Raw genomic sequence first — 71,173 nt, forward strand, 5'->3', positions numbered from 1 at the left:
CTGGGCATGTGTCCTGACCAGGAATTGAACTGACCTCCTGGTTCATGAGTCAACACTCAACCACTGAGCCACACCTGCTGGGCACATCACAGTTTTGATATGTTGTATTGTCATTCTTATTTGTCTCTATATACCTTTTGATCCCACCTTTTATTTATTCTTTGACCCAGCCACTTTTTGGTGGTATTTTGTTTAATCTCCACAGATTTCTGAGTTTCTTTACTTTCTTTTTGCAGTTGATTTCTAATTTCAAGGCATTGTTGGCAGAGAATATATTTGGTAAGAATTTCTCTTTGGTTCTTTTTTAAAGTTTGAATCTCTTTGGTAAAGTGATTTGTGCTCTGAGTGAATCAAGTTCTCTCATCTCATTGAGTATTTTCAGAACTGCAGTCTTGAATTCAGTGATTTATATCACATATTTCCATGTGTTCCAGTTGGCTTTCTGGAGATTTTTCATTTTCTTTCTGAACTGCCTCACTAACTTGCTATTTGGCGGGCTGGGCTCCCTCCCTGTCTGGGCAGCTATGTATTGACACTTCTTTAGCAGGTTTCTATGAAGAGATATTTCTATTATTTTCCAGTAGATGGCACTGAATCACAAGTTTTTTAGTTCTGTGAAATTCCCAAGCTGACCTCTGCAGCTGCCTTCAGTATGGCTGCAAAGTTGGGGGGTGGAGTTTGTTTTTCCCTCTCAGTATTGGCAACCCCGCACCTCCACAGGGCCACCCCCAATGCGTCCCACTCAGGGATCACTCACAGAGATACATAACAATCCTGCATACCAGTTCTCAGGTTTGCAGATAATGTGCCCCACATCCCAAGGGCAAGGGGAGACAACTTGGGGGAGTCTAAGTGACAGCAGGGCTCTGTGACTCCATTTCTTAGTTGGGAACACCAACTGCCTGGTGATAAATTCCTTCCGACAACCTCGGAAGAACCTCTGCGCTTCGTCCTTGCCCAAGCCTCTCAGCATCTACAGTTTGCACCACTCAGTCCATAAGGAGTGCCCTCCCGACATTCTCTGCACCTCACAGCCAAGGGAGCACCAGCTACAGCCAGCTCCTCCCCTCTCTGGGCCAAGCTGCAGAGCTGCACCCATGGCCCTCTTCGCTCGCCTCCCTTCTTGCCTCCCCTGATTGTTCCCATTTGCCCACCTTTGGATGCTTCAATGCATGGATCTCTCAGACGTGCCTGTGTTGTGAGCAGGGAGTCCTTTGTTGAGTGATAGCTGATCAACTTGTTGAAATTTCATGGGGAGAAACAAAGGGGATCTCTCACACCACCATTCCTCTGACATCCTAGTGTGTCATTTAAAGTTGCTATTTCCTTATTGATTGTTTTTTTTTCTTTTGGTCTGGAAGATCGATCCATTATGTTAAGAGGGCTGCCTCAGCTGGTCTGGCTCAGTGCATAGAGCGTCCGCCTGCAGACTGAAGAGTCCCAGGTTTGATAATGGTCAAAGACATTTGCCTGGGTTGCAGGTTCAATCCCCAGTAGGGGGTGTGCAGGAGGAAGCCGATAAGTGATTCTCTCTCATCGTTGATGTTTCTATCTCTCCCTTTCCCTTCCTCTCTGAAATCAATACAGATAGAGATAGAGATAGAGATAGAGATAGAGATAGAGATAGAGATAGAGATATAATTTTTTAAGGGGGCTATGAAAGGTCCTTCCCAGGTTTAGGCTGCAAAGTCAACCAAGTGTCCATGAACTCTGGTTGTTAGATTTCTAACATATGAGTCGGGGGTACACAAACATTTAGTCAGTAGGCAGGCTGAGGCAGGATGACCAAACACAGTGTGACCTGCCATGTAGTAGCTGGTGACTGCAGGAGAGCCCCTTCTTCCTGCAGTGTCTCTCCGGGGCTCTCTACTATAAAACCTTAACATTGTGCTGACTTTAAAGGAGAAATAATGAGGAATTCCATCCATTATCACTGAGCACATAACGATGAATTTAGAACTTATAGCAATAAATTTGAGTGTCAATAAAGTAACGAACAGCACAGCACTCAATGAGGAACATGATATTCATACATAGAATATTAACCTATTTTAAAATGAATTTCCTGAGATGATAGGAACTGACTATTTGAAAAAAGAAGACAAAGTTTTCTGGATATACGTTTAATTTCAAAAAAAAAAAAAAATTGCTTAGAAACGAACCAGAGTCGCTGTAAGTTCAGGCTGAAGCATTTCCAAAAAGATTTCAGAAGAGCCTGGGAATGTAAAAGCCGGGTGAGATACATTAGCAAATTTGACACTGCCTGAGGAAGCTGAGCTGAAGAGCATCTCCCCAGGGCAGTGTGGTACCAAAAACAGTAACAGGTCACACGTTTCTGAAGGCATTGTAGCTTGCCACACATTTCACACATTTGTCTAGGAGACAACAAGTCTATGAGAAAATCTGTCTTTGTCCATCTGGGCTGCTATCACAAAATAACAGACTGGGTGGCTTATAAGCAATAGAAATTTATTTTTGGAAGATTGGAGGCTGGGAAGTCCAATCTCAAGGGGCCAGAAGATTCAGGGTTTGATGAGGGCCCACTTCCTGCATCCTAGATTGCATCTTCTGCTGTCTTCACAAGGTGAAGGGACCTCTTTTCTAACAGCACTAATTCCATTTGAGAGCTCAGACCTCATGACTTAATCACCTCCCAGAGGCCCCACCTTCTAATACCCATCACCTTGGTTATTAGATTTCTAACATATGAATCAGGGCGTACACAAACATTTAAACAGTAGGCAGGCTGACATTATTAGCCCCAATGGGCACAGGAGGAAACTGTGTCAGAAGCTAGAACTCCAGTCTCCTGATCCAGTGCACTTGATGGTTCACCTACCCGCCTCGCTAAGTTCTGCTTCAAGTTCCCCTTTGTCCATGAAGCCTTCCTTGACTAACCCCAAGCCAAAATTCTCACTAGGCATTCTGAAAATCTGTTGCACAGCATTACAGATGTCTAAGAACAGTGGTTCTCTAACTTTAGCTGAATATCAGCATTACCTGAGGGCTTGTTAACACACAAGACGACTGGGCCCCACTCCCAAGGTTTCCCATTCAGTAGTTCTGGGGTGGGGCCCAAAATAACTCATAAGTTCCCAGGTGATGCCAAGGCCGCTGGTCATGAAAACACAATTTGGGAACCATTGGTTCAGAAGCCAGCAGGTTCTTCACCTGCATTCTAGGTTTGACCTGTGAGTCCAGCAGAGAAGAAGCCAAATCTTAATTTCCTCAAGCAAAGGCTCTTCAAAAGGGCAGCCTCTCTTTTTCTGGAAGTTCAGAGCCCTGGAGTGCCTAGAGGTGACTTTCCTGAGAGCCAACCCATCAGTTTAACTTGACCTTCTCATTTCTTGGCTCCAGAAAGGTCTGCTGTTCCGCTTAGCTCCGTTACCTCCTGTCTAAGAACCAAGAAGACAGCTAGACAGGCATCACTACACCTCAGGCTTGCCCAGGTATGCTCAGCCCTTTCCTTCACTGTCTCAATAGCTAGAAGTAAGACAGCCTATTTGGGGGGGTCTCTTGATGACTGCCTCTTCCAGTCCGAATAAAATGACTGCCCATTGGTAAGCACTGTCCCTCCCCAGAGTAGTTCTTTTCCATATCATACACATACACTAGGATTTCTCTTTTAATCAAGTTACATAAAAGCTTGAGATACCTCTTTTTCTTTGACCTTTCTTTTTAAAAATGAAATATCCCCTTATAAATTCAAATTCACAATAGAAATTATGTCCTCAAACTGCCAATATGACATTCACAAGCTTTCCCAAAAGATACAAACTGAAAGCCCCCCAAGTTGTTGTTAACTAGCAGAGGTGTATTTGGGGTTCTACACCCTAAATTGTGTAAAAGTTTGAGTCACTATGTTAATATCAGGTACGCTCACATGAAAATCCAGACTGCCGCTTTTCTTGAAAAATGTAGGTCACAGCCAACCCAGGGTCTGACTTCCTATTTGACAACAAGCAGCTGGACCTGCTTCCCCTGGACAGGACAAGTGCTTTCCGGGTCTCTGCAGACTCCACCGTTTAAACAATGGCCACAGGTGCCCGCGCTTCGGCCCTTCTCTGCTTGTCCCTGGGAGGTATCTGAGTTTGCACTTCTGTTCTTAAGAACCACGTGAGCTTCTAAACAGGTAGGATGCTTAAATTCTCTTAAAGTAGACAAGGTGCGTGATGAGAGCTGTCTTGGGATTGTTCTCTGCTTCTTCAAGGCACCTCTCTTTCATCCTCAATTCCTGGGTGCCGAAGTCCTGGGAACTTGAGATCCTGAGTTCCAGACAGGTGTGGTGGGGACAGTCACTAGATGTCCTGATAAGACCTGTGAGAGAATAGTCAGGGAGAGACCATTCAGAAAAGTGGAAGAGGGGATGGAAGGAAGAGGGAATGGGGACAAAGACTGAGGAAAGGAGATGGAAAAAGAAGACTCACCTGCGCTTCTTAAGCCAGAAGGTTACGCCTCCGCCTACCAGCAGGAGGGAAGCCAGTACTGCTGCGACGATCCAGCCCACCGGCACATGACTCCCCTCTGCTTCAGGAACACAGGAGTTTCTCAGCCCCAGGATTCCTCCTTAGCTCAAGCCACCTGGTGTCAGCCCATGTGAGGGTGCCAGGTGCTTATTTACTCTCCCATTTAAAGTTGCCACTTCTGGCCCAGCCAGTGTAGCTCAGTGGTTGAGCATCGACCTATGAACCAGGTCACGGTTGGATTCCCGGTCTGGGCACATGCCCGGGTTTGATCCCAAGTGTGGGGTGTGCGGGAGGCAGCCAATCAATGATTCTCTCCCATTATTGATGTTTCTATCTCTCTCTCCCTTCCTCTCTGAAATCAATATATATATATATTTTAATAAAAACAATAAAAGTGGCCACTTCTATTCCCCTGAAGTTTGGAGGGCCCAGCTTTCTCAGGGCTGGGGCATCCGTAATGCTGTCCATTTCAGCTAAGCTAGCACAGCATATAGGGAAGGGCAGTAATTCCTCAGCGAGGCAGTCCTGAGTCTAAGCCCAGCTTTCCTCTTTTGAACAATGCGGCTGTGGGCAGTAACTTGGCCTAGCTGAGCCTCAGGTTCTCATCTATAAAGTGAGAATAATACTTGCTTCAGAGGAGAGGTGACTGGATGGCACGCTGTGTGCAGGGTGCTCAGCCCGCGCACGGGAAGCACCGGAGAACCACAGCTACCTGTGTACCCTGCCTTCTCCTGCTCCCATCCCCACTCCTGAGGAATAAGTCTTCCTGGGATTCTTCATGTGCCGCCTACTTCTGAAACTGGGAGGATTTTAGTCTCACTTTTCTTGCATATGGAACGTCCTGCCTCAGTGCCTTTTGAGTTGAGATCTTTATTCCCCTCTGTCCTGTACCCGGATGCCCTCTTTCTGTCTGTCCTGGTCAGGGCCTCATCTCTGAAACCCCTCTGTCCTGCATCAGTCCACTCCCACCCTTCCCTGTCCCTCCCTCTGTGCTTCAGAACCACATCCCTTCCCCGCGGGGCCCTAGTTCTCACCCCAGTAGAGGACGATGTCCTGGCCTCCGAGGCTGCTGTGTCTCACTCGGCAGGTCAGGCCAGCTGCCTCCCCAGCTGCCACGTCCAGGGTCACTCGGAGATACCATGTCTCGTCAGCATTGGGCAGGACGTCCCCTTGCTGAGCGCCGGGCTGCTCCTGCTGCCCCCGCATCCACCTCACCCACACAGGCTCTGGGTAGAATCCTGAGACGTGGCACACCAGCAGCAGACGGCCAGGGCCAGGAGGGGGGCCACTGGACAGCCAGGCCTCGGGCTTCACTGTATCCAACAAGGGAGTGGGCCTCTGCATTAGAGGCTCCGGCCCCGTGGCTGACTCAGGCAGCCCACAGTCCCACAGCAGGAGACGAAGGCTCCCGTCACTTCATCCATTTGTGCTAGCGTCTCCCTGACCCAGTCTCCTGTAAACGCCCCTGCCTACACTCCTAGAGCACCCTGTGCTCAGCTGTAACATATCCAAGTTTCACACCCTGCTTTACTGCTTGTCTTCCCATCCTGCCCCTCAAGCAAAGATCCTGTTTGACCCCAGTGCTTATTTAACTGAACTCACAAACCCAAAGGTTGCTCAGTGAATACTATGGGCTGAATAAATGCCCTCAGGCCTTAGCCATCCCCTCCTGAGCCTTTCTCTTCCAAGGCACAAAGGAATGGAGAACCCAGATGGAGCCACACAGAGGAGGGATGGTGGGGGTGGGTTGGGGGGGGGGGGGGGAGACATGCAGGCTGACCTTGCTTCTCCAGATCCTGCTGTCCTGCTTCAAGGAGGCCCGTCACTAATTGGGGGCAAATGTCATTGAGGAGCCACTCTAATGTGTCCTTGACGTATTGGTCCTTGTTGAGCTCCTTGCTGACCACCTCGGCCCCATGTGGGGCATCGGGGGCTGGCACCCAAGAAGTTCCCTGGAAACTCAATATATCGCTTCCTTGATATGCTGAGTGGAAGAAGCTTTTTAGGGGGCTTCCAGGGTGCACCTCACACCCAGCGGACACCTGGACCACAAAGGGATCTGAGGAGAGGAACGGACAGAGATCAAATGGTTTAACGGTGGGAACAACCGAAGAAGACATGGATGTGAGGGCTAACCCACCCAAAGCTCCGGGAAATGAGAGGGGGTGACCCAGGGCAGGAGGAACCAGGGATATTTTGGGGAGTCAGTGGCTGGGACCTTCCTGGCAGGAGTGGAAATGAGAACATCCCAGCAGGTGAGGCCAGAGTCTCCCAGCTGGGCCTCTGCCTCCGCTGTCTCCCCGCGGACAGCTGCCCGGGCACCCATCCCTCAGCTCACAGTCCAAGTGCAGCATTTTGGCGAATCCCTGGACCTCCCTGGTGAAGCTGCTCCGGTACACCCAGAACACTTGCTGCAGCTGCTCCCACTGATGGTCGCTTAACTTGCCCTGGGACCAGGGCCTCAGGAAGTGGATGTCCGAGCCATTGCTCCAAGAGTGGGTCTGCAGCGCCCCCAGCCAGAAAGAGCCGTCGGTGCGCGTCCAGCTGCTGTTGGCAAAGGGCGAGATATGGAGGACGCGGAGGCCGGTGCTGCTCAGAGGCGCAGCGGGAAAGTGGAGATCGGATGGACCCGGAGGGCGCAGAGCTTAAGGAGAAGGAAGAAAACAAACAAAACTGATGGCCTTGGGCAGGAGGGGTGGTGTCCTCCAGCTCCCCGGCACCCCGCACCCCTGGAGTCCGGAGCCGGGAGCCGAGGCCCGGAGCCCCAAGTTCTGGGCCCTAGTCGCCCGTGAGCTCCAGGCTTAGTTTTCCGAGATGGAGGCGCCTCCGTCCGCCCCCTTCATGCGTCGCCCCGGTTCCCAGCCCAGCTCCCTCTCGCTGTCTCCCAGACCCATGCCCAGGCATCCTTGCTCCCCTCACCGTCAGGACTTGCCCACATCTGGGGGAGACCCCAGAGCAGCAGAATCGGCCAGCACTCCATGTCGCAGGGCTCCCAGCTCTGGCTCAGACCTCCGGCCCCTCCCCCGCCCCCGCCCCCCGCCCCTCCGCCCTGCCGGCGGGCTGAGCCCTGGGGCGGAGCACTTTGAAGTGGCAACAGGCCATTTCCCCGCCCCGACAGGACAGGACAGGACTCCCACCCTGGTTGGGGTCTGCTTCCAGCCCAGTCTAGGCGCCCCTTCTTCACCTGCCAGACGTTCTGCTGACCATTAGCTGCTTGAGCTGCAAAGAGCTGTCCTTGGGGCTCATGGAGTCCTGAAAATGTTATGGAGTGCGAGCGACAGAATGACCAGAACTCCAGACTGATTACAATTTAGAGCCTTTATTGACTGGCCATTGTCCACTCCTCCACTCGGGAAGCCCAAGACAGAAGCGGCCCCGACCATCTGCAGAGTCCAATATTTAAAGGGGACAACTACATCCGTGTTCAGTTTCCCATAGCAAGCAGAGCCAAGTTACCAAAGCTAATTGTGTAGTTTTAGCCAAGCTATTCATCCTCCTCCTGTTATTCATTTCTGGGTAACTCAAAGGTAAAGACTATTCTTAATTTTGATCTGTTTGTTCTTTATGGGCCTGTTGCTTAGGAGTGTTGATCTGTTTGTTTTTTGTGGGCCATAGCTCAGGTGTGGGAGCTCAGTTCCTAGAAACTTTGCACAGGCTGTCAAGCTGCTGAGGTGGCTAGATAATTAAGCAGGCCTAAACATTTTCCTACTCTGTAACATTCCTCACTGGTTTTACTGGAGAATCAAATCATTGTTTCTTCTTATTCTTTGGTAGTGAGTTCTCTGGACCATTAATTTGACTGCTTGTATTCTGTGTTGAATATAATTCATTAAGCAGTTCAGTATACACGGGCCAAAAGTTAGTGATAGTAGTAGGAGTACTAATGGCCCAGCTAAGGCGGTTAGGAGAGTGGTGACCAGGGGACCAGGAGAAGAGGTTTTCATCCAGTTTCCTTCCGACTTTCTCCTTTCCTCTCTATCTTGTAGCCTGTTCCTTAGCAGACTGAGGCTCTCCCTGATAACTCCCGAGTGGTTACTATAAAAAGAACAGGTCTCCCCCCGTAAGGCCATTCATAGTCCTCCCTGTTTTAGAAACAACAGGTCAAGCCCTCTCCTATTTTGTAATACTACTTCGGCTAAGGAACTGAGGGAATCTTCAAGTCTATCTACATTTTGTTCCAATGTGCTCAGATCTTGATCTACTTGGCTGCTGAGGGCCTTAAAATTCTGATTTCCTGTTACTAGAGCTGCTGTTCCCATCCAGTGGAGCCGGCAACCCCTAAGCCTACTAAAAGGGGAATCAATACCGGGACCCGTTTTTCTCTGCCTCTGAGCAGATATCATGTTCTCTCCCTCCCTCCCAGAGTAATAGTATACCTGAGGCAAGATGTGAGTGAGGATGCATAGAGAAGGCTCTCCAGGGGGGATGGGGAGGATGAGAGTCAAGGGGGAAATACAGGGGGTGATACCAGAGATACAGGCAAACCAGGTTCCCTGTACGTTGGATGGCTCACCCTTCATTGGGGTCCTCGGATTCCACCTTTTTTACTTGAGTTTGGTGAATCCAGTGTCTCTTTCCAGCAACCTTTACAGCCGATGGGGTGCTGAGGATGACAGTGAAGGGCCCAGTTCACCTGGCTTCCAGCGATGATGGCTCGTGCTTCTGACCCCACACCTGGTCTCCCAGTTGAAATGTGGTCCAGGCCCGGTACCGGAGGGTGGGTCTCAGTGAGCCTCTCAGACCAGCTGGTGGTTAAGCCTGGAGCTCAACTGTAAAGCCTGTAAGGACTTCAGGAGGTTATAATTAGAAAGGGATGCTAATATTACTGCCCCTAGCTTGGGAAGTAGTGGTGGGGGTTGGCCAAACAGAATCTCAAAAGGGGTGAGACCCCTTTACATACAGGGTGCAACTGGCCCAGAGTAGGGCAAAGGCAGGAGGCTTACCCAATTTTTGCAAGTCTCCAGTTTTAGTTTTGTCAGGGTTTCCTTCAAGGTTCAATTCATCCTCTCTACCTGTCCAGAGCTCTGAGGTCTATAGATACAGTGTAATTTCCAATTTATACCTAGTATCCTTGCCAATAACTGAGTGATGTGGGCAATGAATACTGGGCCATTGTTGGACTCCATTGCAACAGGTAGGCCAAACCTGGGGACAAGTTCTGAGATTAATTTCTTTACTACTACTTGTGCTGTTTCAGACTTGGTAGGGAAAGCCTCTGGCCATCCTGAGAATGTATCGACGAAAACCAGCAGGTAGCGATATCCTCCCAGATCTGGGGGTAATTCTGTAAAGTCTACTTCCCAATGCTCTCCAGCACTTTTCCCTCTGAGTCTGGTTTCCTCGATTAAATGGGACCGCTTCCCGGGGTTTACCTGTGCACAGATGTGACATCTCCTTGCGATATCCTTTAAGACCTGAAAGAGCTTAGGAATATAATAATCTCGTTTAAGCAGTTCTTCCAACTTGGCTCCCCCCAGATGAGTACTCTGATGGGTCTGGGAAATGAGTTCCTTTCCCAGGGCCTCCGGACCGAGCAGCCTCTGGTCCGGCAATTCTTTCCATCCTCCGGATGTTTCTTTTGCCTGGAGTCTTTTCCCCGGCACAGTAGCCTCCTCCAAGGAGACTGGAGTCTCCTCAAAGACCCTTGCAGGGAGGGCTGATAATATATGGAGGGGCCCCACTGGTTTTTGGGCGACTTCCCTGGCCGTTTTGTCTGCGAAGGCGTTTCCCCGTGCCTCCGGGGTATCAGTTGACTGATGTCCTTTTCAGTGTATGACTGTCACCCCCTTTGGCATCCAAAGGGCTGCAAGGAGGGCAAGGATTTCTGGGACATTTTTTATTTCCTTCCCTCCTGACCTTAGGAGTCCCCTTTCTTGGTATAAGGCCCCGTGAACGTGAACAGTGGCAAATGCATACCGGCTGTCTGTGTATATAGTCACTGCCTTTCCCTTCCCCCACCGTAATGCTTGGGTGAGGCTATTAGCTCTGCCTTCTGAGCTGATGTCCCGCGCCCCAGTGCCTGCGCCCAGATTACCTTGTCAGCTGTCACGACCACTGCTCCTGCAAACCTGGTCCCGTCAACCACAAAGCTGCTTCCATCAGTGTATATAGGGTCTTGTCAGGGTCTGACAGGGGCTGGTCCGTCAGGTCCTCTCAAAGGTTCTGGAGCTTCTTGAGTGAGGACAGCGTTTCAGTGCAGTCATTGGAGCGGCTGCTCAGGGTCGTCATCAGGCAACAAGGTAGCAGGGTTAAGTGCCCTTTTGAGAAAACTGACTCTCATGGGATCAAGCAAGAGTACCTGATACTGGGTGATCTGAGTGTTCGAGAGCCAGCACTCCGGTGGGCTTCACAACTGTGCCTCCACGGAATGTGGAGCTACTACTTGCAAGTCCTGCCTGAGGGTGAGTTTTGAGGCTTCCTTTACCAATGTAGCTGTAGCTGCTACTGCTCTCAAACACCGTGGCCACCCTGCCACCACGGGGTCTAGCCGCTTGGATAAGTATGCCACTGGCCTTTTCCATGGTCCCAGGGATTGGGTTAACACCCCCTTTGCGATTCTCTGAGCCTCTGCCACATGTAACTGAAATGGCTTTGTGAGGTTTGGCAGCGCTAACGTTGGTGTGCTGATTAAGGCTTGTTTAAGATCTTGGAAAGCCTTAGGTTCAATTTCAGTTCAGTTTAGTTTCTCAGTCTTTCCCCAGTGCAGGTAACAGGCTCAGGAGGGTACATGGATTAGGCACTGTGGGATGTATAGTTTCTACCGTCTTATTGACCTCTCTTAAGTCCTGAACAGGTCTGAAGTCCTCCATTCCTGGTTTCTGTACAGGAAGCAATGGGGTATTCCTCGGGGAGTGGCAAGGGACTAAGATTCCTGCTTTTTTCAGTCTTTTTATGTGGACTGTGATGCCTCTTCGGGCCTTTTGGCTTACTGGATATTGCTTAACCCGTACTGGAATTGCTGTGCTGGAGAGTTGTACCACAATTGGGGCTCTGTGGACCGCCAATCCTGGGGTTACTCTCTGCCCATACTCCAGGTATTTTCTGTTGCAGCTCTTGGAGTAATGTGGCATCCGGGACCGGATTGTTGTTCTCAGTTCCCTCAGTGAGGAGATATGCCTTGCTCAAGGGGCAAGTCAAAAGCACAGCCCCCATCTCTTTTTAAAAGTCACTATAGCCGTCTCCTCCTGGAAGGAGATGGTATCCTGCAGTTTGCTGAGAAGATCCCATCCCAGTAGTGGGTACGGGCACTCTGGCACCACTAAGAATGAGTGGGTCACCGTCCCGGCCCCCAGGTTGGTAATTCGGGCCTGGGTCCACGGGTAAGATTTAGTCTTTCCTGTGGCTCCCTGAATGGGGGTTCGTTCTTTGGACACCGGGCCCTCCACCTGCTGTAGGATGGAGTAAGTAGCTCCGGTGTCCACAAGAAAGTCCACAGGTTTGCCCCCGACTTTTAAGGTGACCCTGGGCTCCTGGGGGCTAATAGGGATGGAGCCTCCCATTGGCTAATCAGTGAGATATGCAAATTAACCACCTACAAAGATGGCGACTAATTTGCATACTGCAGGCAGGGCGTGGCAGCGCAAGCCACCAGGGCAAGCTGCCATCCAAGCCCCCGTGGGTGACCCCAGAAGCCGCCTGCCTGCTGTCCGTGATCAGATCTGGCTCCAGGCTGCAGGTCGGCCCCGTAAGCCCCAGAAGCCATCTGATATGGCAGTAACTCTATCAGTAAGCACTCTGAAAGTCAGTGGCATAAATGCACCAATTAAACGACAGATTATGAAGGTGAATCAAAAACAAAACCCACTTTAAATATAAAGACACATATAGATTAAAAGTAAATGAATTAAGCTGCAGCCTGTTTTGCTCAGTGGATAGAGCATTAGCCTGTGGACTGAAGGGTCCCAGGTGCGATTCCAGTCAAGGGCACGTACCTCAGTTGCTGGCTTGATCCCCAGTCCCTATCAGAGCATGTGCAGGAGGCAACCAATCAATGTGTCTCTCCCTTCCCCTTCACTCTCTCTAAAATTCAATGGAAAAATATCCTTGGGTGAAGATTAACAAAAACAAAGTAAATGGATTAAGTAACATTAAAGAGATTATAAGAAAAATATATTCCAAATTTTGTTAGTTGTATAATGGTTATGTTCAGATTATTAACACCTAAGAAATTGGGTGACGGGTACATATAATATGCTGTAGTATTTTATATATTTTTAACATGTATGAGATTATTTCAAATTAAAATATTAAAAAATTAAAAACTAATAAAATATTAATTGAAATGTATCTGCATTACATGAAAAATCTCCTAATTGCTTCTAGCATAATTTATTAAATTGTGCTAAAATTTACAAGGGTTCAATTAAAAAATATCTTAATGCTAAATGATATAATATAAAATATATAATAGTGCAGTTATAAGAACTTATCTGAAAATAAAAAAGGGAATTTAAAGAAGGGATTAGTCAAAGAAAATATATGCACAACCCATGGACACAGACAACAGTATGGTGATGCCCAGAGAGAAGTGGGGGGCAAGAGCTGGGTATAGGGGGCAAAAGGGGGGAAATAGGGACATCCTATATAATCCTATCTAATAATAGACAAAGATGGTAATTGACCATACCTTCGCTATGCCTCCCATTTGCTAATCAGCGCAATATTCAAATTAGCAGCCAACAAAGATGGCGGCTAATTTGCATAATGCAGGCAGGGCAGGGCAGTGCAGTGCACCGCCTAAGCCCTGCCTTCAGCCAGGACCCCTGTGTGCCGCCTAAGCCCCACCCCCAGCCGGGACCCCTGTGTGCCACCTAAGCCCCGCCACTAGCCGGGACCCCCGTGTGCCGCTTAAGTCCCACCACCAGCTGGGACTCCATGGCAATCTGAGAGCAGGAAGTGCTGCCCTGGGGTCACCATGGCAATCCAGCAATCGGTGAGCAGGGAAGTGTGGCCTGTAGGCAGCACCCAACAAGGCTTGCTCCTGGGTCACCATGGGGATCCCAGAGCAGGAAAGTGCAGAGGGCAGGCAGCCCCCAGGTGGGCCTGCTTCTGGGTCACCATGGTGATCCCAGAGCAAGAAAGTGCAGCCTGCAGGCAGCACCCAGGAGGGCCTGCTCCTGGGTCACTGTGACAATCCCAGAGCAGGAAAGTGCGACTGCAGGCAGCACCCAAGAGGGCTTGCCTCCCCCACCCCCACCCCCCGGTCTCTGCGGCAATCCGGTGATCCATAAGCAGGAAAGTGTGGCCTGCAGACAGCACCCCACCCTGGCCACAGCTCAAGGGAGAGTACAACATGCAGTGGAGGCCAGGAGCCTGAGAGATCAACACAGAGGGGCACCTGCTCCAAGCCTCCATGGTGTGGCTGGGGCAGGCCCACAGCAGACACACACACACACAGAGTGCCTGCTCTGAGCCTCCTACGCAGCTTGGGGCAGGCCCCCCATGGGGACACGCACACTCACACAAACACACACACACACACACACACACACACACACACAGCAACTGCTCCAAGCCTACATGGTGCGGCTGGGGGCAGGCCCCAGCAAACACACACACACACACACACACACACACACAGGACGCCTGCTTCAAGCCTCTGCTGCCAGACTGTGGCCGTCAGTAGGACATCCACTGAGGGCTTCCAGACTGTGAGAGGGGCAGGCTGGGCTGAGGGAACCCCACCCCCCAGTGCACAAATTCCATGCACCAGACCTCTAGTAATAATAATAAAAGGCTAATATGCAAATTGACTGAACGGCAGAATGGCTGGTTGCTATGATGTGCACTAGCCACCAGGGGGCAGACGCTCAATGCTGGAGCTGCCCCCTGGTGGTCAGTGCACTTCCATATGGGGAGTGCCACTCAGCCAGAAGCTGGCTCATGGCTGGCCAGCTCAGAGGTGGTGGCAGGAGCCTCTCCCACCTCCATGGAAGCACTAAGAATGTCCAACTAACAGTTTAGGCCCAATCCCTTGGGGACGTAAGCCTTTAGTCGGACACCCCCTGAGGGCTCCCTGGCTGCCAGAAGGATGTCTGACTGCAAGCTTAGGCCTGATCCCCTGGGGAGTGGGCCTAAGTCAACAGATGAACATTCCCCAAGGGGTCCTGGTCTACAAATGGGCTCAGGCCAGGCTGAGGGACCCCCCACTCCCGCACCTCACCCCGAGTGCACAAATTTTTGTGCACCAGGCCTCTAGTCTGTAATAATAAAAGTGTAATATGCTAATTAGACCAGATGTCCTTCCCCATGACCATCCAGATGAAGCCAGAGCTGCAAAGGAAGCCTGAGTCCTGGGTGCCAGAGTGAAGCCGGTGCCAGCAGCTGGGGGAAGGAAGGCCTACTTTTGCACAAATTTTGTGCATCATGCCTCTAGTAAATTTATAATCCCTTACCACTTTGGCCTCGTGCATTCCTTTTTTGGCGACCCTAACAAAACCAGTGCAAATCACATGTCTGGGCTTTTAATTTCTCCAGAGTAATTTTTCTTTTTCTTTTTATCCAAGGCCCTAGCAAGTTTTGCCATAAATTCCTAGGGCCAGTATGCTGGCTTTTTTTTCCCCTTTACACCTTCACTTTACAACTGTTAGAGCCCTGGGCTGAGAAATAGGGGGAAAAGAGGGGGTGTCAGCAGTTAATTATGAAGCAGGGAGAGATAGGTTGTTTACTGGTTGCAGACTGCTCTGCTGGCATAGGGGTCTGGTCCATAGCCAACTAGAGCAGGTATCTTACTGGAACTAAACTAAATTCAAGGTCGCAAGTTTTCTGAGAGCACAATTAATCTTTCTCTGCCTCAGTTTAATCTTTATAACCCTTCCAATACTAAATTAGACCAATAAAATATACTTGAAATTACATAAGGAAAAATATATCAGTTTGTACTAGACAAGTTTCAATTTACTTGCTCTTAGTTTTATCACAGAAGGTCTAGGTATATTTTCTTGAAAGTAAAAGTACATTTAAAATATGTTCATAAATATTAATCTAAAAATGTTGACTGTTCACTTTTGGAAATCATTAAAGGATTGAGGTTTCTAAGAATAAAGAATTCTAATACATTAAAAACAAAAAACTAAACTCCCAGGAGCCAAGCGGAGGAGAAACAGCTGAAATCCGCAGCCACCCTGGTGATTTAGAACTGGTTGCTAGGCAGACTCAGCCCGCGAGAGTCAGGTCAAAGAAGGGGGCTGGATGCCTGATCTGCCTGCAGTGGCCCTGAAAGAAGCAGCAGCAGCGAGAAAAACAGGGGACAGCAGAATTTTACCTGACACTAGAGCTGCCCCACTGCTGCCCGGTGAGTAATGAGTGTTTACAACAAGCAATACAAGACTTGGGCCTTTGGTTTGCTGGCTACAGCAGTTAAAACAGAAACCAGTGACTGCTACTAGCCTTCCTGCAGCCCCAGGAATACAGCAGCGAGCCGGAGATCTATGAAAGCTGCAGACAGAGCTAGTGAAAGCTCCCTGTTTGCAAATGTACTGAAAGGGTTAAGTACCTGTTGCTGCTGGAAGAGGAGGAGCTGATATCCCCTTCCAGTGTACTCCCTTGGGAGAGGCCTGGTCGCTGCTCTGCCACAAAGGGGACTGTTGGGAAGACAAGGATAGCAGGGCCCTGTAACTAATAAACAGGGATAACAAAAGGGCAAAAGAAAGACACTCTCCCTGGACCCAGGAGTCACCAGGACTTTGAAATTCTCCAAGAGAGGAGGAGTCTGACTCAGAGACTGGCCGAAACCTCGTTGGGTTAGGAGGACTAGAGATTGCATATTGAACTTATAGACTGCAGTTTGCTAGGCAGAGGTCCAAACCCAGTTGTATAAGGGTTAAGCTGTCTGTGTACAGCAAAACAACTTTCTCCCATGCCAGAATACATTTTAGGGAAATTGGGCAGGCTGTGTTTGTGGCTAGAAAGAAGAACTGGCCGCAACCCACAGCCCTGACAGTGGCCTGCAGAAAACTGTATAATAGACTGAGATATGCCTGTGTCTTCATAGACATGACTCCAGAGAGACAAGGACAGTTTTGCCTTGTGTAAGAAGGTCATAAATAGAAGGTCATCTCCCTAAGATGTTTGTGAAGCCCTACCATGTGTCATGTATGGTGGCAGAAAATTTGGCTGCCTGAAGTAGCCACAGTGCCCATATTGTACCTCATTATGTTGCTATGTTACATTAACCTCAATTCTCTTACAGATTTGAATGCAGTTGTCAAAAGGGCAGGTGCCCAACTGGGCAAAGAAGAATACCCATCAGATTTTAGTCTCTATTGAGAGACAGTTGGCAGCCTGTATACTGTCTTGCAGGCCTGTGTGACCATGCCCATGTCAGGGGTGGCACAAACCTCAACTGTAGCAAACTGGGGAAGGCCTGTGTGGATCAGAGGGAAGTAGTGAAGTGGTGAGTATTAGCCCTCTGTTACAGGAATTACAGACCCTGTGAGGTCCTGTGACATGTGAGACCCTATAAAGAAATAAAGCTCCTTTAGTCCCTTCTGAGAGAACAAGTCAAGTAAGGGGAATCCTACTACAAGGACAGCTGTGAATATCTATTTGAATATAGACACATTGTAAATTTCTTCTTGCCATTTGAAGACAGTTATATTACTCTGAAGAGTCCATGAAAAGTACTGACATGGAAAATCAGAAAATCTTAAAGCAAGTTAGTATATTTTTCTCCTTATATAATTCCTCCAAAATTTAGCAGTGCTTAATAAATCTTTGCAATACATTTCTTTGCATAGATTCAATAAGAACGGCTCCTAATAGTGCTTTTATTAATTGAAAACTTTGACTGGAGTATCATGTTTTAAAGAGACCTGTCTGGACTCTGAAGACTTGAAGCCAATAAGAGTGCCACGGGAAAAGCCTGGTATCCTGCTTGGGAGCCCTGAAAATGGCTGGTGATGGAGCATCAGACCCATGCCCTACCATCACTGGCAGTTGGCCAGAGTAGAAGGGGAGCAATAAGGACGCTTCTGCATCCCTGCAGAACCCCCATGCACTCTGGGCCATGATGAGTAGGAGAGCTACTAAGATGGGCCTTAAAGCCTAAGACATAGCCCCAGGTAGAGCCACTGCAGGTGAAGGATTCAACTAACTCAGCAGATACTGCAAGCAGGCCTGATGGCAGCTGGATGGCTTGGCTTCCTGGCCCTATGGGACACATTAAGATTCAATCATGAAATTCCAGCAAAGGTAGTCAGTTACCATTCTTGTGTTTATGCAAATGATCAGGCCAAATTGAATACAATTGATAAATTGGTCTTGATTTGGCTTTTTTTATAAACATAGAGGTAATTTTGAGGAGAAAAATTCTATTTCAATAGAGGTTATTAAAACTGAAATGTTTTATTTCCCTTCCACAAGACCATTTGTTACAGTTTGTCTTTGCCAGATCAGAAGCCCACCTTCTTCTGTGCCTAGGCCTCATCGTCCCTCTGACAGACAGCAAGGATCTCTTGGCTCTGAGAGAAAACTCTGTTCCTCCTTAGCATGAAGCAGCTACAGAAGAAATTCAACGTCCATTTTCCCTAAAAGAATTCAGAGCCAGGATCCTTGAGGAAATATATTAGGCAGTTAGACAGACATGAGCAGAGCAAGGACAATAGGCCAACTAGTTGCTACCAAATGTAACTAAGTATTTCCACCTCTATGTATGTAAGACAAGGGACATAGCCAAAGAGGTACTCACCCAAACTCTCAGCCCCTAGAAAAGGTTGGTAGACTATTTGTCCAAAAGACTTGACCCCTTTGCATTTGGGTGACCTACTTGCCTCTGGGCGGCAGCAGCCACAGCTATGCTTAACAATTTATACTGATAGCAGGTATGCATTTGCAAAGCTCACGTATATAGTGCTATTACAACATAAGGGGATTCCACAGATGAAGCGGCCGGGAGGCTGCCCTAAAACCAGTGGGGCCTCTACAGATTCTAGTGATTTTTCCAGACTCTGACCTACCCACCTCACCAGTTTACATGGAAACCCAATCTAGAAAAGCTGAAATCCATAAGCAATCTTTCCTTGAGTTCTTACAGGTTTTACAGTCCACCCAGAAAGCGGTCCAGGAGCACATCCAAGACTCTCTGCATGAACCAACTTCTGATCTGGTCCGTCCCTTCCAACCTGGTGAGTCTGTTTGGGTAAAAAATATTTGCCACCTAAGGACTGACTCCTACCTGGAAAGGACCACGCCAATCAAGGTTGACAGGATCCCTACGTGTCTTCATCACACCTGGCTTAAGACACCCAGGCAAAATAGAGAGTCCAGGACTCTTCGGACCCTCTAGAGATAATTCCTGGACCTCATTCCGGGACCTTATCTTATAAACAGGCCCATTGACTTTATTCCGCAGAGAATTAATTATAGTCCTCAGGGGTCAATATAACTCTCTCCCTAAAAATGACCCAAAAGTCAATGATTTGACTCATGTACATAAAACCAGTGGGGAATGAAGCATCCATTGGATATAAAAACTGCTGTTTGAAATTTTAACCCTGTTATTTCTGGCTTCTGTAAATGCTTGCTGGCTTAAATAATAAGGAAAATAAGACTACACCCATTTCAGAGAGGCCATTAAACCTCCAGATGAAGTTATCAGTGCTGGCACCATGCCAAGCCTTTGGTCGAGGTCTCAAAGCCCCCGCACATAGGGCCCTTTAAGAACTTGCAAAGGGAACTGGAAAAACCCCATATTTTGGAGACAAAGAAGGTAAAATCGTATAAATATGGGAAACTTCATGTGTGATTTCACCCAGAATTTGAGATACATTTCCTCTGGGCCCGCACGTAATAAATGTAACTCTGTCTCTCTAAGCATTGCTTGGTTCTTCTCCGGTTTTTCTGTAACACTGCAAGGCCCGTTTACTCCCATTTTAGAGAGGCCATAAACCAGTGGTCGGCAAACTCATTAGTCAACAGAGCCAAATATCAACAGTACAATGATTGAAATTTCTTTTGAGAGCCAAATTTTTTAAACTTAAACCATATAGATAGGTACATTGTTATTAACTTAATTAGGATACTCCTAAGCTGGCCTTTTCTAAAAACGTCCTCAATCTGCTCTTTGGCCCCTTGAGAGTAGCTCTTCCACAAAATACCACGTGCAGGCGCGCACGTACAGTGCAAAGTTGACTTAAAACTTTAAGTCAAGTTTATTAAGTTAATTTTAGGGAATGTTGTGGAGTGAAAGAAGATGTAGTGTTGAGGATTGAGAAAAATATGTTGAGATGGTTTGGACATATAGAGAGGATGAACGAAAGGAGATAGACGAAACAAGTATACAAGACGAGTGTGGATGGGAGAGTTGGAAGGGGTCGACCTCAGCAAACGTATCTCAATCAGGTTGAGGACGTTTTAACTGCTATTTCTTTTTTTTAATATTTTATTGATTTTTTTACAGAGGGGAAGGGAGAGAGATAGAGAGTTAGAAACATCGCTGAGAGAGAAACATCGATCAGCTGTGTCCTTACACCCTCTACTGAGGATGTGAAAGCAACCAAGGTACATACCCTTGACCAGAATCGAACCTGGGACCCTTCAGTCCTCAGGCTGACGCTCTATCCACTGAGCCAAACCGGTTAGGGCTTAACTGCTATTTCTTGAACAGTTTCTAAGGGCCAGCACTACAGTAAGTACTTTCTATTTTTCTGTTTGGGTTCTCACAACAGCCTGATGAATTAGGTACCATGATTAACCACATTTTACAGAGGGCAAAACTAAGACATAGAAATGCAAATTAATTTGCCCAAGGTTATAGAGTTAGAGGGTGCAGAGCTGGGATTTGAGCCCAGAGCTAGCTTCTACACTTCTCTAGAATTCAGTCTCCACCAGAGGAGGGAGAGGGAGAGAGGGAGAGACTTGGCTCCTCTGTCCCATCCGGTGTTGTGCTTGAGCAGGACTGGCCCTGGAGCACTGAGTGAGGCCGGATATCCCTGCACACAATAATGCACTTTTCAGTCAGAGTTTTCTTTTTCATAGTGACACCAAGAACAATCGAGCAGGAGGTCCTCCAATTAAAACTTGCCCCACCAATCAGTGCTTCTGCATACCTGTTCCCCCTCTACCCCTAAAACACATTCCTGAACCCTGGATCATGAGGTTGGGGCTTCCCATTCTCAGTGGTACCATTCATAAGAAAATGGCCAATTTTTCTCCACCAGGGAAAAAACAGGAAGGAAGATCTAATTAGCTCCCCTTTCACTTATAAAAGTAGAAACACAACCCTGGACAGTTCTGCTCAGTGATTAGAGTGTTGGCACGAGGACTAAAGGGTGGCAGGTTCCATTCCTGGTGAAGGGCATATACCTCCGTTGCAGGTTCAATCCCTGGTCTGGCTTGGGGCATGTGCAGGAGGCAACCAGTAGATGTGTCTCTCTCACATCCATGTTTCTCTCTCCCTCAGCCCCCAGTCCCTCCCTTTCACTCTCTCTCTCTTTCTCTAAAGCTCAATGGAAAAAATATCCCCAGGTGAAGAAAGAAAAAAAAAGTAGAGACACAGAGGTCGAAGGAAGCCTAAAGAAGAAGATAACACTCATCTTCCCCACTTTATGGGCAAGTCATTGAACTTCTGAGTCTCCTTATTGATGAAATGAGAATCTTACATGAGGCTTAGGATTAGATCATGTGTGTAAATCATCTGGCATATAGTTGATATCTGGTACCTTTTAGTTGACTCTTAATCCAATTTCTCTTAGTAACACACCCCTCTTCCAACCTGCCCATTCCCATCTCCAGGCTAATTCAAACACCTCTAACCCCTGGCAACCACTGATCTCCTACTATCTCCATGATTTTGCCTTTTCCAGAACATCACATATTTGGGTCCAACAGGATGTAGCCTTTTCGTACCAATTCAATGCATACTTAATGAGCACTGAGCAGATCTGAAGTTCTTTTTCCCACTGAGCAGGCTCTGAGGTTAAGTACTTCCTCTCCCCACCCCTGAATGCTGGCTCCCCTCCATCTCACCCTAGATTTCTCATGCTAGCTCCTTCAGGGTCCCTCACCACTTCTTTAAACTCTCCACCACACAGCCCTCACTAAGCCTAGAAAAGCCTCTTCTTTCACAGGCAGGGCTTGCTTAGTCTTGACTCTGAACTTTTTCACTGGGTGCATCTCTCCTCATTAGAAATGGAGTTCCTTAAAGGCAGAGGAATTGTGTGTGTGTGTTTTTCCTTCTGTTTTGTTCATGGCTACATCTCCCAGCACTGATAATTGTGTCTGGCATTACTAATGAAATAATAGTTGAATGCAATTACTACTTGCTATTTAAAAACAAGTGTACTTCATTTAGCAAAAAGAATATTTCCAGAAAGTTTAGAGATGAATATTGGCTCAGGAGGCGGTGTAGGAAATAAAGAGAGTTGATCAGAAAAGAAAGAAAAGAAAGGTTTTATTCTGCATCCCTGGGCGACCCAGGAACCCCAAAGACAGGGCCCATGGATTTGCGCCAACAGGGAGGGGGGTGCTTTTTTTATACTGAGGTTGGGTGAGGGGCGGGGACATGAGCTGAGGTATTCAGCTGAGGAAGTTTCCACCACAGGGGGTCAGCAGGGTATTCAGGAAGGAGTCAGTATCTGTGGGGGGGTCTTCAGGGAGAAGCTGGTATCTGTGTCTGGCACACTGATCTGTTAGAAATTCCAGGGAGGGTCCATTATCTCATCGCAAGTCTGCATGTATCCAATCCTGGGCTCTCTCTGACCTAACATCCCGGCCTTTTGGTGAAAGGGGACGCTGACTCATTCTGACTGCTTCCAGCTCACCAGGAGCGACAAGGGTGGGGGTGGTTAAAGGCCAGGGTTAGGCAGAGACAGATCAGAGGGCAGCGGAGTGTAGGGATGGAGCAGGAGCTGATGCTGCCAAACAAGGAAAAGGCTGCCGAGATGAAGAAATGTGGTCCTGAGGGATCTAGAGCTACGAGGAGGGAGAGGCGGGCACCCTGAGCCGTGGAGAAACGGCCAAATGGGGTGCTCGCGTCACCCGGGTTTCAAGGCACCAAATGTTAGGTTAGGTGGCTCAGGCGGTGGAGTAGGAAATAAAGAGAGTCGATGAGAAAAGAAAGAAAGGAAAGGTTTTATTTTGCGTCCCCGGACGACCCACTAACCCCAAAGACAGGGCCAGTGGATTTGTGCCAACAGGGAGGGGGGCGCTTTTTTTATACTGCGGTTGGTTGGGTGGGTGGGTGGGTGGTCGGGGGGGGGGGGGGGGCGGGGGAAGGGTGTGTGGGGGACATGAGCTGAGGTATTCAGCTGAGGAAGTTTCCGCCACAGGGGGTCAGCAGGGTATTCAGAAGGAATCAGTATCTGTGTGGGGGTCGTCAGGGAGAAGCCGGTATCTGTGTCTGGCACACTGATCTGTTAGAAATTCCAGGGAGGGTCCATTATCTCATCACACGTCTGCATGTATCTGATCCTGGGCTCTCTCCGACCTAACAAACATCAAATGTTAGTTTCACATTGACTCATACTGCTATTTTAAGATGTTTCGACTTGCCTTCCAGATCGACCTTGAATTGCCAAGTTTCATTTCCTCTTTAGGTCATGCTGCCTAACAGTCTGCCAAGTGGCTAATGATCTGGTAACAAACACACACGTTCAGAGAAATAAAACTCATATATAGGATGTGCAAGAGGCAGTCAATCAATGTTTCTGCTCCTTCTCCCTCTCCTTTATTTCTAAAAATCCATTTAAAATGTCTTTTAAAAAATCTTGTTTAAAAATTTCGTATAAAAGAACCTAGTGGTTCATTCACTATAGGAAAAGCGGAGAATTATCACCTAATATTATTGTTTGGTAACTGCCTGATTTTTTTAGCTTTCTGATGTCAGGTTAAACCTATGAGAAGTTAAAATGATCATAATAAAAGTAGTCAACACTCCTAGCCAAAGCACAGACCCACCAAAATGCCTATATGGGTAAAATAGGCAAACAAATTAACTTTTTAAAATGGTCACAAAGCTATATATGAATATAAAAGCCCTTATTTGTATCATATACACAAACTGTAAAAATAGAGACCCATATTCCATATGTCCCTTCCAGATCCACACCCTTTGTGACATCTAGCTGTTCACTTGTATTTTTGTGGGTTTCTTTACATTTGTGGTTAAACTATTGAAAGGGAAATCTCTACAATGTTAACATGTTTTCTCTAAATAAGAGAGGGTTTCCAATGGATTTTGCTCACCCAAGGACCAAATGAAACAAGCCTAGCTATTGGCTGATACACTTTAAGCATTTTTAGGAGATCAGTGTGGAAAGGCCTCCCAGTGGAAAGAGAAAGAGAAGGTCCAAAAATGTGGAAGATGGAAATCGAGATTCAATATACAGAGAGGCTGGGGGAGGATTTTCTGGATAGGTGTGCCTGCACCAAGTGGTGGATGAAGTCATAGATCACAGAACACCATATCCTTTCCTCTATAAGCACCAGACATTTCACCAGACTCCCAACCCCCAAAACCATGGGGTGTTTGAGTAAAGGCAGCAAAGACACCTAAGGACTAAGATGGTTGCCTACTGCTCTAGCTGGTTTGGTTCAGCTGATAGAGCATCGGCCTGTGGATTGAAGGGTCTGAGTTCGATTCTGGTCAAGGGCACATGCTCGGGTTGCTGGCTTGATCCCCAGAGTGGGGCGTGCAGGAGGCAGCCCATGCATGATTCCCTCTCATCATTGGTGTTTCTATCTCTCTCTCCCTCTCCCTTCATTTCTAAAATCAATAAAAATGTATTTTAAAAGGAAAAAAACCCAATGGCTTCCTACTCTGTCACAAATTCACTAGTTATAAAGGAAATGCAAATCAAAACCAAAATGCAATACCACCTCACACCTATTCGAATGGCTAGTACCAAGAAAACAAGAAAAAGGTATTGAAGAAGATGCAAAGCAAGCATGTCAAACTTGTGGCCTGCAGGTAGCATTAAGCCTGCAATGAATATTTTTGCAGCCCAGCCAATATAATAGTATGTAAGAAATGTTTTAATAAAAATTTCATAACTTAATTTTTGTTATACATAATCCTATAAAAGACTAATATGCGAGGAAACCAAGATGGTGGCATAGGTAAACACCGGAGATTGCTGCCTCGCACAACCACTTCAAAAATACAACTAAAAGACATAACGGACATCATCCAGAACCACAGGAAGGCTGGCTGAGTGGAATATCTACAACTAGAAGGAAAGAGAAAAGCATACCCAGACTCAGAGGAGGTGTGGTGCTGAAGTAAATACAAAGGTGCGGAGGTGCATGTGCAGAGGCCTGGAGGCTGAGGACACAATTGTCTTAGTCAATTGGGAGGCAGTCTCAGGCTCTGAGCTCCAGTTCCAGGCGAGTCTTTGGGGACCCAGACTCACACGGGAGAAACGGGACTGTCTGGCATCAGTTGGAACCTGAGGGCAGCTTTCTCTCGGAGGCACTCTCAGCGATTGCCAGGACCTCTGAAGGCAGGACTGAGAGCAGCCATACTGCTGGCTGGCTCGGCCCGCCCTGTTAGTCCCCTGGGACCCCGCCCCGCCCAAGCCATGCACAGAGGATTTTGCACATGAAAGGCTGGGCCCTTTGTAATCTGAAAATAATTTAACAATCTACAGCTGCCCCAAGGCCCCAGGGCAACATGCATTGCTTTACAGCTGGCTTCTGCTGGGTAGCCTTAGGCAAAGGCTAGATTAGCACCTCCTTAGATCCAAGAGCCAGTGTACCCAGTGGTCAGAGTGGGACCATCCAATTACAACTACTCAGATCTATAAGGGACACACTCAGGGGGCAGACTCAGTAAGCACCATAGCCGCACTGAAGCAAGTCTTGCCCCATAAGGGTGTCTTCAGCACAGAAGTTCTCCCACCATAGACACAGCTGATTCTCAGAGCCCATTGGCCTGGAGGTCAAATCCTCCCAGCTTTACATACAACAATCAAGGCTTAACTACAACAAGACTGTGCACAAAGTCCACAAGGGGGTGCACCAAGAGTGTCTACCTCAGGTAATTGGGACACTTAGCACAGAAAGCCACTCTATCGACACAGCGAAGCATAAAAAATGCCAAGACAAAGAAACAGGACAAAATGACAGAAATGGAGGAAAGCGAACTGCTGGATATAGAGTTCAAAACCACACTTTTAAGGTCTCTCAAGAACTGTCTAGAAGCTGCTGAAGTAAGGCCCTCGAAAAGACTGGTGAGACCGCCGATAAATGTAGTGAGATCCTCAAGAAATCTAGTGAGACCCTCGATGTTGTGATAAAGGACCAACTAGAAATTAAGCATACACTGACTGAAATAAAGAATATTATACAGACTCCCAACAGCAGACCAGAGGATCGCAAGAATCAAGTCAAAGATTTGAAATACGAAGAAGCAAAAAACACCCAACCGGAAAAGCAAAATGAAAAAAGAATCCAAAATAGGAAGATAGTGTAAGGAGCCTCTGGGACAGCTTCAAGCATACCAACATCCGAATTATAAGGGTGCCAGAAGAAGAGAGAGAGCAAGATATTGAAAACCTATTTGAAGAAATAATGACAGAAAACTTCCCCTACCTGCTGAAAGAAATAGACTTACAAGTCCAGGAAGCACAGAGAACCCCAAACAAAAGGAATCCAAAGAGGACCACACCAAGACACATCATAATTAAAATGCCAAGAGCAAAAGACAAAGAGAGTATCCTAAAAGCAGCAAGAGAAAGAAAGTCAGTTACCTACAAGGGAGTACCCATACGACTGTCAGCTGATTTCTCAACAGAAACTATGCAGGCCAGAAGGGAGTGGCAAGAAATATTCAAAGTGATGAATAGCAAGAACCTACAACCAAGATGACTTTATCCAGCAAAGCTATCATTCAGAAGTGAAGGTCAGATAAAGAGCTTCACAGATAAGAAAAAGCTAAAGGAGTTCATCACCACCCAACCAGTATTATATGAAATGCTGAAAGGTATCCTTTAAGAAGAGGAAGAAGAAGAAAAAGGTAAAGATACAAATTATGAACAACAAATACACATCTATCAACAAGTGAATCTAAAAATCAAGTGAATAAATAATCTGATGAACAGTATGAACTGGTGATTATAATAGAATCAGGGACATAGAAAGGGAATGGACTGACTATTCTTGCGGGAGGAAAGGGGTGTGGGGGTTGAGGGAAGAGATTGGACAATAATCGTGCACCTATGGATGAGGACACTGGGTGGGGAGTGAGGGAGGAGGGTGGGGTGGGAACTGGGTGGAGGGGAGTTATGGTGGGAAAAAAGAGGAACCAATGTAATAATCTGAACAATAAAGATTTAATTTAAAAAATAAATAAATAAAAGGACTTTTAAATGAAAATAAAATAAAATAAAATAAATGACTAATATGCAAATCAACTGAACAGTGGAACAACCAGTCACTATGACCTGCACTGACCACCAGGGGGCAGACACTCAAGGCAGAACTGCCCCCTGGTGGTCAGTGCGCTCCCACAAGAGGAGTGCCACTCAGCCAAAAGCAGGGCTGACAGCTGGTGAGCGAAGCAGTGCTGGTGGGAGCCTCTCCCACCTCCGTGGCAGCACTAAGTATGTCTGACTGACAGCTTAGGGCCGCTCCCCCCAGGCCTAAACCATCAGTTGTACATTCCCCAAGGGCTCCTGGTCTGTTAGAGGGCACAGGCCAGGCGGCTGAGGGACCCCCCCCCCCCCCCCAGTGCAGGAATTTCATGCACTGGGCCTCTAGTCTATATATATAAAAGCCTAAGCAACGGGCTGGTAGCTATGATGCGCACTGACCACCAGGGAGCAGACACTCAACACAGGAGCTGCCGAGCGACAGCAACTTTGCAGAGTGCCCTCTCACACTCCCGGACCCCATAGGGGATGTTGGACTGGCGGGTACGGTCCGATCCCCACAGGCCAGGGCAAGGGACCCCACCTGCCAGAGGGACCCTGTTCATTCAGCAGATGCCCTTCGAGCCCCGGTTCAGCACCAGGTGTGGCCGGCCAGGGAGGGACCACGGGATGTTGGGTCCAGGGCATGTCCGGCCAGTCTCATCCAGTCCCACCCCATCGGCCACCTTCTAATTAATTTACTTTCAATGTGCACGATTCCATGCACTGGGCCTCTAGTTATTAATAACGAACTACAACGTTCGCTAATGACTGATGACTATAATCATGTTGCATTCATTTCCCTTATGCACCTTATGTGCAGGCGCACCATTTCTCTCCACTAATACTAGCAGTGAAAATTTTAGCAGCTAATTGCCACGTCATTAGTCTTGGACTGACTTGTTTGGTATGTGCAACAGGAAATATTTCACTTTCAGAGAACAAGAAAAATAGGTTTATTTGCATTATGCTTATTAATTTGTGCAGTTATTCAGTGTCTGGTAAGTTAATGTTCAAGGAAAAATATTAATTTTTATTAAAATGTTCTATTGCCAAAACCGGTTTGGCTCAGTGGATAGAGCGTCGGCCTGCGGACTGAAAGGTCCCGGGTTCGATTCCGGTCAAGGGCATGTACCTGGGTTGCGGGCACATCCCCCGTGGGAGATGTGCAGGAGGCAGCTGGTCAATGTTTCTCTCCCATCAATGTTTCTAACTATCTATCTCTCTCCCTTCCTCTCTGTAAAAAATCAATAAAAATATATTTTAAAAAAAAATGTTCTATTATTTTATGTTAATGATGAGTGGAAGGGAAGGGAGAGAGAGAGAGACAGAGAGAAACATTGATGTGAGAGAGACACATTGATTGGTTTTTTCCCACTTGTGTCTTGATCGGGGCCAGGGATCAAACCTGCAACCTAGGTATGTACCCTTGACTAGAAATTGAACCTGTAACCCTTCAGAGCGTGGGCTGATGTTCTAATCACTGAGAAACACTGTCCAGGGCCACATAGAACTTTCTTTAAGTTTGATTACAAGTTAGGACACAAACAAGATTAAAAAAAATTTTTTTTAATTTATTTCAGAGAGAGGAAGGAAGAGGGAGAGAGAGTTAGATACAACACTGATGAGAATCATTGATTAACTGTCTCCTGAATGCCCCCTACTGGGGATCAAGCCCACAACCTGGGCATGTGGCCAGACCAGGAATCAAACCAGAACCTCCTGGCTCATAGGTCGATGCTCAACCACAGAGCAACACTGGTTGGGCACAGCAAGTCTTAATAAATTTTTAAAAATTAAAATACTATCAAGCATCTTCTCTGACTACTGTATTATGAAACTAGAAATCAATTTTAAGGAAAAACAAAAAGCACATGAAGGCTAAATAACATGACAATAGAAAAGAATAGACTAATAATGTGATCAAGAAAGAAATAAAAAGATATCTACAAACAAAGGAAAATAAACAACACCTCAAAATATATGGGACACAACAAAAGCAGCCTAAAAGGGGATTCATTGCAATACAGGCCTACCTCAAGATGCAAAAAAAAGCCCGGCTGGCAGGGCTCAGTGACTGAGCATTGACCTATGAACCAGGAGGTCACAGTGCCATTCCCGGTCAGGGTACATGTCCCAGTTGCGGGCTTGATTCCCAGTCAGGGAACACGCAGGAGTCAGCTGATCAATAATTCTCTCTCATCATTGATGTTTCTATCTCTCTCTCCCTCTCCCTTCCTCTCTGAAATCAATTTTAAAAAGGTATTTTACAAAAGGTAAGCTTCTCAAAGACAAAGTGGTTTTCAAAAGTGTGAGTCCCCAGACCACCAGAATGAGCATAATCTGAAAGTTGTAACAAATGCAAATTCTTGAACCTCTCTCTTGACGTAAAGGACTAGAACGCTGGAGGGATGTTCCAGAAATCTGTTTTAAAATAAACCTTCCAGATGCTGCTGATGCCCACTCAGGTTTGAGCACCACAGATTAAAGAGAATATTTCATGATCTTGAAGAAGGAGTAAAGAATTTGCAGAAATAAATAAGAGTCGTGAAAATATTAATCAACTGTATCCCATTAAAAAATTCTTTCCATCACAAGTTTAAGAGAATAAACCATAAACCAGAGACTGGTAGAACATATTCACAATGCATACATTCAACAAAGGACTAGGATACAGAAACTATAAGGAACTTCAAAGCAATAAGAACAAGATTGACACCCTTGCCTCACCACACACACAAATAGCTAAAAACTTGGAACTGCTACTGCACAAAACAATGTATCTAAATGTTTAATAGGCATATGTTAAGTACCATTAATCAACAGGAAAATATGAACTAAAGCATCAATTACACCCATACAAGAATGGCAAATACTAAAAGGGTTAATAATATCAAATATGAGTGAGTTTGTGGAGAAGATAAAAAGTACATTACTATGACCCCTATGAAAACCTGTTTGCTAGTCTCTATTACATACAAAATAGATACCTCCTGTGATCCAGCAATTCTATTTCTATATATATTCTTATGAGAAATGAATGCTTAAGTTATCAAAATACATGCACAAAATCGTTCAATGATCCACACTCGTAAAGTCAAGGATTATCCATGGGTCTTAATCCCCCCATATTTGAAGTTTTGAGCATCCACAAATGATAATCAGCTTCTCACAGATGTCCCAACCACATCATGTAAAAGCCTTCGTATAACAATGCAAAACACCAAAAAACATATATACATAACACATAGACACAGACAACAGTGTGGTGATAGCAAGAGGGGTAGTTGGGGATGGGCAAAGGTGGGTGGAAATGGGGACAAAGACTTTGCCTGGGGCTATGGGTACACCATGCAGTGTGCAGATATTTTATTGAGTGGTACACTTGAAACCTATATGGTTTTGTGAACCAGTGTCACCCCAATACATTCCATTTAAAAATAAATTATTTAATTAACATTAAAGACAAAGAAACACACAATAGACATACAATGAAGCTAAAGTTAGGTTCTGTTGCCTTGCAATGCCTGTGGGGAAAGTAGGCTGAGAAGATGTGAGGCAGGACAGAAAAGGTGACTGATACAAGCAGGTTCTTATGAACAAACAAATAAAAAACTATAATATATACAAAATCAATTATTTTTTCATAGGAAATCTTCGATAGGTCAGTCTGTTCAGTAACTGTTGAACTACCAGTGATTCCTAGTCAATATTGACATTCACAAGCATCAAAGTTATATCTTTTTTATTGGAGTTTGGAGAGAAATTTCTGTGAAATTCTATGTTGCTCACCTTCACTCTATTCTGAATTAAAAACCCAATGCCTGGTGTGCAGCTGTTCACCTGAAGCCACAGCTGTGCATCTGTTGGGACCGTTACCTGAACCCACCACTTTAAGAAGATAAGGCAAACTGAATATTGCAACTTGAAAGTACACTATATTGATGTGTGAAGCTTGACTCTGGGATATTTACCCTATATTTTCCCCATAGTTACAGTCAGCCTCACATAAAATCTCTATATCGCATTTGTAAGCTAAAGTCTTAATTTCTCCAGTTTTTGTTAATTCCTCTACTGTAATCTTCAAGTTAAAATATGTATAAGAAAGTATACCAAGTAAACTCCATTAAATCAATTTAATTTCATTATTCTAAAATCACAGTTACATAATTTCTATTTATCCAAATTAATATATATTTTATTAGAAGTATTAGAGGCCTGGTGCACAAATTTCATGCACTCAAGGGGGTTTCTCAGTCCGCCCTGCACCCTCTCACAGTCCAGGAGCCCTTGGGGATGTCTGACTGACAGCTCAGCGCTGCCACGGAGGTAGAAGAAGCTCCCATCACCGCCTCTGCGCTCACCAGCCATGAGCCTGGCTCAGGGCTTCTGGATGACCAGCGCTCCCCTGTGGCAGAGAATATGTTTGATATGAATTTCATCCTTCTTGAATTTGTCAAGGATAGTTTTGTGACCCCACATATGGTCTATCCTTGAGAATGTTCCATGTGCACTGGAGAAAAAAAAAATGTATAATCTGATGTTCTGGGATGAAAGGTTCTGTAAATGTCAATTATGTCCATTTGGTCTAGTGTGTCACTTAAGGTCAGTATTTTTTTTTTTGAATTTTTTTTGGATAGTATATCTAGCACTGGGATGGAATATTAATGTGCCCAACTATGATTGTGTTTTGGTCTGTTTCTCCCATTAGTTCTGTGAGTAGTTGTTTTATATATTACTAGAGGCCCGATGCACAAAATTCATGCAAGGGGCTCAGCCCTGGCAGCCGCAGCTTCATCTGGAAGGTAATCTGGAAGGATGACCAGAAGGTTGTTTGGCTGTCCCGTCTAATTAGCATATTACACTTTTATTGTTATAGATGGTGCTCCCTGATTGAGTGCATATGTAGTAAGAAGTGCTGTGTCTTGGTGTACTGCCCCCTTTATCATTATAAAATGTCCATCTTTGTCTCTTGATTGTCTTGAAATCTCTTCTGGTGGGTATCAGTATGGCTACACATGCTTCACCCTCTTTTCTGTGGATATTATTTGCTTGGAGGAACGTTTTCCACCCTTTCATTTTGACTCTACCTTTGTCTTTGCATTTTGAATCTACCTTTGTCTTTGCTGTCTCTTGAAGGCAGCATATGGCTGGGTTTTGTTTTTTGATCCAATCTGCTACCTTGTGACTTTTTATTAGTGAATTCAGTTCATTTATATTTAGGGTTATTATTGATGTCTGAGGATTTACTATATCTACTTTATCCATATTTTCTGGTATCTCTGTGCCTCCATTGATTCTTTTCTTTTTTGTTTCTGTCTGTTGTTTTTATTTGGTGGCATTCCATATTTCTTCCCTCTTTTATAAATCTATGTGTTTTAAGTTTTGGCGTTTCTCTGTATGGTTACCATTAGGTTTATGAAAAATAACTTGCATATATACAGTAGTTTTGTGGGGTCTTTTTTTTTAGTACATCTGATCTCTGTCCTTATTTGCCAATTCAGACCTTTACCCTCTCCCATTTTTATGTTTTTGTTGTCACAAATTATCCCTGTTTTTTATGTAAGTCTTTTGGTGATTTTACTCATAGTGTTGTGACCTTTTGCTCTTTGTTTTAGGTAAAATAACCCCCTTGAGGATTTCTTGCAATGGAAGTTTTCTGATGATAAATTCCCTCATCTTCTGTATATCTCTGAAGGTCTTTATTTCCCCTTCATATTATCAGGATAACTGATGGATATATTATTCTAGGCTGGTAATTTCTCTCCTTCAGTTGTTTGAATATTTGGTTCTACTCTCTTCTGGATTATAGAGTTTCTGCTGAGAAGTTGGATGATAATTGATGAGCTTTCCTTTGTAGGTCATTCCTTCTTTTCCCTGGCAACTTTTAGAATTTTTTCTTTGTTATTAATTTTTTATAGTTTAATACAACATGTCTTGGAGAGGGCCTATTTGGATTAAGAGAACTACGTGTTCTGTTTACTTCTTGGATTTGAGGATCTAGTTCTTTCCATCGGTTTGGGAAGTTCTCATCCATCATTTGTTTGAATAGCCTCTCCATTCCTTTCTTTTCTCATCTTTTGGTATGCCTATTATTCTTTTATTGCTTTTTCTGATGGAGTCAGATAGTTCTTATAGAGCACTTTCATGTTTTTTATGCTTAGGTCTCTCTCTTCTTCCCTGTGTTATTTCTACACTAGAGGCCTGATGCACGAAATTTCTGCAGGGGCCTTGGCCCTGGCCTCTGACGCCTCTGCTGAGGCCTCTGCCTGCTGTGGCTGTGTCTAGAAGGAAGGACGTCCGGAAGGACATCTGGTCTAATTAGCAAATTATGCTTTTATTATTATAGGTTCCTATCTTTGATATTACTAATTCTTTCCTCCACCTGGTCGCTTCTATTGCCTATGCTCAGTAGCTTATTGCTGACTCCTTAATTGAGTGCTTCATCCCAAGAATTTCTCTTTGGTCCTTTTTTAAAGTTTGAATCTCTTTGGTAAAGTGATTTGTGCTCTGAGTGAATCAAGTTCTCTCATCTCATTGAGTATTTTCAGAACTGCAGTCTTGAATTCAGTGATTTATATCACATATTTCCATGTGTTCCAGTTTGCTTTCTGGAGATTTTTCATTTTCTTTCTGAACTGCCTCACTAACTGGGCAGCTATATATTGACACTTCTTTAGCAGGTTTCTATGAAGAGATATTTCTATTATTTTCCAGTAGGTGGCACTGAATCACAAGTTTTTTAGTTCTGTGAAATTCCCAAGCTGACCTCTGCAGTTGCCTTCAGTATGGCTGCAAAGTTGGGGGGTGAAGTTTGCTTGTTTTGTTTTTGTTTTTGTTTTTTTTTATTAAAAAACAAGCTTTAATCAACCTCATAAAAATTGTTCTTATAATTGAACTTGGATAGGTTGCCTTGCCCAGCAAGTTCCAGGTGATAGTTTCACATTTCCAGGCTTAAGGTGGTCTCCATAGGCCAAAAGGTGTCTGAGTGACAGTACAGACGCTTGAGGGGGAGAAGGTAGGTGCACAGGTGGATCATGTCATCTTTGTAAAGAGTAGCCTGTAGCTCAGCTTCAGGTATACCTTAAACACTATTAAGCATGTGCCCCAAGAAAATAAGCCTAGAGGAAAAAGACCCTCACACTTGAGAGCCCTGCACCCCTCCTCAATCGCTGCCACCTTGGAACAGGACCAGGCTGAGGCAACAAGCCCACTTGAGTTTGCCCTGAAGGGCTGCCTCGTTCAAATCACATGGATAGGCACAGCTTCTGATTTCAGCAGGACATGGAGGAAGCAGGCGTGACCTAGCCTCAGTTTTACGGACCCACCAGTCCATGAGGTCACCAAGAACTGGTGTTTAATGAGGCCCAAGGGGAAGGGCCGTCTTTCATACAGAACTGCTTGCATAAGCTCTTCCCCACAACTTCCTCCTCTCCAGAGAGCAGTGTTCAGGAAGGCCCAGACAGATGTTGATGCCTAGACACACATGATGCTGATTTGAGGGACAGAACTGGAGCACGTGTTCCCTTTTTAAAAGAGACTACAGCAAAATGGTAGGGAAACTGACAGATGTTGCCCCTCAGACTGATACACGCCAGTGTGCTTGCCTACCAGCTCCAGCCAGAGTTGCACTGACACTGGCATTGAACAGTTAAATGCACAATCGCAAGGATGGCCCAGAGTGGTCCGCGAAATGGGGCCCTTTGGGCTGTTCTGAGCTGTCTCCAGCTGCTGTCACTGTCCACTGAGAAAGGCCAAGTGCCCTTTGGTGCACCTGTTGGCCTAGTGTCCTTTTCACCACACTTGTCACAGGTGACCTGCTCCAATGGGCGGGGTCCCCGGTTGCCTGCACTGCTGTTTTGACTCTGCATGACCCCGATGGCCTGGGGGGCTCTCTGCTGATTGGCAGAAGAGTTCTGACTCGTGAACTGGATCAAGGAGGACGACCTTTGTAATGGCGGATTGTTACTTTGCTTTGACGGAGGCTGCGTCTGCTGGGGCAGTGGAGGCTGCTCGGTGGTTCCCATTGGCAGTTCCAACCGAGGGTGCATGAATTTACACGAGGGCCCCTCCGGGCAGAATCCCACGAGGTAATTCACACAGATGGCTCTCCGCGTGTGCCGGTGCCTACACAGGGGACCGAACTTTGAGCAGAAGTAGCACTCGGGCATCTTGGTCATGTCCTACTCATGGAGGAACTCGCACTGGTCCTCCTCCTTGCACAGCCCCCGCAGCCAGTGTTTGCACACCACTGTCTTCTCACCACTAATGTGGCGAAACGGGCACATGCCCCCTTTGCCACGGGCAGCTTTCAAAAAGAATTCACAGACAGCAGCCTGGGCCTTGTCCATGCCGGGGAAGGGCAGCGACTGCGCCCCGAGCTGCTGCTCCACCGCGATCTCCAAGTCGAACTTGATGTGGTCCATGCTGGCGATGATTTCCAGCATGGCCGAGGCAGCGGCACTACTGGGCTGGCTCCCTCTCCTACCTCGTTGCACTCACACTTCTACCCTCCACCAGCAGGCGCACACGGTCCTTCTCCGCCTCGCCTAACCTCTGAAGTTTGTTTTTCTCTCTCGGTATTGGTAACCCTGGACCTCCACAGGGCCACCCCCAATGCGTCCCACTCAGGGATCAGTCACAGAGATACGTAACAATCCTGCATAGCAGTTCTCAGGTTTGCAGATAATGTGCCCCACATCCCAGCACCAAGCACAAGGGGAGACAATTTGGGGGAGTCTAAGTGACAGCAGGGCTCTGTGGCTCCATTTCTTAGTTGGGAACACCAACTACCTGGTGATAAATTCCTTCCGACAACCTCGGAAGAACCTCTGCGCTTTGTCCCTTGCTCAAACCTCTCAGCATCTACAGTTTGCACCACTCACTCCATGAGGAGTGCCCTCCTGAGATTCTCTGCACCTCACAGCCAAGGGAGCACCAGCTACAGCCAGCTCCTCCCCTCTCTGGGCCAAGCTGTGGAGCTGCATCCATCCCCTCTTAGCTGTCCTCCCTTCTTGCCTCCCCTGATTGTTCCCATTTGCCCACCTTTGGATGCTTCAATGCATGGATCTCTCAGACGTGTCTGTGTTGTGAGCAAGGAGCCCTTTGTTGAGTGATAGCTGATCAACTTGTTGAAATTTCATGGGGAGAAACAAAGGGGATCTCTCACACCACCATTCCTCTGACATCCTAGTGTGTCATTTAAAGTTGCTATTTCCTTATTGATTGGTTTTGGTCTGGAAGATCGATCCATTATGTCAAGAGGGCTGCCTCAGTTGGTCTGGCTCAGTGGATAGGTCGTCGGCCGGCAGACTGAAGAGTCCCAGGTTTGATAATGGTCAAAGACATTTGCCTGGGTTACAGGTTCAATCCCCAGTAGGGGGTGTGCAGGAGGAAGCCAATAAGTGATTCTCTCTCATCGTTGATGTTTCTATCTCTCTCTCCCTCTCCCTTCTTCTCTGAAATCAATATAGAGAGAGATAGAGAGAGATAGAGATAGAGATAGAGATAGAGATGATAGAGATATAATTTTTTTAAGAGGGCTATGAAAAGGTCCTTGCCAGGTTTAGGCTGCAAAGTCAACCAAGTGTCCATGAGCTCTGGTTGTTAGATTTCTAACACATGAGTCGGGGGTACACAAACATTTAGTCAGTAGGCAGGCTGAGGCAGGATGACCAAACACAGTGTGACCTGCCGTGTAGTCGCTGGTGACTGCAGGAGAGCCCCTTCTTCCTGCAGTGTCTCTCCAGGGCCCTCTACTGTAACAGCTTAACACTGTGCTGACTTTAAAGGAGAAATAATGAGGAATTCCATCCATTATCACTGAGAACATAACGATGAATTTAGAACTTATAGCGATAAATTTGAGTGTTAATAAAGTAACTAACAGCACAGCACTCAATGAGAAACATGATGTTCATACATAGAATACTGACCTATTTTAAAATGAATTTTCTGAGTTTATAGGAACTGACTATTTGAAAAAAAGAAGACAAAATTTTCTGGATATACATTTACTTTCCAAATAAATTAAAATTGCTTTAAAAACGAACCAGAATCACGGACATTCCAGAAAACTGGGATCTTAAGCCAGCCAAAGGAATGACATTTCAATTTTTCAATTTTATTTTTTTATTATTTTGTTAGCTTTTTTTTTTTTTGCTTTTTTTTCTTTTTTTTCCCTTTTTTTGTTGTTTGTTTCTTTCTTCTTTCTTTGTTCTGCTTTGTGGTTTTTTTTGTTTGTTCCTTTATTTTCTACTTCTGTTCACATTATTTTTTCAACCACATGAGCAACAGACACGTGAGGGGCACGCTCTTTGTCCAGGGAGCGTCAGCCCCATTAGCAGCCTACCTCGAGCCTAAGAGCAGCAGCCTCATGTGGCCTGCCCCCGTCCAAGGAGCAGCAGCTGTGTGAGCAGCCCGCTTCCCGTCCGAAGAGCAGCAACCACCCGAGCAGTCCGACCTGTCCGAGAAGCAGCAGCAGCAAGAGCAGTCTTCCTACCTCTGAGGAAAGGCAGCTCTGCACAGCCTGCCCGCATCTGAGGAGCAGCAGCTGCACACAGCCTGCACCCTGCACTAGTCCGAGGAGCAGCAGCTGCACAAGCATCTTGCCCTTGCCCAAGCAGCAGCAGCCGCATGAGCAGCCTGCCCAATCCAAGGAACAGCAGCTGTGTCAGCAACCTGTCCCCATCTGAGGAGCAGCAGTTCTGCAAGTGGCCCAGCCCCATTTGAGGAGCAGCAGCAGCCCACCCCGGTCCGAGGAGCAGCAACCACATGAGCAGACTGCCCACATCCGAGGAGTGGCAGCTCTAAGCAGCACACACCGGTCCGAGGAGCAGAGCCACAACAGCCTGCACCTGTCCAACGAGCAGCAGCCAGTCCTAGAAGAAGTAGCCCCACAAGCAGCCCACCACATCAGAGGAACAAGAGCAGCGTGCAGCCAGCCCCCATTCAAGGATCAGCAGCCACGTGAGCACTCCGCCCCAGTTCAAGGAGTAGCAGCTGCGTGTGTAGCCCGCCCCATCCAAGGAACAGCAGCTTCGTGATCAGCACATCCTCTGTCTGAGGAACAGCAGCTGTGTATGAAGCCTCCCCCCACCAGCCAGAGGAGCCACCACAGCGGTGAACAGCACCCACCACAGGAGCTCCTGCCAACTGAGGAGCAGCTGCTACAATAACCTTCAGATGAGCAACCACAGCCCGAGGAACCACTGCCACCCAAGGAGCAGCACCTGAATGACTCAACATCTAGATATGTCGGTGAGATCAAACATGGGTAGACAAAGAAACCCCCAAATGAAAGAAAAGTAGGACTAGCCAGAAAAGCAGCTAAGTGAAACCGAGGCATGCAGCATGACAGAAAAATAATTCAGATTAAGGGTCCTAGAATGCATAAACCGAATGGAGGAAAAAATTAACAACTTATGCAAGAAGCAAGAAGAAACAGATGAAAAAAATCAATAAATTATGTAAGAACCAAGAAGAAATAAAGAGTGATATAGCTGCAATAAAAAACACCATTGAAAGTTTCAACAGTAGACTAGGAGAAGCAGAGGACCCCATTAGCGAATTAGAAGACAGGGAAACAAAACACACCCAAACTGAACTGCAATTGGAGAAAAAAATTAAAAGACAGGAGGAGAGCCTAAGGGAGCTATGGGAACATGAAACGAAACAACATACAAATAATAGGGGTGCCAGAACAACAGAAAGAGGAACAAGACTTAGAAAACCTACTTGAAGAAATAATATCAGAAAACTTCCCTGAGGTGGGGAAGAAAAAAGTCACACAAGCACAGAGAGTCCCAAACAAGGTGAACCCAAAAAGACCCACACCAAGACACATCATAATTACCATGGCAAATGTTCAGGACAAAGAGAGAATCTTACAGGCTGCAAGAGAGAGACGGAAAGTTACATACAAGGGATCTCCCATTAGATTATCAAATGATTTCTCAACAGAAACACATCAGGGCCGGAAAAGAATGGATGGAAAATTACAAATTGATGCAAAGCAAAGGACTGAATCCAAGAATACTCTATCCAGCCAGGCTATCATTCAAAATTGAAGGGGAAATAAGAAGCTTCACAGACAAAAAAAGGCTAAGGGAGTTTATCACCACCAAGCCAGCAATGCAAGAAATGCTAAAGGGACTGGTGTAAAAAGAAGAAATAAAAAGCTCAGAAAGAAAACAGCCAAAAAAATTAAAATGGCTACAAACAAGTACCTTTCAAAAATAACTTCAAACGTAAATAGACTAAATGCTCCAATCAAAAGATATCGAGTGGCTGAATGGATAAAAAACATGACCCATACATTTGCTCTCTACAAGAGACCCACCTCATTGGAAGGGACTCACACAGACTGAAAGTGAAGGGATGGAAAAATATCTTTCAGGCAAATGGAAATGAAAAAAAGAAGCTGGAGTAGCAATACTTATATCGGACAAAATAGACCTCAAAGTGAAGGCCATAATGAGATAAGGAAGGCCACTTCATAATACTAAAGGGATCAATAAAACAAGAGGATATAACCCTGATAAACATATATGCACCCAATGCAGGAGCACCCAAATACATAAAAAAAAAAAACTCCTGGAAGATATCAAGGGAGAGATTGACAACAATACAATCATAGTAGGGGACTTTAATACACCCCTGACATCACTGGATAAATCCTCCAGACAAAAAATTGGCAAAGAAACAGCAATCCTAAATGACTCACTAGATCAGATGGACTTAATTGACATCTTCAGAACATTGTACCCCCAAAGCCACAGAATATACGTTCTTCTCAAGGGTTCATGGGACATATTAAAAAATAGACCACATATTGGGTCACAAACAAAGTCTTCCCAAATTCAAGAAAATTGAAATCATATCAAGCATCTTCTCAGACCACGATGGCATAATATTAGAAATAAACTACAATAAAAACAACCCAAAATACTCAAACACTTGGAAGCTGAATAGCATGTTATTAAATATTGATTGGGTTACCAATGAGATCAAAGAAGAAATTAAAAACATCCTGGAAACTAATGACAATGAAAACACAACAATCCTAAACCTATGGGACACAATGAAAGCAGTCCTGAGAGGGAAGTTTATAGCTCTACAGGCCTATCTCAAAAAAACAAGAAAAAATGGTAGTAAATCATCTAACTCTACATCTCAAAGAACTAGAAAGAGAGCAGCAAGAAAACCCCAGAGTGAGCAGAAGGAAGGAGATAATAAAGATTAGAGCAGAAATAAATGACATAGAGACCAAAAAAAACAATACAGAAAATCAATGAAACCAAGAGCTGGTTCTTTGAAAGGATAAACAAGATTGACAAACCTCTAGCCAGGCTCACCAAGAAGCAAAGAGAGAGGACTCAAGTAAACAAAATCAGAAACGATAGAGGCGAAATAACAACAGACCCCACAGAAATACAAAGGATTGTTAAAAAATACTATGGACAACTCTACTCCAACAAACTAGACAACCTGGAGGAAATGGACATATTCCTAGAAAAATAAAACATTCCAAAACTCAATCAGGAAGAATCTAAAAATCTCAACAGGCCAATAACTATGGAAGAAATTGAAGCAGTCATCAAAAAGCTTCCAGCAAACAAGAGCCCAGGACCAGACGGCTTCACAGGGGAGTTTTACCAAACATTCAAGGAAGAACTAAAACCTATCCTCCTCAGACTACTACAAAAATTTCAAGAGGAAGGAACACTTCCAAGCTCATGCTATGAAGCCAGCATCACCTTAATACCAAAACCAGGTAAAGACAACACAATGAAAGAGAATTACAGGCCAATATCCCTCATGAACATAGATGCCAAAATCCTCAACAAAATCTTAGCAAATCGGATCCAGCAGTACATCAGAAAGATCATACACCATGACCAAGTTGCATTTATCCCAGGGATGCAAGGATGGTACAATAGCCGCAAATCAATAAACGTGATACATCACATAAACAAGTTGAAAGAAAAAAACCACATAGTCATATCAATTGATGCAGAAAAAGCGTTTGACAAAATTCAACACCCATTTTTGATAAAAACTCTCAGCAAGGTGGGAATAGAAGGATCATACCTCAACATAATAAAACCCATATATGACAAACCCACAGCCAACATGATACTCAATGGACAAAAACTAACACCATTTCCCCTAAGAACAGGAACAAGACAGGGATGCCCACTCTCACCACTCCTGTTCAACATAGTACGGGAAGTATTTGCCATTGCAGTTAGACAAGAAGAAGAAATAAAAGGCATCCAAATTGGAAAAGAAGAAGTAAAACTGTCCTTATTTGCAGATGACATGATATTATACGTAAAAAAACCCTAAAGACTCCATCAAAAAAACTATTAGACGTAATAAATGAATTCGGCAATCTAGCAGGATACAAAATTAATGGCAAGAAATCTATGGCATTTCTTTTTTTTAATGTTGTTTTTATTTTTTTCCATTCTTTTTATTGATTAAGATATTACATACGTGTCCTTATCCCCAGGTTACCCCCTACCCCCCCCCTCATGCCCTCACCCTCCCCCCCCCCCCCCCCCCCCCCGTTGTCCGTGTCCATTGGTTAGGCCTATATGCTTGCATATAAGTCCTTTGGTTGATCTTTCCCCCTTACCCCCACCCTCCCCTACCTTCCCTCCAAGGCCAGACAGTCCAATCAATGCCACTCCATCTCTGGATCAGTCCTTGTTCATCAGTTTATGGTGTTCATTATATTCCACAAATGAGTGAGATCATGTGGTATTTATCCTTCTCTGACTGGCTTATTTCACTTATCATAATGCTCTCCAGTTCCATCCATGCTGTGGCAAATGGTAAGAGTTCCTTTTTCTTCTTCCTCTTCTTAAAGAATACCTTTCAGCATTTCATATAATGCTGGTTTGGTGGTGATGAACTCCTTTAGCTTTTTCTTATCTGTGAAGCTCTTTATCTGACCTTCAATTCTGAAAGATAGCTTTGCTGGATAAAGTAATCTTGGTTGTAGGTTCTTGCTATTCATCACTTTGAATATTTCTTGCCACTCTCTTCTGGCCTGCATGGTTTCTGTTGAGAAATCAGCTGACAGTCGTATGGGTACTCCCTTGTAGGTAACTGAATTTTTTTCTCTTGCTGCTTTTAAGATTCTCTCTTTGTCTTTTGCTCTTGGCATTTTAATTATTATGTGTCTCGGTGTGGTCCTCTTTGGATTCCTTTTGTTTGGGGTTCTCTGTGCTTCCTGGACTTGGAAGTCTATTTCTTTCACCAGGTAGGGGAAGTTTTCTGTCATTATTTCTTCAAATAGGTTTTCGATATCTTGCCCTCTCTCTTCTTCTGGCACCCCTATAATTCTGATGTTGGTAAGCTTGAAGTTCTCCCAGAGGCTCCTTATACTATCTTCATATTTTTGGATTCTTTTTTCTTTTTGCTTTTTCGGTTGGGTATTTTATGTTTCTTCATATTTCAAATCTTTGACTTGATTCTTGGGATCCTCTTGTCTGCTGTTGGAACTCTGTATATTATTCTTTATTTCAGTCAGTGTATGCTTAATTTCTAGTTGGTCTTTTTTCATATCCTCCAGGGTCTCACTAAATTTACCAGCAGTTTCCTGAAAATTCTTGAAAAACCTTATAAACTTGGTTTTGAACTCTATATCCAGTCATTTGCTTTCCTCCATTTCTGTCATTTGTGACCTGTTTCTTTGTCTTCACATTTTTTATGCTTCCCTGTGTTGGTAGAGTGGTTTTGTGTGCTAGGTGTCCTACAGGGCCCAGTGGCTCAGCCTCCCCAGTTACCTGAGGTGGACACTCTTGGTGCACCCCCTTGTGGGCTTTGTGCACGGTCTTGTTGTAGTTATGCCTTGATTGTTGTTGGTATCACTGGGAGGAATTGACCTCCAGGCCAATTGGCTGTGAGAATCAGCTGTGTCTGCAGTGGGAGAACTTCTGTGCTGAAGACACCCTTCTGGGGCAAGACTTGCTTCAGTGTGGCTTTGGTGCTCACTGAGTCTGCCCCCTGAGTGTGTCCCTTATGGATCTGAGGAGTTGTAATCTGGATGGTCCCACTCTGACCACAGCATACACTGGCTCTTGGATCTAAGGAGGTGCTAATCTAGCCTCTGCCTGAGGTTACCCAGCAGGAGCTACAAAGAGATCTGCAGATTCCCCTTCCTTTTTTGGAGTTTGGAGGTGCCCAGATGAGGCCCAGCTGTGAAGCAATGCAAGCTGCTGTGGGGCCTTAGGCCTTCTCTTGGAAGTCCTGGGTCTGTCTGGCCCACCTGCAATTTGTTAGGTAATTTTCAGGTTGCAAAGGGCCAGGGCATTCATATGCAAAAGCCTCTGCTGCAGCCTGGGTGGGGCGGGTCTCAAGGAATCAACAGAGCGAAGCAAGCAGCTATGGCTGATCCTCAGCCCTGCCCTAAGGGGCCGAGCGTCTCAGTGTCCCAATAATTGCTGCAAGCACCTCTAAGGGAAAGCCGCCTTCAAGTTCTGAGTTCTGCCTGCTGCCAGACAGTCCAGTTTCTCCCCTATGAGTCCTGGGTCCCCAGAGACTTCCCGGAACTGGAGTTCAGAGCAGTCTGGAGCTTGTGACTCCCTCCCGATTCAAAAAGACAGCCGCGTCCTTAAGTGCCAGCCCCTTTCCCCGCTCACGCTCGAGCCTCCATACCTTTGCACTTTACTTCCGCAGCTCCACTGAGTCTCAGTGTGCTTTTCTCTTTCCTTCTAGTTGTAGAATTTCCACTCAGCCAGCCTTCCTGTAGTTATGGATGATGTCCGTTTTGTCTTTTCATTGTATTTTTGAAGTTGTTGTGGGAGGTAGCAATTTCCGGTGTATACCTATGCCATAGGATATATGCCGCCATCTTGGTTTTCTCCTATGGCTTTTCTATACACCAATGGGGAACATACAGAAAGAGAGACTAAAAAAACAAACCCATTTACCATCGCACCAAAACTATTAAGCTACCTAGGAATAAACTTAACTAAAGAGATAAAAGACCTCTACTCAGAAAACTACAGGACGTTGACAAAAGAGACAGAAGAAGACATAAACAGATGGAAAAACATACCATGTTCTTGGATTGATAGACTCAACATCATTAAAATGTCCATACTACCCAAAGCAATCTATAAATTCAACGCATATCCCATTAAAATACCAATGGCATATTTCACAGACCTAGAAGGAACTCTCCAAAAATTCATCTGAAATAAAAAAAGACCCCAAATAGCTGCAGCAATCCTGAAAAAGAACAAAGTAGGTGGGATCTCAATATAAGAAATCAAGCTGTATTACAAGCCACTGTTCTCAAAACTGCCTGGTACTGGCACAAGAACAGACATACAGATCAATGGAATAGAATAGAGAGCCCAGAAATCGGCCCAAATCAATATGCTCAATTAGTATTTGACAAAGAAGGCAAGAACATACATTGGAGTCAAGATAGTCTCTTCAATAAATGGTGTTGGGAAAATTGGACAGATACATGCAATAAAATGAAACTAGACCACCAACTTACACCGTACACAAAAATAAACTCAAAATGGATAAAGGACTTAAATATACGAGGGAAACCATAAGAATTCTAGAAGAATCCAAAGGCAACAAAATTTCAGACATATGCCGAAGCAATTTCCTCACTGATACAGCTCCTAGGGCATTGGAAACTAAAGAGAAAATAAACAAATGGGACTACATCAAAATAAAAAGCTTCTGCACAGCAAAGAAACCATCAACAAAACAACAAGAAAGCCCACTGCATGGGAGAACATATTTGCCAATGTTATCACCGACAAGGGTTTAATCTTTAATTTATAGGGAACTCATACAACTTAACAAAAGGAAGATAAACAATCCAGTAAAAAAAGGGGCAAAGGACATAAATAGACTCTTTTCAAAAGAGGACATTCAGAAAGCCAAGAGACATGAAAACATGCTCAAAGTCACTAATCATCCGAGAAATGCAAATCAAAACAACAATGAGGTACCATCTCATACCTGTCAGAATGGCTATCATCAACAAATCCACAAAGGACAAGTGCTGGAGAGGATGTGGAGAAAAAGGAACACTCGTGCACTCCTGGTGGGAATGCAGACTGGTGCAGCCACTTTGGAAGAAAGCATGGAGTTTTCTCAAAAAACTAAAAATGGAACTCCCATTTGACCCTGTGATTCCACTTCTAGGAATATATCCCAAGAAACCAGAAACACCAATCAGAAAGGATATATGCACCCCTATGTTCACAGCAGCACAATTCACCATACTAAGATCTGGAAACAGCCTAAGTGACCATCAGTAGATGAATGGATTAGAAAACCGTGGTACATCTACACGATGGAATACTATGCTGCTGTAAAAAAGAAGGAACTCTTACCATTTGCAACAGCATGGATGGAACTAGAGAGCATTATGCTAAGTGAAATAAGCCAGTCAATGAAGGAAAAATCCACATGATCTCACTCATTTATGGATAATAAAGACAATTATAAACTTATGAACAAAAATAGATACAGAGGCAGAGCTGCCTCGAACAAACTGTCAAACTACAGCGGGGATCCTGGGGAGAGTTGCGGGGCAGGAGAGGGAGTAAGAGATCAACTGAAGGACTTGTATGCATGCATATAAGCACAGCCAATGGACATAAGACACTGGGGGGTAGGGGAGCCCAGGGGACTGTCAAGGGCAGGGAAAAAAGGAGACATGTAATACTCTTTGTAATACTTTAAGCAATAAAACAATAAAAAATAATAATAATAAAAAAAGAACAAAAGCCACTGTAAATTCAGGCTGAAGCATTTCAAAAAAGATTTCAGAAGAGCCTGGGAATGTAAAAGCCGGGTGAGATACATTCACAAACTTGACGCTGCCTGAGGAAGCTGAGCTGAAGAGCATCTCCCCAAGGCAGTGTGGCACCAAAAACAATAACAGGTCACACGTTTCTGAAGGCATTGTAGCTTGCCACGCATTTCACACATTTGTCTAGGAGACAAGTCTATGAGAAAATTTGTCTTTGTCCATCTGGGCTGCTATCACAAAATAATACAGACTGGGTAGCTTATAAGCAATAGAAATTTATTTTTCACAAATTGGAGGCTGGAAAGTCCAGTATCAAGGGGCCAGAAGATTCAGGGTTTGATGAGGGCCACTTCCTGCATCCTAGATGGCATCTTCCGCTGTCTTCACACGGTGAAGGGACCTCTTTTCTATCAGCACTAATTCCATTTGAGAGCTCAGACCTCCTGACTTAATCACCTCCCAGAGGCCCCACCTCCTAATACCCATCACCTTGGTTATTAGATTTCTAACATATGAATCGGGGCGTACACAAACATTTAATCAGTAGCGTAATCAAGACAGACATTATTAGCCACAATGGGCACAGGAGGAAACTGAGTCAGAGGCTAGAACTCCAGTCTTCTGAACCAGTGCACTTGCTGATTCACCTACCCGCCTCTCTAAGTTCTGCTTCAGGTTCCCCTTCGTCCATGAAGCCTTCCTTGACTAACCCAAGCCAATATTCTCACTAAGCATAATGAGAAATTTGTTGCACAGCATTACACATGTCTAAGAACAGTGGTTCTCTAACTTTAGCTGAATATCATCAGCATTACCTGAGGGCTTGTTAACACACAGAAAACTGGGCCCCGCTCCCAAGGTTTCCCATTCAGTAGTTCTGGGGTGGGGGCCAAAATAACTCATAAGTTCCCAGGTGATGCCAAGGCCGCTGGTCACGAAACACAACTTGGGAACCACTGGTTCAGAAGCCAGCAGGTTCTTCACCTGCATTCTAGGTTTGACCTGCAAGTCCAGCAGAGAAGAAGCCAAATCTTCATGTCCTCAAACAAAGGCTCTTCCAAAGGGCAGCCTCTCTTTTTCTGGATGTTCAGAGCCCTGGAGTGCCTAGAGGCGACTTTCCTGAGAGCCACCCAATCATTTTAACTTGACCTTTTCATTTCTTGGCTCCAGAAAGGTCTGCTTTTCCGCTTAGCTTTCAGTTACCTCCTTTCTAAGAACCAAGAAGACAGCTAGGCCAACATCACTACACCTCAGGCTTGCCCAGGTATGTTCAACACTTTTCAAGCATTGTCTCAATAGCTAGAAGTAAGAGAACCTGTTTGGGGGGTCTCTTCATGACTGCCTCTTCCAGTCTGAATAAAATGACTGCCCATTGGTGAGAAATGTCCCTCCCCAGAGTAGTTCTTTTCCATATCATACACATACACTAGGATTTCTCCTCTTTTAATCAAGTTACATAAAAGCTTGAGATACCTCTGTTTCTTTGACCTTTCTTTTTAAAGATGAAATATCCCTTTATAAATCCAAATTCACAATAGAAATTATGTCCTCAAACTGCCAATATTGACATTCACCGCAAGTTTTCCCAAAAGATACAAACTGAAAGCCACCCAAGTTGTTGTTAACTATCAGAGGTGTATTTGGGGTTCCACACCCTAAATTGTGTAAAAGTTTGAGTCAATATTTTAATATCAGGTACGCTCACATGAAAATCCAGACTGCCGCTTTTCTTGAAAAATGTAGGTCACAGCCAACCCAGGGACTGACTTCCTATTTGACAACAAGCAGCTGGACCTGCTCCCCCTGGACAGGACAAGTGCTTTCCAGGTCTCTGCAGACTCCAGCGTTTAAACAATGGCCACAGGTGCCCGCGCTTCGGCCCTTCTCTGCTTGTCCCTGGGAGGTATCTGAGTTTGCACTTCTGTTCTTAAGAACCACGTGAGCTTCTAAACAGGTAGGATGCTTAAATTCTCTTAAAGTAGACAAGGGGTGTGATGAGAGCTGTCTTGTGATTGTTCTCTGCTTCTTCAAGGCACCTCACTTTCATCCTCAATTCTTGGGTGCCGAAGTCCTGGGAACTTGAGATCCTGAGTTCCAGACAGGTGTGGCGAGGACAGTCACAGGATGTCCTGATAAGACCTGTGAGAGAATAGCCAGGGAGAGACCATTCAGAAAAGTGGAGGACGGGATGGAAGGAAGAGGGAATGGGGACAAAGGCTGAGGAAAGGAGATGGAAAAAGAAGACTCACCTGCGCTTCTTAAGCCAGAAGGTTACGCCTCCGCCTACAAGAAGGAGGGATGCCAGTACTGCTGCGACGATCCAGCCCACGGGCACATGACTCCCCTCTGCTTCAGGAACACAGGAGTTTCTCAGCCCCGGGATTCCTCCTTAGCTCAAGCCACCTGGTGTCAGCCCATGTAAGGGTGCCAGGTGCTTATTTCCTCTCCCATTTAAAATTGCCACTTCTGGCCCAGCCAGTGTAGCTCAGTGGTTGAGCATCGACCTATGAACCAGGTCACGGTTGTATTCCCGGTCAGGGCACATGCCTGGGTTTGATCCCAAGTGTGGGGTGTGCGGGAGGCAGCCAATCAATGATTCTCTCCCATTATTGATGTTTCTCTCTCTCTCTCCCTTCCTCTCTGAAATCAATATATATATATATATATATATATATAGTTTTTTTTAATAAAAACAATAAAAGTGGCCACTTCTATTCCCCTGAAGTTTGGAGGGCCCAGCTTTCTCAGGGCTGGGGCATCCGTAATGCAGTCCATTTCAGCTAAACTAGCACAGCATATAGGGGAAGGGCAGTAATTCTTCAGCGAGGCAGACCTGAGTCTAAGCCCAGCTTTCCTCTTTTGAACAATGCGGCTGTGGGCAGTAACTTGACCTAGCTGAGCCTCAGGTTCTCATCTATAAAGTGAGAATAATACTTGCTTCAGAGGAGAGGTGACTGGATGGCACGCTGTGTGCAGGGTGCTCAGCCCGCGCACGGGAAGCACCGGAGAACCACAGCTACCTGTGTACCCTGCCTTCTCCTGCTCCCATCCCCTCTCCTGAGGAATAAGTCTTCCTGGGATTCTTCATGTGCTGCCTACTTCTCAAACTGGGAGGATTTCAGTCTCACTTTTCTTGCATATGGAACGTCCCGCCTCAGTGCCTTTTGAGTTAAGATCTTTATTCCCCTCTGTCCTGTACCCGGATGCCCTCCTTCTGTCTGTCCTGGTCAGGGCCTCATGGCCGAAACCCCTCTATCCTGCATCAGTCCACTCCCACCCTTCCCTGTCCCTCCCTCTGTGCTTCAGAACCACATTCCCTCCCCGAGGGGCCCTAGTTCTCACCCCAGTAGAGGACGATGTCCTGGCCTCCGAGGCTGCTGTGCCTCACTCGGCAGGTCAGGCCAGCTGCCTCCCCAGCCGCCACGTCCAGGGTCACTCGGAGATACCATGTCTCGTCAGCATTGGGCAGGACGTCCCCTTGCTGAGCGCCCGGCTGCTCCTGCTGCCCCCGCATCCACCTCACCCACACAGGCTCTGGGTAGAATCCTGAGACGTGGCACACCAGCAGCAGACGGCCAGGGCCAGGAGGGGGGCCACTGGACAGCCAGGCCTCGGGCTTCACTGTATCCAACAAGGGAGTGGGGCCTCTGCATTAGAGGCTCCGGCCCCGTGGCTGACTCAGGCAGCCCACAGTCCCCCCGCAGGAAACGAAGGCTCCCGTCACTTCATCCATTTGTGCTAGCGTCTCCCTGACCCAGTCTCCTGTTAACGCCCCTGCCTACACTCCTAGAGCGCCCTGTGCTCAACTGTAACATATCCAAGTTTCACACACTGCTTCACTGCTTGTCTTCCCATCCTGCCCCTCAAGCAAAGATCCTGTTTGACCCCAGTGCTTATTTAACTGAACTCACAAACCCAAAGGTTGCTCAGTGCATACTATGGAATGAATAAATGCCCTCAGGCCTTAGCCATCCCCTCCTGAGCCTTTCTCTTCCAATCCTCAAAGGAATGGAAACCCTAGAATGGGAAACCCAGATGGAGCCCCACAGAGGGGGGGTGGGGGGTGGGAAGGAGACAGGCAGGCTGACCTTGCTTCTCCAGATCCTGCTGTCCTGCTTCAAGGAGGCCTGTCACTAATTGGGGGCAAATGTCATTGAGGAGCCACTCTAATGTGTCCCTGATGTATTGGTCCTTGTTGAGCACGTTGCTAATCATCTCGGTCCCATGTGGGGCATCGGGGGCTGGCACCCAAGAAGTTCCCTGGAAACTCAATATATCGCTTCCTTGAAATGCTGAGTGGAAGAAGCTTTTTAGGGGGCTTCCAGGGTGCACCTCACACCCAGCGGACACCTGGACCACAAAGGGATCTGAGGAGAGGAACAGACGGAGATCAAATGGTTTAACGGTGGGAACAACCGAAGAAGACATGGATGTGAGGGCTAACCCACCCAAAGTTCCGGGAAATGAGACGGGGTGACCCAGGGCAGGAGGAACCAGGGATATTTTGGAGAGTCAGTGGCTGGAACCTTCCTGGCAGGAGTGGAAATGAGAACATCCCAGCAGGTGAGGCCAGAGTCTCCCAGCTGGGCCTCTGCCTCCGCTGTCTCCCGGGGTCAGCTGCCCAGGGACCCATCCCTCAGCTCACAGTCCAAGTGCAGCATTTTGGCGAATTCCCGGACCTCCCTGTTGAAGCTGCTCCGGTACACCCAGAACACTTGCTGCAGCTGCTCCCACTGATGGTCGCTTAACTTGCCCTGGGACCAGGGCCTCAGGAAGTGGATGTCCAAGCCATTGCTCCAAGAGTGGGTCTGCAGCGCCCCCAGCCAGAAAGAGCCGTCGGTGCGCGTCCAGCTGCTGTTGGCAAAGGGCGAGATCTGGAGGAAGCGGAGGTGGGCGCTGCTCCCAGGCGCGGGCAGAAAGTGGAGATCGGATGGGCCTGGAGGGCGCAGAGCTTAAGGAGAAGGAAGAAAACAAACAAAACTGATGGCCTTGGGCAGGAGGGGTGGTGTCCTCCAGCTCCCCAGCACCACGCACCCCTGGAGCCGAGTGCCGGAAGCCGAGGCTCAGAGCCCCAAGTTCTCGCCCAAGTCGCCCGTGAGCTCCAGGCTTAGTTTTCCGAGATGCAGGCGCCTCTGTCCGCCCCCTTCCTGCGTCGCCCCGGTTCCCAGCCCAGCTCCCTCTCGCTGTCTCCCAGACCCATGCCCAGGCGTCCTTGCTCCCCTCACCGTCAGGACTTGCCCACATCTGGGGGAGACCCCAGAGCAGCAGAACTGGCCAGCACTCCATGTCTCAGACCTCCCAGCTCTGGCTCAGACCTCCGGCCCGGCCAACGCCCCGCCCCGCCGCCCCGCCCCGCTTCTCCGCTGCCCTGCCGCCCTGCTGCCCCACCCTGAGCCCGGGGGCGCAGCGCTTTGAAGTGGCAATGGGCCATTTCCATGCCCTGACAGGATAAGACTGGACTCCCATCCTGGCTTGGGTCTGCTTCCAGCCCAGTCTAGGCGCCTCTTCTTCACCTGCCAGAAGTTCTGCTCACCATTAGCTGCTTGAGCTGCAAAGAGCTGTCCTTGGGGCTCATGGAGTCCTGAAAATGTTATGGAGTGCAAGCGACAGAATGACCAGAACTCCAGACTGATTACAGTTTAGAGAGCCTTCATTGACTGGCCAGTGTCCGCTCCTCCACTCGGGAAGCCCAAGACAGAAGCGGCCCCGACCATCTGCAGAGTCCAATATTTAAAGGGGACAACTACATCCGTGTTCAGGTGCCCATAGCAAGCAGAGCCAAGTTACCAAAGCTAATTGTGTAGTTTTAGCCAAGCTATTCATCCTCCTCCTGTTATTCATTTCTGGGTAACTTAAAGGTAAAGACTATTCAAAATTTTGATCTGTTTGTTCTTTTTTTTTTAAATTGTTTTATTGCTTAAAGTTTTACAAAGAGTATTACATATGTCTCCTTTTTTCCCCACCCTTGACAATCCCCTGGCCTCCCCTACCCCCCAGTGTCTTATGTCCATTGGTTATGATTATATTCATGCATATAAGTCCTTCGGTTGATCTCTTGCCCCCCAACCCTCCCGGGCCTTATCGCTCTAGTTTGACAGTCTGTTCGAGGTTGCTTTGCCTCTGTATCTATTTTTGTTCATAAGTTTATAATGGTCTTTATTATCCATGAGTGAGTGAGATCATGTGGTATTTTTCCTTCATTGACTGGCTTATTTCACTTAGCATAATGCTCTCCAGTTACATCCATGCTGTTGCAAATGGTAAGAGTTCCTTCTTTTTTACAGCAGCATAGTATTCCATTGTGTAGATGTACCAAAGTTTTCTAATCCATTCATCTACTGATGGGCACATAGGCTATTTCCAGATCTTAGCTATGGTGAATTGTGCTGCTATGAACATAGGGGTGCATATATCCTTTCTGATTGGTGTTTCTGGTTTCTTGGGATATATTCCTAGAAGTGGGATCACAGGGTCAAATGGGAGTTCCATTCTTAGTTTTTTTAGAAAACTCCATACTGTCTTCCATAGTGGCTGCACCAGCCTGCATTCCCACCAGCAGTGCACGAGTGTTCCTTTTTCTCCACATCCTCTCCAGCACTTGTCCTTTGTGGATTTGTTGATGATAGCCATTCTGACAGGTGTGAGATGGTACCTCATTGTTGTTTTGATTTGCATCTCTCTGATGATTAGTGACTTTGAGCAAGTTTTCATATGTCTCTTGGCTTTCTGAATGTCCTCTTTTGAAAGGTGTCTATTTAGATCCTTTCCCCATTTTTTGATTGGATTGTTTATCTTTTTTTTGTTAAGTTGTATGAGTTCCCTATAAATGTTGGAGATTAGGCCCTTATCAGAAATAACGTTGGCAAATATGTTTTCCCACGCAGTGCGCTTTCCTGTTTGTTTGTTTTTTTTATGGTTTCTTTTGCCGTGCAGAAGCTTTTTATTTTGATGTAGTCCCATTTGTTTATTTTCTCTTTAGTTTCCAATGCCCTAGGAGCTGTATCGGTGAAGAAATTGCTTCGGCATATGTCTGAGATTTTTTTGCCTTTGGATTCTTCTAGTATTTTTATGGTTTCCCATCATACATTTAAGTCCTTTATCCATTTTGAGTTTATTTTTGTGTACGGTGTAAGTTGGTGATCTAGTTTCATTTTATTGCATGTATCTGTCCAATTTTCCCAGCACCATTTACTGAAGAGACTATCTTGACTCCATTGTATGTTCTTGCCTCCTTTGTCAAATATTAATTGAGCATATTGGTTTGGGCTGATTTCTGGGTTCTCTATTCTATTCCATTGATCTATATGTCTGTTCTTGTGCCAGTACCAGACAGTTTTGAGAACAGTGGCCTTGTAATACAGCTTGATATCTGGTATTGAGATCCCACCTACTTTGTTCTTTCTCCGGATCACTGCAGCTATTCAGGGTCTTTTTTTATTCCAGATGAATTTTTGGAGAGTTCGTTCTAGGCCTGTGAAATATGCCATTGGTATTTTAATGGGAAGTGCATTGAATTTATAGATTGCTTTGAGTAGTATGGACATTTTAATGATGTTGATTCTACCAATCCAAGAACCTGGGATGTTCTTCCATCTGTTTATGTCTTCCTCTATCTCTTTTTTCAATGTCCTGTAGTTTTCTGAGTAGAGGTCTTTTACCTCCTTAGTTAAGTTTATTCCTAGGTAGCTTAATTTTTTTAGTGCGATGGTAAATGGGTTTGTTTTTTTAGTCTCTTTCTATAAGTTCAATATGGGTGTATAGAAATGCCATAGATTTTGTGGCGTTAATTTTGTATCCTGCTAGATTGCCGAATTCATTTATTAAGTCTACTAGATTTTGATGGAGTCTTTAGGGTTTTTTATGTATAATATCATGTCATCTGCAAATAAGGACAGTTTTACTTCTTCTTTTCCAATTTGGATGCCTTTTATTTCTTCTTCTTGTCTAATTGCAATGTCTAATACTTCCCATACTATGTTGAACAGGAATGATGAGAGTGGGCATCCCTGTCTTGTTCCTGTCCTTAGGGGAAATGGTGTGAGTTTTTGTCCATTGAGTATCATGTTGGCTGTGGGTTTATCATATATGGCTTTTATTATGTTGAGGTATGATCCTTCTATTCCCACCTTGCTGAGAGTTTTTATCAAAAATGGGTGTTGAATTTTGTCAAACTCTTTTTCTGCATCAATTGATATGACTATGTGGTTTTTTTCTTTCAACTTGTTTATGTGATGTATCAAGTTTATTGATTTGCGGCTATTGTACCATCCTTGCATCCCTGGGATAAATGCAACTTGGTCATGGTGTATGATCTTTCTGATGTACTGCTGAATCCAATTTGCTAAGATTTTGTTGAGGATTTTGGCATCTACGTTCATGAGGGATATTGGCCTGTAATTCTCTTTCATTGTGTTGTCTTTACCTGGTTTTGGTATTAGAGTGATGCTGGCTTCACAGCATGAGCTTGGAAGTGTTCCTTCCTCTTGAATTTTTTGTAGTAGTCTGAGGAGGATAGGTTTTAGTTCTTCCTTGAATGTTTGGTAAAACTCCCCTGTGAAGCCGTCTGGTCCTGGGCTTTTGTTGGCTGGAAGCTTTTTGTTGACTGCTTCAATTTCTTCCAGTGTTATTGGACTGTTCAGATTTTTAGATTCTTCTTGATTGAGTTTTGGAATGTTGTATTTTTCTAGGAATATGTCCATTTCCTCCAGGTTGTCTAGTTTGTTGGAGTAGAGTTGTCCATAGTATTTTTTAACAATCCTTTGTATTTCTGTGGGGTCTGTTGTTATTTCGCCTCTATCATTTCTGATTTTGTTTATTAGGGTCCTCTCTCTTTGCTTCTTGGTGAGCCTAGCTAGAGGTTCATCAATCTTGTTTATCCTTTCAAAGAACCAGCTCTTGGTTTCATTGATTTTCTGTATTGTTTTTTTTTTGGTCTCTATGTCATTTATTTCTGCTCTAATCTTTATTATCTCCTTCCTTCTGCTCACTCTGTGCTTTTTTTGTTGCTCTCTTTCTAATTCTTTGAGATTTAGATTTAGATGCTTTACTACCATTTTTTCTTGTTTTTTGAGATAGGCCTGTAGAGCTATAAACTTCCCTCTCAGGACTGCTTTCATTGTGTGCCATAGGTTTTGGATTGTTGTGTTTTCATTGTCATTAGTTTCCAGGATGTTTTTAATTTCTTCTTTGATCTCATTGGTAACCCAATCAATATTTAATAACATGCTATTCAGCTTCCAAGTGTTTGAGTATTTTGGGTTGTTTTTCTTGTAGTTGATTTCTTTTTTTTTTTTTTTTTTTAAATTAAATCTTTATTGTTCAGATTATTACATTTGTTCCTCTTTTTTCCCCCCATAACTCCCCTCCTTCCAGCTCCCACCCCACCCTCCACCCTCACTCCCCACCCACTGTCCTCATCCATAGGTGCATGATTTTTGTCCAGTCACTTCCCGCATCTCCCACACCCCTTTTTCCCCCAAGAATAGTCAGTCTATTCCCTTTCTATGTCCCTGATTCTATTATAATCACCAGTTCATTCTGTACATCAGGTTATTTATTCACTTGATTCTTAGATTCATTTGTTGATAGATGCATGTTTGTTGTTCATAATTTGTATCTTTACCTTTTTCTTCTTCTTCCTCTTCTTAAAGGATACCTTTCAGCATTTCATATAATATTGGTTTGGCGGTGATGAACTCCTTTAGCTTTTCCTTATCTGTGAAGCTCTTTATCTGACCTTCAATTCTGAATGATAGCTTTGCTGGATAAAGTAATCTTGGTTGTAGGTTCTTGGTATTCAGCACTTTGAATATTTCTTGCCATTCCCTTCTGGCCTGCAAAGTTTCTGTTGAGAAATCAGCTGACAGTCGTATGGGTATTCCCTTGTAGGTAATTGAGCCTCTTTCTCTTGCTGCTTTTAAGATTTTCTCTTTGTCTTTTGCTCTTGGCATTTTAATGATGATGTGTCTTGGTGTGGTCCTCTTTGGATTCCTTTTGTTTGGGGTTCTCTGTGCTTCTTGGACCTGTAAGTCCATTTCTTTCTGCAGGTGGGGGAAGTTTTCTGCCATTATTTCTTGAAATAGGTTTTCAATATCTTGCTGTCTCTCATCTTCTGGCACTCCAATGACTCTGATATTAGACCGCTTAAAACTGTCCCTGAGGCTCCTTACACTATCTTCACACTTTCGGATTCTTTTTTCATTTTGCTTTTCCAATTGGGTGTTTTTTGTCGAATCTTTGGTTTGATTATTGTACTCCTCTGGTCTGCTATTGGGTATAATATTCTTTATTTCAGTCCATGTATGCTTACTTTCTAATTTCTTTATCGTAGCATCGAGGGTCTCATTAGTTTTCGTGAGGCTCTGCACAAATTTATGGCAAGCCCTCAAAATTGCGATTCTTAGCTCCATATCCTCCATTTCTGTCATGTTTTTTTGTCTCCGCATCTTTTATGCTTTCTTGGTGCACCCCCTTGTGGTCTCTGTGCGCAGTCTTGTTCTAGCCAAGCCTTAATTGTTGTAGTTAACACTAGAGGGATTTGACCCCCAGGCCGAGTGGCTGTGGAAATCAGCTGTGTGGAAAACGTCTGCCTTCTGGGGAGGCGCTAATCCAGCCTTTGCCTGAGGCGATCGGCAAATGGCTGTGCGCAGAGTTTGGGCGGGGCGGGATCAACAGGGCGGGCGGAGGGAGCAGTTATGGCCACGCTCAGTCCCGTTCCCAGAGGCTCTGCTTCTCAGAACCCCGGCAGCCGCTGCAAACCTCGGAGAGAAAGCTGCCCTCAGGTTCCAACTGATGCCGGATAATCCCGCTTCTCCCGTTTGAGTCTGGGTCCCTAAAGACTCGCCCGGATCTGGAGCCCAGAGTCTGAGACTCCCTCCTGATTGAAAACGACAACCTCGGAGAGAAAGCTGCCCTCAGGTTCCAACTGATGCCGGATAATCCCGCTTCTCCCGTTTGAGTCTGGGTCCCTAAAGACTCGCCCGGATCTGGAGCCCAGAGTCTGAGACTCACTCCCTACAGAAAACGACAACCGCGCCCTCAGCCACCAGCCCGCTTTGCGCGCGCACCTCGGTACCTTTGTATTTTCCACACTGCGCCGCCTCTGAGCCTCGATTTGCTGTTCTCTTTCCTTCTAGTTGTAGAGTCTCTCTTCAGCCAGCCTTCCTGTGGTTCTGGGTGATGTCTGTTCAGTCTTTTAGTTGTATTTTTGAAATGGTTGTTTGCGGCAGCGGTCTCCGTTGTTTACCTACGCCGCCATCTTGGTCTCCCTCCCTCTCTTGTAGTTGATTTCTAATATTATGCCATTGTGGTCTGAGAAGATGCTTGGTATGATTTCAATTTTCTTGAATTTGGGAAGACTTTGTTTGTGACCCAATGTGTGGTCTATTTTTGAATATGTCCCATGAGCCCTTGAAAAGAACGTATATTCCATGGCTTTGGGGTGAAGTGTTCTGAAGATGTCAATTAAATCCATCTGATCTAGTGAGTCATTTAGGATTGCTGTTTCTTTGCTGATAGTTTGTCTAGAGGATTTATCCAGTGATGTCAGTGGTGTATTAAAGTCCCCTACTAAGGTTGTATTGTTGTTGATCTCTCCTTTGATATCTTCCAGGAATTTTTTTTTATGTATTTGGGTGCTCCTGCATTGGGTGCATATATGTTTATCAGGATTATATCTTCTTGTTGTGTTGATCCCTTTAATATTATGAAGTGGCCTTCCTTATCTCTTGTTATGGCTTCACTTTGAGGTCTATTTTGTCCGATATAAGTATTGCTACCCCAGCTTTTTTTTCATTTCCATTTGCCTGAAAAATATTTTTCCATCCCTTCACTTTCAGTCTGTGTGAATCCCTTCTTCCTAGGTGGGTCTCTTGTAGACAGCTAATGTATGGGTCATGTTTTTTTATCCATTCAGCCACTTGATGTCTTTTGGTTGGAGCATTTAGTCCGTTTACATTTAAAGTTATTATTGAAAGGTACTTGTTTGTAGCCATTTCTATTTCTTGTGGCTGTTTTCTTTCTGAGCTTTTTATTTCTTCTTTTTACACCAGTCCCTTTAGCATTTCTTGCATTGCTGGCTTGGTGGTGATAAACTCCCTTAGCCTTTTTTTTGTCTGTGAAGCTTCTTATTTCCCCTTCAATTTTGAATGATAGCCTTGCTGGATAAAGTATTCTTGGATTCAGTCCTTTGCTTTGCATCACTTTGTAAATTTCTGACCATTTTCCTCTGGCCTGATGTGTTTCTATTGAGAAATCATTTAATAATCTAATGGGAGATCCCTTGAATGTAACTTTTCGTCTCTCTCTTGCAGCCTGTAAGATTCTCTCTTTGTCCTGAACATTTGCCATAGTAATTATGATGTGTCTTGGTGTGGGTCTTTTGGGTTCACCTTGTTTTGCACTCTCTGTGTTTGTGTGATTTTTTTCTTCCCCGCCTCTGGGAAGTTTTCTGATATTATTTCTTCAAATAGTTTTTCTAAGTCTTGTTCCTCTTTCTGTTGTTCTGGCACCCCTATTATTCATATGTTTTTTCATTTCATGTTGTCCCATAGCTCCCTTAGGCTCTCCTCCTGTCTTTTAATTTTTTTCTCCAATTGCTGTTCAGTTTGGGTGTGTTTTGTTTTCCTCTCTTCTAATTCGCTAATTCGGTCCTGCACTTCTCCTAGTCTACTATTGAAACTTTCAATGGTGTTTTTTATTGCAGCTATATCACTCTTCATTTCTTCTTGGTTCTTATATAATTTATTGATTTTTTTCTTCTGTTTCTTCTTGCTTCTTTCATAAGTTGTTGATTTTTTCCTCCATCTGGTTTATGCACTCTGGGACCCTTAATCTGAATTCTTTTTCTGTCATGTTGCATTCCTCTGTATCACTTAGCTGCTTTTCTGGAGAGTCCTTCTTATCCTTTCTTTGGGGGTTTCTTTGTCTACCCATGTTTGATCGTACCGCCATATCTAGGTATTGAGTCGTTCATTGGCTGCTCCTTCGGTGGCAGTGGCTCCTCGGGCTGTGGTTGCTCCTTGGGCGGTTGTGGTAGCAGCTCCTCCTCAGTTGGTAGCAGCTCCTGTGGTGTGTGCTGTTCACAGTTGTGGTGGCTCCTCTGGCTGGTGGGGGGAGGCTTCACACACAGCTGCTCTTCCTCAGACAGAGGGTGTGCTGATCATGAGGCTGCTGTTTCTTGGATCCAGAGTACTTTTGTTTGTTCTTTCTGATTTATGTGAATCACACACATATATAACCATTTGAAATTAACTGACTCATTTTTGCTTGTTTATTTTCTAGTATTTTGCCCTGGTACTACTCAATACTATTTCCGCGGTGACAAGAACATTGGTAGCTATACAATAAATAAGTTTTAAGCAAAAAAAATTGCCAAGCATATTTCCTATATCTACAATTATTCTAAGCACTTTACAGCCACTGATTTAATCCTAGTGTAGATCTTACAAGGCATCTTACTGGTTTTCTTCATTGCTGTCTTCACACCTAGAATAATCATTGGGACTGTTTAAGCATGCAAATTTCTTTCAAAAAAATTAAGTTAAGTAGTATTAATCCATATGTTTTTGCTGTAAAAAATATATACAGAAATTTAAGATAACTTTCATCAGCTTGTAATAGTGACTCTAGACTATAATTCAATTGTCTTCTTCCCAAATATCATGTTCTTTGCTCTGTACTACACATCTCTCCTCATATTATCCCAGAGAACACCTGAATATGCTGCTGGGGGACCCTAAAGTGGAAAAAAATAGGTTAGGGTAAGACAGAGCTGTGAGTTTCAGCCCTGAAGACACTGAGGAAGCCTCTTCTCCAGAGAGTCAAACCTAAGACGTATACAGGGCTGGACAAAGTAGGAGAATAATAATAATAATAATAAATACAATAATTAAATAATAATACAAGAATTAACTGTGTTGGGGGGGAATCACAACTGTAAACCTACTTTTGCCCATGCCTATATATAATATGAATGTGAGTGTGTAGTGTGTGCGTGAGAGAGAATATTATGTAATACTCCCATCCAGATATTTCCAGTACCCACCCAGCACCATACATAGTTATAAAAAGTTTTTGCACAGCAAAGGAAACCATTGACAAAATGAAAAGACAACCTAAAGAACAGAGAAGATATTTGCCAATGGCACGTCCAATAAGGGGTTAATATCCAAAATGTATAATGAACTCTTGCAACGCAACACCGAAAAAACAAATGATCCAATTTAAAATTGGGCAGAGGACCTAAATAGACACTTCTCCAAAGAAGACACTCAGATGGCCAATAGACATATGAAAAGATGTTCAACTTCATTAATCATCAAAGAAATGCAAATTAAAACCACAATGAGCTATCACAGCACACCTGTCAGAATGGCTGTCATCAATAAATCAACAAGCAACAAATGTTGCTGCAGACGTGGAGAAAAGGGAGCCCTCATAAACTGCAGCCACCACGGAAAACAGTATGGAGGGCCCTATAATTTTGTAAACGGAACTACCTTATGGCCCAGCGATTCCACTTCTGGGTATATAACTGAAGAAACCCAAAACACCACTTTGAAAGAATATGTGCACCCTTATGTTCATTGCAGCATTATTTGCAATAGCCAAGATATGCAGGCAACCCATGTGCTCATCCACCTTGAGTGGATAAAAAAAGCTGTGGTACATATATACACAATGGAATATGACTCAGCCACAAAAAAACCTGCTTGCAACAAAGTGCTATATCCATAATGGAGTGAGGTCACCAAGGAGCAGCTCCTGGGTATTTTCATCTTGGTTACACCTGGGTGCTGGGGGGCTAGCTTTATATTGCTCATGCAGGGACAGGAGACTTTGCCAGGATCATGGAAGGTAGGTCATAAGGTAGTTCCACTTAAAAATATTTGAGGACCCTCCATACTGTTTACCATAGGGGCTGCACCAATCTGCATTCCCACCAACAGTTTATGAGGCTTCCCTTTTCTCCACCTTTAAGCCACTTCACAATGGACATTCCACTTGCTTAGACCACATTCCACATTACCTCTCCCCTCTGGACTTTCCCAGAATCCACACCGGCCCAGAGATTTCTCCACCCAGAAAAAGCCCACGTAGAGTCCTTTAAAAATCTCTGACTCCCCATCTTTGAGTACTGGCACCATTTTGGGCCTCCAGATGACCTAATCTGTAATAATAAAAGTGCAATATGCTAATTAGACAGGGCGTCCTTCCCCATGACCTTCCAGACGAAGACAGAGCTACGAGGGAAGCCTGGGTCCTGGGTGCCAGAGGGAAGCCGGTGTCAGTAGCTGGGGGAAGGAAGGCCTACTCTTGCACGAATTTCCTGCATCAGGCCTCTAGAAAATTTATAATCCCTTACCACTTTGGCCTTGTGCATTCCTTCTTTGGCGATCCTAAAAAAACCAGTGCATATCACACATCTGGGCTTTTAATTTCTCCAGGGTAATTTTTCTTTTTCTTTTTATCCAAGGCCCTACCAAGTTTTGCCATCAATTCCTAGGGTCAGTGTACTGGCTCTTTTTCCTCTCCTTTACACCTTGACTTTACACCTGTTAGAGCATCCAGCTTTATGCAGGGACTCTCTTTTGTAGAGTGTCACCTCCCATGATCCTGGCCAAGTCTCCTGTCCCTGCATGAGCAATATAAAGCTATCCCCCCAACACCCAGGTGTAACCAAGATTAAAATACCCAGGAGCTGCCCCTTGGTGACCTCACTCTATTTCGGATGTAGCACTTCTCGTCGTTGCAAGCGGGTTTAGCCTGACTGTGTGTTTGAGCTTAACTGTGTTATTTAGGTTACACTTCATTCAGCATTTACAAGTCTTCGGAGTATGTGTTGAGATGGGTGAGCAGTCTCCTGTACCTTGTTATCAGAAATTATCCACTAGACTGTAATGTGTTGTTCTGAGCACCTTGATTGAAGAGAAGCAGTTACAATTCTAATCTGTCCAGGAGAGGTTATTCCAAATGGGGAGGGCTCTGACACCATCAAAACAGAAGAACAATTGAAGCTTGTGATTTGTACATATAAAGGAGACATTAACCGCCAATGAAATAAAATCAAAAGTTGGAGGAAAACACACCTTGACTGCTTTCCCCAAACCCCAGTTGATTTCAAGGAGAGAAAAGGAGCATCTCCCCTCTTGTCATGGTTGCCTTTTTCCTCCAGGGCCCACAGTTTACAAAGTCTATGAAAAGGCACCATTATGAAACAGACACATCGCTACACTTGCCAGGTTTTTTTAACCATGTGTGGCCATATCTCTTGAATCTTTCATTCTTCTTGCTTCTTTACTCCCATCCCATTTTCATTTTCTCTCTCTCTGCCTCTTTCATCATGGAAGTAGTCAGAGGAGCCCACGGATGTCCATTTTCCCTGAAAGAATTCAGAGCCAGGATCCTTGAGGGGATATATTAGGCAGTTAGACAGACATGAGCAGAGCAAAGACAATGGGCCAATTGGAGAAGAAATACACAGAACTCTGAAACATACTTCTCCCCGCTCTAACTGCTCTGAAGCCGGAAATAAAGAAACCTGTGCAGACTCCCTCTCCCTTCCTCTCAGAAAGCAAACAGGCTTAGAACAGCTAATAGATAGAATTAGAAAGCCCCAGATGTTACTCCAGTCCAGATCTCTGGACTACTATCACAATCCCTTGGGTAATAAAGATTTTTAGAAAAAAAGACTCGAGCTGCTGAACACCCTACTCCCTAGCTTTGAGTCTTCTATTGAATCCCCAAGACTGGAAATCAGCTTGAAGATCAAAGGGGCGGGAGAAAAATAGGGAAAATGAGACATTTTGGGGGGGGGGGCTAGGAATCTGAATCTGTGCCATTAAACTAATGCACATTCTTATTAGCCTATCTAGCCACTGCCCCTTTAATTGTCTGGTCCTGCAAGGCCTATTTACTCCCATTTCAGAGAGGCCATAAACCATCATTAGGCAGAGTTTTCAGTGCTGGCACAAGGCCAGGCCTTTAGTTGTGGTCTCAAGGACCCACCACATTGGGGTCTTTAAGAACTTGCAAAGGGAACCGAAATACCCTTATTTGTGAGACAATGGGCTAGAGCGATATAAAAAGGGAAAGCTTCCTCCATGTTTTTGCTCAGGATTTGGAGAGAAACAGTCTCCCCTGGGTCCTGTGCCAGTACATGTGAAATGTCTGGACATAAATGGGTTTTCCCTGTGCCTCCAGTACTCCTGCGTATTTTTTGGTTGCCTGGTAAATTCTGCAGCAATCACCCTCTTCTCTTTTTCTGGCTGTTCTATGTCTACTTCTACCTATAGCTAAGTCATCCCATTCCTCCTACTTTCTTTCTTTTTCTTTCTATATATATATATATTTTTTGACTGGCAAGGCAAATTTACTCCTGTGCAGAAGGGTGCTGTTGCCAGCTGGAAATCATGGGCAAAGCACCCCATTCCTCCTACTCTCCTCTCCCCTCCTCTTTCTTACTCCTCTGCCTCATCTTCTCCCTTTTGCCCCAGCTCCTGATGAGGGTATTCACCCACATCCCACATGTCAATATGCCTGGAGCACGCCAGGGTCTGGAAGCTCTGTTGAGGGACATAAAAGCTGGGTTTCTACCGTGACTACTCTGGCAGAGCTCTGGCCCTGACCCCTTTGGTCAGTTTCTATTTCACCCACAGTGCAGGCTTCAGGGAAGATGACAGGTCAACCAAGGGTCAAACCAATGAATGACACTTGAACTTAGGGAAGTGATCTTGCGTCTCCTTCATTGATCCTTTTAAGTGCTATTTCTTGAACAGTTTCTAAGGGCCAGCACTACAGGAAGTACTTTTCGTTTTTTCTGTTTGGGTTCTCACAACAGCCTGGTAAATTAGGTACCATGATTAACCACATTTTACAGAGGGCAAAACCAAGACATAGAAATGCAAATTAATTTGCCCAAGGTTATAGAGTTAGAGAATTGGGATTTGAGCCCAGAGCCAGCTTCTACACTTCTCTAGAATTCAGTCTCCACCAGAGGAGGGGGAGGGAGAGGGAGAGTCTTCGCTCCTCTGTCCCATCCCGAGTTGTGCTTGAGCAGGACTGGCCCTGGAGCACTGAGTGAGGCCGGATATCCCTGCACACAATAATGCACTTTTCGGTCAGAGTTTTCTTTTTCATAGTGACACCAAGAACAATCGAGCAGGAGGTCCTCCAATTAAAACTTACTCCACCAGTCAGTGCTTCTGCATACCTGATCCCCTTCTACCCTAAAACCCATCCCTGAACCCTGGATCATGAGGTTGGGGCTTCCCATTCTCAGTGGTACCATTCATAAGAAAATGGCCAATTTTTCTCCACTGGGGAAAAAACAGGCAGGAAGATCTAATTAGCTCCCCTTTCACTTTTAAAAGTAGAGACAGGGCCCTGGCCAGTTTTGCTCAGTGATTCGAGCATCGGCCTGAGGACTAAAGGGTCGCAGGTCCCACTCCTGGTGAAGGGCACATACCTCCATTGCAGGTTCAATCCCTGGTCTGGCTTGGGGCATGTGCAGGAGGCAACCAGTAGATGTATCTCTCTCACATCCATGTTTCTCTCTCTCCCTGCCCCCACTCCCTCCCTTTCACTCTCTCTCATTCTCTCTCTCTCTCTCTCTCTCTAAAGATCAATGGGAAACAATATCCACAGGTGAAGATTTAAAAAAAAAAGTAAACACACAGAGGACTCAGGGAGTCTAAAAAAGAAGATAACACTCATCTTCCCCACTTTATGGGAAAGTCATTGAACTTCTGAGTCTCCTTATTGATGAAATGAGAATCTTACATGAGGCTTAGGATTAGATCATGTGTGTAAATCATCTGGCATCTAGTTGATATCTGGTATCTTTTAGTTGACTCTTAATCCAATTTCTCTTAGTAACACACCCCTCTTCCAACCTGCCCATTCCCATCTCCAGGCTAATTCAAACTCATCCATTAATTCTGATGCCCTTTACTCCGGAAACACCTCTCGCCTTCACCCCTTACCACATCATCTGAGCTAAGTGACGGTTCTGTGTTTCCTGTAGAACCTTGTGCATGCCTTCATTCTAGCTCTCACCACAATGCGGTCTACCTGGTGGTCTCCCCAAATGGTGTGAGTTCCTAGAAAAAAAAGGGACCGTTGATTTCATCTCTGTATTCCCAGTGCCAAGCACAGGGTAGGACACCTCACAGGGAAATGTTTTTGAATTAAAGTTCTATTTTTAAAATATGTCAACTGTTAACAAACTGTTTCTGTTTTTTAATATTTTATTTCTTCAGAGCATTTTGGGTTCATAGCAAAACTGAGAGGAAGGTGCAGAGATGTCCTATATAATCCCTGCTGCCTCCCCCATTCTCCGCATTCCCACCACAGTAGTCCATTTCTCACCATCAACACCTACAGTGACACATCATCATTACCCGAAGTTTACCTTAGGGCTCACTCTTGGTGTTGGGCATTCCATGCATTTGGACAAATGTATATTGACATGTCTCTATCACATTATCATAACAGGGTGTTTTCACGGCCCTAAAAATCCTCTGTGCTCCAGCTGTTCATTCCTCCACACACCCCAGCCCCTGGAAACCACTGATCTACTATCTCCATGATTTTGTCTTTTCCAGAACATCACATATTTGGGTCTAACAGTATGTAGCCTTTTGGTACCAATTCAATGCATACTTAACCCTTTGCGGTCCAATTTTATTTTTGGAATTCAAACAGTCTGGTCCGAATTGGAAGTCCTTCCTCTCTTGGTTGCAGTAGTTCCCTGGCGGAAATTGCCAATTAGCTCAATCACCAACTCAGCTCGACGTTGGACCTGCGACTAGTGCCTGGTCTGTCAAGTCAGCCTCGATGTTGGAGCACAAAAGGTTAATGAGCACTGAGCAGATCTGAAGTTCTGTTTCCCACTGAGCAGGCTCTGAGGTGAAGTACTTCCTCTTCCCACCCCTGAAGGCTGGCTCCCCTCCATCTCACCCCAGATTTCTCATGCTAGCTCCTCACGGTCCCTCACCACTTCTTTAAACTCTCCACCACACAGCCCTCACTAAGCCTAGAAAAGCCTCTTCTTTCACAGGCAGGCCTTGCTTAGTCTTGACTCTGAACTTTTTCACTGGACGCATCTCTCCCCATTAGAAATGGAGCTCCTTAAAGGCAGATGGGTTTTGTGTGTGTGTTTTTCCTTCCATTTTGTTCATGGCTACATCTCCCAGCACTGACAACTGTGTCTGGCATTACTAATGAAATAACAGTTGAATGCAATTACTACTTGGTATTTAAAAACAAGTGTACTTCATTTAGCAAAAAGAATATTTCCAGAAAGTTTAGAAAAAAGATTTAATGAATAGCAAATGTTAGTTTCACATTGACTCATACTGCTGTTTTAAGATGTTTCAACTTGCCTTCCAGATCGACCTTGAATTGCCAAGTTTCATTTCGTCTTTAGGTTATGCTGCCTAATAGTCTGCCAAGTGGCTAATGATCTGGTAACAAACACACACGTTCAGAGAAATAAAATTCATATATAGGATGTGCAAGAGGCAGTCAATCAATGTTTCTGCTCCTTCTCCCTCTCCTTTATTTTTAAAAATCCATTTAAAATGTCTTTTAAAAAATCTTGTTTAAAAATTTCGTATAAAAGAACCTAGTGGTTCATTCACTATAGGAAAAGCGGAGAATTATCACCTAATATTATTGTTTGGTAACTGCCTGATTTTTTAAGCTTTCTGATGTCAGGTTAAACCTATGAGAAGTTAAAATGATCATAATAAAAGTAGTCAACACTCCTAGCCAAAGCACAGACCCACCAAAATGCCTTTATGGGTAAAATAGGCAAACAAATTAACTTTTTAAAATGGTTACAAAGCTATATATGAATATAAAAACCCTTATTTGTATCATATACACAAACTGTAAAAATAGAGACCCATATGCCATATGTCCCTTCCAGATCCACACCCTTTGTGACATCTAACTGTTCACTTGTATTTTTGTGGGTTTCTTTACATTTGTGGTTGAAATTATTGAAAGGGAAATCTCTACAATGTTAACATGTTTTCTCTAAGTAAGAGTGGGTTTCCTATGGATTTTGCTCACCCAAGAACCAAATGAAACAAGCCTAGCTATTGGCAGATATACTTTAAGCATCTTTAGGAGATCAGTATGGAAAGGCCTCCCAGTGGAAAGAGAAAGAGAAGGTCCAAAAATGTTGAAGATGGAAATAGAAATTCAATATACAGAGAAGGTGGGGGAGGATTTTCTGGATAGGTGTGCCTGCACCAAGTGGTGGATGAAGTCATAGATCACAGAACACCATATCCCTTCCTCTATAAGCACCAGACATTTCACCAGACCCCCACCCCCCAAAACCATGGGGTGTTTGAGTAAAGGCAGCAAAGACACCTAAGGACTGAGATGGTTGCCTACTGCCCTAGCTGGTTTGGTTCAGTTGATAGAGCATCGCCTGTGGACTGAAGGGTCTGAGTTCAATTCTTGTCAAGGGCACATGCCCGGGCTGCTGGCTCGATCCCCAGAGTGGGGCGTGCAGGAGGCAGCCCATCCATGATTCCCTCTCATCATTGATGTTTCTATCTCTCTCTCCCTCTCCCTTCCTTTCTGAAATCAATAAAAATGTATTTTAAAAGGAAAAAAAAAAACGATGGTTTCCCACTCTGTCACAAAGGTGGCTGCCTTGCCTTGGTGTCTCCCCATGTGGTAAAGGTGCTGTGGTTTGAGTACATCACCACTGGGTCTGAATGATCAGAGTCACAGCACAGTAAGGAAGGGAGGACAGGGGACAACAGTATAAGGTGTCCTCACTCAGCAGGTACCTCCCCCATATCCATCTTCACATCTTGCATCCCAACAGCCCTTCCCTATTAATGAACAATTCAGGGGATGTACCGAAAATGCCAATAATTTGTTTCTAAGTCTTCAAAATGGGAGGGGGACCAGTCATGACCACTTTCCTAAGAAGCAATTTTACACATTCCAAAAATGCTCCCTACTTACAGGGAAGTGGACCTCCTAGGGGTCCTATGACCTCGCCTTCACCTTCCCTCATTCCTGTTCTCTTGGAACTCCGCTAATAGACTAAAATACCCAGTGATTATTTTGCTCCAGAAAGAAAGAGAGGGGCCTAAATTTATGGTAGCCTGACCTTCCACATCTCTCTGAACACACACACGCACTCACACACACACACACACACACACACACACACACACACCTTCCTCTGCCAAAGTTTGCTCATGACAACCCTAATAATTTTACAGCTTATCACATGTCTTTGCACATATTTATGTTTAAAATGCACATGCCATGCAGGGAAAACTTTCAGCGGGCCTATGAAAATCCTTAGGTCTAAAAGAAGAAAGGATATAATGAACCCATTTGCAACAAGAAAAACTGAGGCTAGACTTTGTAAGAGCTCTTTAAGATAAAACTAACTCAAGAAGAACCATTTTCACTTTTGAGCAAAATTGTTCTTCCCTTTCTTGCTGTCCCTTTGACTAAACAGTTCCTTTTTTCACCAACCTTTTCCTCAAATAGGGTTTGTGAGATAAAGGGTTTCCCTTTGACTAAACAGTTCCTTTTTCACCAACCTTTTCCTCAAATAGGGTTTGTGAGTCAAAATACAGGGGACACCTGTATCTTCCCAAGGAATTCCCAAGATTAGGGAGGTAGCAAGTTACAAAAAGAGCTAGGGGGCACATCAGCATTTAGCCAACATAATCCTTTCATTTTGTAAATAAAATAGAAGAGGACTGTTTAGTGATAAAGAATCTAAATCCCTGTTTTAGAACCCCAGAGAAGATTTTTAGACAGGAGTATAATAAGGGTAAAGAGAGAATGGCAAAAATAGAGTCAAGGTTTTGCAAAGAATTAGAGAGATGAACAAGGAATGGTCTTTGGTATGCCTTGGCTCAGGGCACCTACACTATCAGGGAAAACATATCAGAATTCACAGGGCTAACAATATGACAGAAACTGAGCGGTGAGAAAGCAAAGAAACTCGCCTGCCTCCTGTATTAAAACCTTGCACGGTAGTGTCATGAGATGCTGGCAAGTGATCTGACTTCCAAACATTAAATATAATAAAATGAAAACACAGCTCCCAAAATAGATAAAGCCTCTTTTCAAACTTCTATCTTCACAAAAATATAACTTAATGTTTGATCATCTTTACAAAACTTACTTGCATTTCAATGCCAGCAACAGGCAAGAAAATACTCTGCCAAGTAAATTCAGTAGCCTTAAGTGACACACTAGATCAGATGGATTTAACTGATATATTCAGAGCATTTCATCTCAAAGCAGCAGAATATACATTCTTTCCAAGGGTACATGGAATATGTTCTAAAATAGACCAATGTTAGGTAACAAAAATGTCTCAATAAATTTAAGAAAATTGAAATCATATGAAGCGTCTTTTCTGACCATAATGGTATGAAACTCGATATCAATCACAAGGAAACATTTGAAAAACACACACAGAGATGGAGGCTAAGTAACATGTTACTAAACAATGAATGGGTTGACAATGAGATCAAGGAAAGCCTTTCCTCTAAGATCGGGAACAAGACAGGGAAGCCTACTCTCACCACTGTTGTTCAACATAGTGCTGAAGTCCAGAGCAATCAGGCAAGAGGAAGAAATAAAAAGCGTCCACACTGGGAATAAAGAGGTAAAATTGTCACTTTTTGCAGATGACATAATTCTGTATATAGAAAGCCCTAAAGCAGAGGTTCTCAACCTGTAGGTTGCGACCCCTTTGGCGGTCGAATGACCCTTTCACAGGGGTCGCCTAAGACCATCCTGCATATCAGATATTTACATTATGATTCATAACAGTAGCAACATTACAGTTATGAAGTAGCAACGAAAATAATTTTATGGTTGGGTCACAACATGAGGAACTGTATTTAAAGGGCCAGAAGGTTGAGAACCACTGCCCTAAAGGCTCCACCAAAGGACTATTAGAAACAATAAGCAAATACAATACAGTTGCAGAAAACAAAATCAGTATACAAAAATCTATTGCATTCCTATATATTAACAAAATATCAAAAAATGAAATGGAGAACACAACTCCATTTGCAATTGTAACAAAAAAGATAAAATACCTAGAAATAAATTCAACAGAAAAAAGTGAAGGAACTATGCACTGAAAACTATAAGACCTTGTTGAAAAAAACTGAAGACGACACAAAGAAATCAGAATATATTCCATGTCATGAATTGAAACAATCAACATAGTTAAAATGGCCATATTACCTGAAGTAGCAATTTTCAATCTTTTTAATCTCATGGCACACATAAACTAATGGCTAAAATTCTGTGGCACACCAAAAAATATATTTTACCAATCTTACAAAAAAAAAGGTATAATTTTTACTCATTTCCACCAGACATTTATTGTTGTGTTGGCTATTATCATTATTTTATTTGATAATCTAAGGAAAAAGAGGCTAATGCTCCTGACTAGTCAAGGATTGCATGTTTTAAAAATTCTTGCAACATACTGATTGAAAATCGCTGACATAGAGCAATATACAAATTTAATGCAATCCGCATAAAAATTCCCATTGGCACTGTTCAAAGAAACAGAACAAAAAAATAACCAAATTTCATGAAACCGCAAAAGATCCCAAGTAAACAAAGCAATTCCACAAATAAGAACAAAGCTGGAGGCATCACACTCCCTGACTTCAACTTATACTACAAAGCTACAATAATCAGAACAGTATGGTATTGGTGGTAAAACAGGCATACAGACTAATGGAATAGAACCAGGAGCCCAGAAATAAACCCACATGTACATAGGCAAATAATTTTTGACAAAGGAGCCAAAAGACGTACAATGGAGAAAGGAAAGCCTTTTCAATAATTGGTGTTGGAAAATTTGGAAAACTACTGTAAAAGAATAAAACTAGACTACTATTTGACACCATAAACAAAAATTAACTCAAAATGGAATAAAGACTTATATATAAGACCTGAAACAATAAAATGCATAGAAGAAAACATAAGTACTAAACTTACAAACCTTGGTTTCTGACAGGCTTTTGTGAACTTGATCCCAAAGGCAAGAAATGTAAAAGCAAAAATAAATTAATAGGAGTACATCACACTAAAATGTTTCTGTGCATTAAAAAATATCAAGAGTCTTGTGTAACAGGATGGCACGGCAATGGCATACTTAGCCCCAGGGCACCTTATGTGCTGCACCAGCTCAGCCAGCTTCAGTGAGCCTGAGTCGGGACGGTGAAGGATTAAGAAAAGACAGACAAGAGAAGAAAGCTGGGTCTCGGTGGGTCGCTGCCCTCTTGGATGGAGAGGGACAGCACCACGGACTACAAGCCGTGTCTTTATTTTATAGCCAGATTCCATGAGGCAAAGTAAGGGCGTGGTCAAGATGGTTACAACATTCTCATGGGTTTTGATTCTACTCAACTACATGCACCTAAACTCTATGAAGCCCACATCACTCAGGCACCTGGGGCCACGTGTTCAGATCATAGGTTCAAGCTTACAACTCTAGCTATTGGCCAAGATTGTGCTGGGAGGGCTCTGCCCTC

At 44.7% G+C, this 71,173-nt stretch overlaps 2 protein-coding genes and 1 pseudogene across 3 annotated transcripts; all 3 read right to left on the minus strand.

Annotated features, from left to right (window-relative positions):
- Positions 1-2,452: 2,452 nt before the first annotated feature.
- On the minus strand, positions 2,453-7,470 carry LOC138995589 (antigen-presenting glycoprotein CD1d-like). Of its 2 annotated transcripts, none has more exons than XM_070396146.1 (6): positions 7,386-7,470; positions 6,805-7,110; positions 6,247-6,525; positions 5,501-5,779; positions 4,428-4,524; positions 2,453-4,317 (listed from the first exon to the last, which is right to left on the minus strand). In XM_070396146.1, the coding sequence occupies exons 1-6, from the start codon at positions 7,444-7,446 to the stop codon at positions 4,299-4,301; spliced, it is 1,041 nt and encodes a 346-aa protein (XP_070252247.1). In that variant the 5' UTR covers positions 7,447-7,470; the 3' UTR covers positions 2,453-4,298. The 2 variants fall into 2 exon arrangements, with proteins under 2 accessions (XP_070252247.1, XP_070252246.1); XM_070396145.1 differs by having other exon boundaries at positions 4,428-4,527.
- A 27,076-nt stretch (positions 7,471-34,546) lies between these two features.
- LOC138995807 (cleavage and polyadenylation specificity factor subunit 4 pseudogene) lies at positions 34,547-35,259 on the minus strand (annotated as a pseudogene).
- A 10,662-nt stretch (positions 35,260-45,921) lies between these two features.
- LOC138995363 (antigen-presenting glycoprotein CD1d-like) lies at positions 45,922-50,924 on the minus strand. Its single transcript, XM_070395718.1, has 6 exons — positions 50,837-50,924; positions 50,257-50,562; positions 49,700-49,978; positions 48,954-49,232; positions 47,861-47,957; positions 45,922-47,750 (listed from the first exon to the last, which is right to left on the minus strand). Exons 1-6 carry the CDS (start codon positions 50,895-50,897, stop codon positions 47,729-47,731), a joined length of 1,044 nt encoding a protein of 347 aa, XP_070251819.1. The 5' UTR covers positions 50,898-50,924; the 3' UTR covers positions 45,922-47,728.
- Between the last annotated feature and the right edge of the window lie 20,249 nt (positions 50,925-71,173).

Source organism: Myotis yumanensis, unplaced genomic scaffold (genome assembly GCF_028538775.1).
Source record: "Myotis yumanensis isolate MYYU_CA2020_CCGP unplaced genomic scaffold, mMyoYum1.0.hap1 SCAF_17, whole genome shotgun sequence".
Lineage (NCBI taxonomy): Eukaryota > Metazoa > Chordata > Mammalia > Chiroptera > Vespertilionidae > Myotis > Myotis yumanensis.

Bases quoted from the DNA above. Each gene is read 5' to 3' on its own strand.
- LOC138995589 (XM_070396145.1), bottom strand. From the start codon at position 7,446: ATGGAGTGCTGGCCGATTCTGCTGCTCTGGGGTCTCCCCCAGATGTGG. The intron at 7,111-7,385 runs GTGAGGGGAGCA...CTTCTCCTTAAG, and splicing joins GATGTGGGCAAGTCCTGACG to CTCTGCGCCCTCCGGGTCCA. The intron at 5,780-6,246 runs GTCAGCCTGCAT...TGTTGGATACAG, and splicing joins GCAGGATCTGGAGAAGCAAG to TGAAGCCCGAGGCCTGGCTG.
- LOC138995363 (XM_070395718.1), bottom strand. From the start codon at position 50,897: ATGGAGTGCTGGCCAGTTCTGCTGCTCTGGGGTCTCCCCCAGATGTGG. The intron at 50,563-50,836 runs GTGAGGGGAGCA...CTTCTCCTTAAG, and splicing joins GATGTGGGCAAGTCCTGACG to CTCTGCGCCCTCCAGGCCCA. The intron at 47,751-47,860 runs GTGAGTCTTCTT...ATTCTCTCACAG, and splicing joins TTCTGGCTTAAGAAGCGCAG to GTCTTATCAGGACATCCTGT.